A 72,089-nucleotide genomic window follows, 5' to 3' on the forward strand; every position below is an offset into this window, starting at 1 on the left:
TGGCCAGGTGCTCCCAATGCACCTGATCGGCAACTCAGAAGAACCTGTGGGAAGCCAAATGCATGGGTCTACAGGAATACACACAGGCCCTAGTAGGCCAACTACAGGGGCTGTGACAGTGTACCTGATATAATCTGCTGGATAACACATTTAATGTGTTCAAATTTATATGGAAGTGGTGAAACTGACCACTTATGTAACATCATACTTCATAATCTTTTTGTAATCAGTTTCCTCCCATACGTATAGTGACACAATCCATGCAATATGACATATTTTCATGAGCAGTTACAGTACAAACTGTTTATAAATATGATATAGTTTCATAAGCTGTGTAGATCAGCTATTTTCCCTACCTCTTTAACATTTGTTTTCTACTTTATGGTTTTTTGTTATCATTATTCATGAAATTCTTTTGAAACATCATTGAATTTGTTTTTAATTCATGAGTAAATACAGTTACTTTACACCACTGCCTTTAATACACATACTAATAAACTGATAAACTGATAAATATGTTTAATTACTGAAATTATGGGTGAATAAAAATTAAAAAAAATATTAATCTTCACCTTGACTGTGTCCACAGGAGATGATACCCAGCACTGAAAGATATTGATGAGACAATATCAACATAACATAAATATTTGCATTTTCAAGAACAACAATCATCAAAGAAAAAGTGTACTCCTTTGAGCGCAGCCGCAGATCCCTGGTGTTATACTACCGGAGCCAATACTAGAGAATGTTTCTATGTAACGCCCGGGACTCAAACCTGCAGGTCTTCTCTTCCATACGGAAAGCCAACATACTCACACTGGCTAGTCTCACACAGCCCCTTGGCTGTTCGTCGACTAAAACTATGACGAAAAATGTTCGTCAACTACCTTTTTTCCACTAAGGAAAACTAAATAAATAAAAACTAAATAAAAACGAAGCTACGATGACTCAAATTAAGACAATTTCAAAGACAAAGACAATTTCGTATAGTGGAGATTCTGGGGAAGAGATCCAGTAGAAGTAGAAGACATTTCACGCTTGATTGCATGCTTAAAATAGCCGAGACGCTTTACGGCGCTGAGACAAGTTGTGAGCTTGTAGATCGGCTATTTTCAGCATGCAGTCTAAAAGTAGCCATTACGAATTTACGACGCCATCAAGGACTGCCAAAATACATTTTAGTCGACTAAATCAACAGTAGATTTAGTTGACTAAAATCTTGTGATATTTAGTCGACTAAAACTAGACTAACACTACAACATTTCAGGTGACTAAAACTAAATGATTTTTTAGTCCAAAGACTATGACTAAAACTAAATCATTTTCTGTAAAAATCAACAATGGATAATACTGTAGGCGTTCATACTTTCAGCTCAGTGTAGGACAGTTGAGGGGCATGAAGGCACTCATTTGAGTCATTTTCAATGTAGCCGAGATACAGAACACAATATTAAACAGGAATAGACATTCACATACAGCAACATCAAAAAGGCCTACATGCTTTACATCATTATTGTTGAAATGATACATTTAACAGCAAGGTGAAAACACTGGTGAAGATCTCAAACCAACTACAACATTGATTCCATTAACATGGTTTTCACTGTATTCAAACTCAGCAGCATACTGTAACAAAATGTTGATGTATAAGATGGTCATTATGTTCCCTGAGTTCTACGTTCCCTATGTTCCCCACTTACCAAAGAGGTTAGTGTTAGGGTTGGTTTAGGGAACATAGTACCCGGGGAACATAGATACATTTCTATATTTGAATATTAAAATATTACAACTACTACTAATATTAGAGATAAAGAAATAATAATACAAAAATAAAATAAAATAAAATAAAATAATAATAGTAGTAGTAATAATAATAATAATGATATAACAGAGCTAGTATTGATAATATTTATTAGTATTAGTTTCATACTCACAGAGGAGAACGCAGGGCAGAGCGAGACTCATCCTGTCCTGAGATGACCTACTCTGAACAACCTTAGTTTCCTCTTTGCACAGAGAGAGAGAGAGAGAGAGAGAGAGAGAGAGAGAGAGAGAGAGAGGGGTTGAGAAAGATGTTACACTTCTTATCGTCATATAACTTCATTCAATTAAGCTGTTCCTTAATTCCCTTTTTTGTAAGAGAGATAAATACTAACTAACTAACTAACTAACTAACTAACTAACTAACTAACTAACTAACTAGCTAACTAACTGTAACCATAAGGAGTCACCAAGTACTCTTAATGTCACAGTAACTACGCCACTAGTCCCAATTGTGTATTGAAAGGGTAAGTGTAGTGGAGTATGGTGGGTGGTTTGGATAATTTCACCAGTATAGGGTCGTAGGAAGTAGGTCACTAGGTCCAAAATTGGTCTGCCAAAACCTGACTTTGAATCCAAGGCGTTCACTTCAGACTCGGGATACAACCTGAGGAAGTGTATAGGATCTGGCCGCCCCATGAGCAAATAGTCTGTAATACAAACGTATCATGAGGACTCACTTTTCATTAATACAATAAAGACTCCTAGAACAAGGAAAGAGAATAAAACGTAAATAAACTGGAGGTTGTCTACATTAATCAACTTAGAGACAGGTAACCCTATATTAATAAAACCAAGAGCTTATCTCGATGCTACGAGCACAAATAAAACGCCACCCAAAAGCCTGACTGGAACAGGAAACAACCTGGGTGAAACACCGCCTATCCCCTATGCCTGGCCAGCTACCTCATATGCTGAGCTGAGGGGGTGGTGCTATGAAACGCATTGGTTCTCAGTCCTACTGATTACATAACGTGCTAACCAACCAACCAACCAACCATGCAACCAGCCAACCAACCAACCAACCAACCAACAGCATTTGTTTACATGCATTCATCTACACATTTGTACTTGATATTGACCTTTATCTTGACACTTTCACCTTTGACACCCAGAAGTTGATAATCTCTTTGGTCACTGACTGACAGACAGACAGACAGACAGACAGACAGACAGACAGACATTATTTATACTTTACGACATCGTATATTTGATATGTTGATACGTTTTGGACAGTAAAGGATTTGTTTTTTTAAATATGTAAATTAAATCGCCAAATCATTACAAAAACAAAAAACCCCGCAACAATTGCATACCCCACTCAGTACTGATGAATGTCCCGCCCCTTTTAGCAAAATGGCATATCTAAAGAGTGTGACTTAGGCCAAAATAGGCAATTTTTTGGGCTTTGTGACTTTAAGGCCAACAAAATAATTGCCTAATTCAGGAGTAAGTTAGGTAAATTGGCCTAACTCAGGCCGTTTCATCAAATTTAATTCCATGTAATCCTCTTATGTTACATAGCTGATAGGTGACTATGTCTTACACTAGGCCTATGGATTACATTTCAATAATACAAGTTATAGAAAACAACATTTCTAAGCCCTAAGTCACATAATAACCCCCTATAAAAAATGTGCTCAATGCTGACAGTGACAGACGGTCAGCAGGTGGATTCATGAATGTATGTTATATAAACAATATTTTAGGCAAAAAATTAAATAATAATAAAAGCGATAGGCCTATAACAAATTTCCCACCACACCTCAGCGTCTGCCGGACTACAGGAGGAGGTATTTTATTTATATGGCTGTGTTTGCCAAACTGCACCTCTTACTTAGGCTATTTTAATGTGTTTGCAGCATCATCTTGGTGTGAGCTACAAAGCCATCTCAAACTGGGTTCTCTGGTCAGCATGGTCATATAAATAAAATAATTAAGGACCACTGTCTGCACATGAGCTGGCATTTGAACATCATTCATCTGTTCTGTTTTTTGGATGTTGATTTTGTGTTATTATATGTGAAACCTTGTGTGCTGCTGTTTTGGCCAGGATGTTTAATCTCAATGGGACTATTCCTGGTAAAAGAAAAGTGAAATAAAGGAGAAGGGGAAACATGAGCACTTCGGCTGAGCGGCTGAGCCAGAATGAGTTAGGGTTAGTCATATATGATGTTAGAGTTAGGGTTTGTCAGGTTAAAGGGATAGTTCAGATTTTTTTACTTGCCATTAATATAGTGGTTGCAACTGTATTCATTGATTGCCCGAGTCCCGTGGTGGGAGTTCTGCTCTGGTTTTGGTCAATATTAAGTACTTCTGGTAATTTTGTGGGGGGCACTGGGGCCACGCAGTAAAAGTAAATTAATTCACAAAACTAACGTCATTTGTATTGTTGACCTATTTCTAAAATATTAGCACAACTTTCGTTCAACATTGACCCCTCTATCGCATGGAACAATTTTTTGGGCGTGGTGATATAATAATACATGTTTATTTATATGGACACAAAAAGAATAGTTCCGTCTTCCGTGTGATAGAGGGGTAAAAAATGAACGAAAGTTGCACTAATATTTTAGAAATAGGGCAACAATACAAATGACGTTAGTTTTGTGAATTAATTTACTTTTACTGCGTGGCCCCTGTTCCTCCCACAAAATGACCAGAACTACTTAATATTGACAAAAACCAGAGCAGAACTCCGACCACGGGACTCGGGCAATCAATTAATACAGTTGCAACCACTATATTAATGTATTTCATACAGCTTAAGTTAAAAAAAATTCTGAACTATCCCTTTAAAGCCAAATATTTAAAACACTACTTTACTTCATATAAATGTTGGTTTCTAGTCTTCTGGTGTAAAACCTGAATAATGAATATTATTACTTGTTGTTATAGGTACCATACCATACCCAAGTCTTTTTTTTTTTCTTTTTTTTTTGTCATCAAAGTTTTTTAATGATTTTACAATAAGGCATACAAAATACACATGACTTACACAAAAGAAAGAGACAAGAAAAACAAACAAAAAAAAACAAAACTAGCAGTCAAAAAACAAAAACCCCAATGGACAACACCCCTCCACATTCTGTTGCTGACAATAGTGATTATATCCGTAATGTATTACCAATTACAAATTGTTAATGCAACCATCCTTTAATATACAAATAAAAGTAGTCCCATATTTCATGGAACTTCCCTTTGACATTGACACATTGTTCCTCCTGGCAATTGAGTATTCGAAGGATGCAGTTTCCGTCATAAGTTGGGTCCAGTCTGTGATCTCTGGCGTAACAGAGCTTTTCCAGTTTCTCAAAATCAACCTGGCTGCAGTAATAAGACCTGCAGTCACTAATGCATGTTGTGCCTTGGTGACCCCCTGTGGCAGCACTGTGTGATCACCCAAGAGACATAACCTTGGGCATTCTGGTAGTATTAGCCCCATCCAGTCTCCAAGTTTCCCCAGTACCTCTTTCCAGAATGGTATTACCACAGGACATTCCCAAAAAGCATGTAAAATTGTACCATTTTCCCCTTTACATTTCCAACACCGTTTCTGTTCTCTTCACTTATTTCACATCCTAAATCCCTTTGCCATATTAATCTAAGATTTTCAGTCTTTGCACTTTGTAATTCCATTATATTTTTGTAAATTATTGAGGCCCTATGCATTGTTGGTGGCCAGTCAAAAATAGTTTTCAACATATTAGATTCATACCCAAGTCTTGATACGTCAGAGGCTGTGGTTTACCACATTTGTGCTGGTTATAAGAACTCAGAACCTGAAGGCTGCAGACCTGAAATGTAAGTATAGCACTTCTATGAAGGAGACATAGACATTGTTTGTTTTACATTGTGGATTTGAAGCACATACGTACACATGCTGTATATGTAATAGTTTGCTAGCAACTACTTTTAATCCATTTTGGGCGGGAACCCCTTTTTGGTGTTTTAAAGCATTATGTTATACTTTAGCTATTGGAAAATAGCAGATCTACAAGCTTGTAGGTCTGCTATTTTAGAAAAATCGTGAAAATGTGCTTCAAATCTTTGAATATATATTTTCAAATTCAGAGCGAACGTTTTTTTAACTCAAATCTTTACGTCTGGGGTGTCCCTGGAAAAGGTTGAGCACCACTGACATAGAAACACAGTGTTTTTCAGAAAACTGTCATGATTTAGAAGACATTTGTAGAATCGTCGTCAGGTCTAAATGGGTTAATGTACAGTATAGCCCAGTAGTTCTCTCAACTCTTGCAGATGTGATCAAATCTTTATGTCTTGGTTGCCTGTGGTCCTTTTATTTCATGCATTACATGCATCAGTTACCGTAGGTGTTTTGCATCCTGATACATTACCGTTTTGACGTGACAAGCAATCATTTAATGAGAGAATGTTGCAGACTGCAGATGTTGCGAGACTGTTGGGTGGAGCCGTACACCTCCAGGCCGTCCTTCACAGACATTGTGCGAATCCTGGAGGATGTTATTGAAAACGATGCGGTAAGCACCAGCCTACACATACTGCTTTGTAGTTAGTTTGGAGTTTGGAGTTAGTCAGTTACACATACTGCTTTGGAGTTAGTTTGGAGTTTGGAGTTAGTCAGTTACACATACTGCTTTGGAGTTAGTTTGGAGTTTTGGAGTTAGTCAGTTACACATACTGCTTTGGAGTTAGTTTGGAGTTTTGGAGTTAGTCAGTTACACATACTGCTTTTTTTATGCAGTAAGACCATAGCCTGGCTAATAAGCCAGACTCAAATGTGGTATTTGAGTCTGGAGATGCTGTGTATGGATCTTGTTTCCGGGGGGGCGGGTTCAAACATTTTCTCTTTGACGCAATTGGTCAGAGCTACTGTCAGTCAAAGGTCTCAAGCATTGAACGTCACTGTACCAAAGCCCGCCCATATTGCATACCGTGTCCCGATTGGCCACACCAGTTCTCTGGTGTAGGAAATGGGCATACAATTGAGCCTCTCCAGACCGTAATCCGCCGGCAGGCAAATTTTTTTTGCCAACGGCTGATTCGGTCTGGCTTATTAGCCAGGCTAGTAAGACCATACCCGTGTTTTTGCATGTTTATCCCATTTACAAGTTCACCACATGGGTCCTTGAAGTACAGGTCAGATGTAAACAATTTCAAGTAATGCTAATGCTCTTTTTCTTTAAAAAAAAATCATATATAAATAAAGCACTTACCCACATGACCATATGCTTTCAAACATACTAACTGATTTCCAGCAGCTATTATCACTTTTGCTATTATTTGATGGAATAAATCCTTGCACTGTGTTCTTTTCTTCTATACAGGATTATGTGGATGACGGGATGTTCAATGAACAGCAGAGACAGAAAACCATGAAGCTAGATGTCTCAGTGCATTCTAAAACGGCATGAAGAATCACTCAGCAAATATAGCCATTCAGATTCAGTGGCCATTTTGCTGCATCAATATCACTTTGAAAGATAAACCATTATTTTTGTTGAAATAGAAATAGCATAATTAAAGAATTCTGTCCAAGAACAATGTTTTCTCAACAATTTCAACTTCAGAGAGTGCGTTATTGTGTTTGTTATTTAATATATTTAATCAGGATTATTTTGTATTATTTCTTTGCTTTTGTGCCTTTTATTGATAGTCTAGTCACAGTGAAGATGGACAGGAAAGAGAGAGGGGGAGAGACATGTATGCAGCAACGGTCGTGTGTGTGTGTGTGTGTGTGTGTGTGTGTGTGTGTGTGTGTGTGTGTGTGTGTGTGTGTGTGTGTGTGTGTGTGTGTGGTAAACCCACATACTGTAACAGGATTAACCACTTAAAACGCTTGTCTTCAATTCCTCGGGTTCTCCCGCCATCCTTTCTCCCACACTTTTTTTTCATTTATTTTTTACTTGAGAGCTACTTTCAAAATGACCAGCTCAACAAGATCCCTACCAAAAAATATATTATTATCCCAATAATCCCACTGCTGAAATACGTTTTGTATATAAACTAACTAATAGCATGTGACACGCAAGATCAGGTTCGATTTCCAGGCGTTACACATTGACCATAATCCTAAAAAAGAAGGATCAATGAGCTTAATTGACTGGCATTTTAAGGCTCACAGCCAATCAGGCCATTTAGAAATAGCTCCTGAGAGTGACACGTTCCATATGTAGTGATGATGCGCAAGAGCAGGGATTGAACCCAGTCTCCCACTCGCCAGACCGACACACAACCTGTTGTGCCAATTAGGCCCGATTGGCACAACCTGTTGTGCCCATTAGGCCCGATTGGCAGGGCTGTTGTGGGCCGGATCTTGGCTGGGGTATGCCCGTGACATCATCATCATACCCGGAAGTTATGCGGGAACGCCTACTGAGTGGCAAAAAACTACTTCATAGCCCATACATCCAAACAGAAAAGTCCTATCTGATTGCATTAAACAACATTAAACAATGTTAAACTCACTTTGCCTGTTGCTTTGCCCTCTATACATTCCACACAAACCTGCTACCCCCATGCCATGGCTCTCCCTAGCTATGCTGCCAAAACCAAACCGCACCCTTAGGCTACTACCAAAGTGCTCAACAGCATTCTTGTGACTTTAAGCCTGCCCATCACAGGCTGACTATAATACACGCCACACGGCATAGTATACAGATGTGTTTTGTTTGTCAGGCGCCATTACATCCTTCTTTCTGACTGGTATCATTATACTGAAGCATTAATACATTTTATCCATTTATTTATTGTAAAATGTATTATTTATTTATTATTCTGTATTATACATGACAATAACCTGCCACAAAGAAATGTGACTAATGTGATTGAAATATCATGCTCATCATGTAACAGTATAGTAATTCTTTGTATGAGTGGTATAGATATTTAGTTTTCCAAATGGAAGATCTGGCTTTGAATCCAAGTGCACTCAGATAAAATCTTTCTTTATTTTTTCAGTTTAGAACCCAAATTTGAGAAACTTACTACAGTATCACATACTATTCACTACCAAATACTAATTGTCTTAGATCAGGGGTGGGCGACTTTGACGATAGATAGATCAGCTATTTTTGCTATTTTTGAATTGGAATCCTGAAAAGTAACTTTTTTTTTTTTTACTTTGTTTTTATTTAAAAAAATGAAACATGAACAATGAAACAGAAATCAAACATAAATGTGAATGCAAGAAAACAAAAATACATAACAAAAACAGAGACAATAAAAGAAATCCAAAGAAAAACAGAAAAACAGCTTGACAAACTTCAAAAATACAGCACCTTTCAGACAGTAGGCCTACAAGGCAAGGCAGGGAACAGCAGGAGACATGACTCACAACATACAGCAGATATCCAACATTAATTGTCACAAGCCCGGCCTGCATCCAGCCCTTGCTGAAAAGTAACCTTTTTATTTAATTTCAAATGCATTTAGTTATAGTTATGTTAACTTTATGAACTGTTAACATAACTACATTGGACACAAATAGACAATCACATTAATTTAATTAATACTAGTCATTAACTACTAGTCATTTAATACTAGTCATGAAGTAATTAAAGCGGGTTTGGAATTGTAACAGCTGAAATCAATACTATATCAGTATTCTGATATTATCATGCGGGCCGCATTAAGTGAAGGTGGGGGCCGAATGTGGCCCCCGGGCCGCCAGTTGCCCACCCCTGTCTTAGATTGACTGCTCAATCCCTTTCTATGAATGTTACAAAATGCAAGACGTTGTAGATTTGATGTGAGCACATATACTAATACAACTTGAAATTTTCACGTGTAGAACATTTTCATATTTTTGAGGGGCGAGGTTCAATGTTTGTTTTAAAAACACCATTGACAATGAAGGGAAAATCTAAATTTACATCATCTTGTCCCTAACACAAACATTAAATGCCATTAACAATAAAGAGAATGTAATGTTTGTTTTGACACCGTTTATTTTACATCACCATTACATCACCTTATCAACATGAGTTAGACTTTAATATATTAGCGCCCCTCACTTCACATGGGTGTGATTTTTTTTTAATTAAATTTATTCTAATTACAAATGATTCAACTGTACAAATACAGATAACATTCATTCTTTATTAGTATTCAAGTTGAAAAGATGAGTTTTATTTACATAGAACACCATCACATATTCAAAATAAAAAAACTTTTGAAGATAACCCGAACCAAAGCAAATCGAAACCTTTCACCCTTAGGATTACTCAACAGGCAACAGGGTGCCCGCTAGCCAAGTGGTCCAGGCGCATGCCACATATAGGCTCTGGCCTGACAGCGCATCGCGTGTTCGAGTCCCTTCAAGGTGACCTTTGCTGCGTGTCTCTCCCCTTCTCTCTTTCCTGTCAGTCTTCACTTGAAACTACCAATAAAGGCAGAACCACAAAATTAATTTGAGGGCTGACGTCGAAATTTAAAAAATGTCTTCAAAATCCTAACAGAAAAGAATGTTTCTGTATCAGTGCCAGTGGTGCTCAATATTTCATGTCAAGGACCCCAAAAACTATATGTAATTGGCCTCCGCCCCCATCTGAAAATATGTTGTTCCAGGGCCCCCCCCAGAAGCAAAGATTTGAGTTAAAATGTTCACTCTGTAATAATATATATTCAAAGATTTGAGGCACATTTTCACGATTTTTCAAAAATAGCAGACCTTGTACAAGTTCATATCTATGAACTTGTAGATCTGCTATTTTTCAATAGCTAAAGTATAACATAATGCTTTAAAACACCAAAAGGGGTTCCCGTCCAAAATGGGTTAAAACAAAAAAAAAGGATTACTCAAACTCAAGGGAGTAATTATACAGAAGCAAACTGCATATATTTATACATGCTCGTATAAAGGTTCAAATAAATGCTAAACTCTCTGAACTAAAAGCTCTCTGGCCTAAAAGCAGTATAATTCAAAATGCTGCCTTTACTTTTATATAATGTAAATATAATGCATAAATACATGATTTTCCTGTTTTTCCATCATAATCATACTTCCCGAAATCCCCATACATTTGTTGGAATTCAATTTCTTAGAATATTTTGTACAGTTTTAAAAAATCTAAAACTAAATCTAAAACTATACTTTCTAAAACTAAAACTAAAACTAAATCTAAAACTATACTTTCTCCCCCTCACTATAAACTGGGAAAAAGTACAGTGTGGGTTATATAATGTATAGCTACTGTAGCCTCTTTAATCGTTGAACACGTATTTTACAAATCTATATCTAAATCAGTGTGATATTCCACTTCAAAGCTTTCTGTTTAAACAGTGGTGTCTCAGTAGCCTGGGAAGAGGTAGAAGTGTCTTGTCAAAGTGCATCTGTCTTTGGTGGGCATCTGTCTTATGCTTTGAAACGGCATGGATTCAAAGCTTCTCATGACCTGTGGTGGGGTTAAAATAGTATTATTAAAGGTACAGTAGGCCTAGTTAGGCAATAGAGCAGATCATACAGTACATGCATTTGCATGTGCATTTATTTCTCTGGTGAATTGAAAATGGAGGACCCTTATGTAAACAAGTCTTAGTGCTTTTTTTGGGTTTATCCTCTTAGCAGATTTTGTATTGACCTGTACTTTCATTGAACTGTACCCAATACCCATTCTACAAACTGTTAATACAATTTTCAATCAATCAATCAATCAATCAATCAATCAATCAATACACTCAAATTATTGTTCATCCTTGCTGTTAGGTAGATCACAATGCAACGCAGTGAAATTGTAGTCAATTGCAACACTTGCCTTCATGAACATTTCCTCAATGTGTTCCTCATGGGCTGACTTGTGGAATATCTCATAAATGTACTTGATTAGAAAGGATCCTGTCACTACATGTCTGTATGAAACCGTATCTACAGGATAGAAATAATAGAATGGATGTGACATACAGTACATGTTTTTAAAGTAGTTGAGTACCATCTAGGATTTAATTTACAGAGCTCTTTTAATTAAAACATATTTCCCCCCTCCCATATTAACTATTAAATGTTGAGGCACACTCACGTGGGGTGCTTGAAAGGAGGGAGATGAAGTCCTTTTCTTTGTGTGCCAGAAAGGCATCAGCCTCTATGCCTTCTGTGTCAAGGTATGCATCAGTGCCAATGTCACCATCATGCACAATTGCGGATCCACCCACCACTGAAACAAGAACGTCTTATTTTTAATTTCACTCACTGAAAGCGAACAAGCCTGAATTAAGTTACACAGAAAATAACACCAGGACAATAGGTAGGAAAACATTGAAGGCAGCGCAACTTCACGGACATTCCTATTGTAAGCGGCAGTGTTGATTTCGTCGACTAAAACTAAGACGCTGCGACGCGTCTTGTAAAAACAGTCATCACGACGGCATCAAGGCCCGACTAAATACATTTTAGTCGACTAAATCAACTGTAGATTTAGTCGACTAAAATCTTATGACATTTAGTCGACTAAAACTAGACTAACACTAAAGCATTCCAGGTGACTAAAATATGACAATATGAAACAAAATGAAAACTATTGAAGAGTCTATGACTAACACTGAAATCAAAATTTGCTGCCGGAAACAACACTGGTAAGCAGAACATCACCTCCTCTGCAGGCCTGGATGATGATAACTTTGGGTTTGTCCAGCAGAGCCGGGCAGTTCTGTGTGTTCAAGTGCGTGTAGAGATTATCAATTTTGAAAACGTCATTATTGTCCGGTGTCCAGTGGACGCCCTTGATGACTCCCAAATTCCCATGAGACATGATGACGACAAAAACGCTGTCTGTGTCAGGGAGACGCGGATCTTGCGAAAACCTCTTAACAGCCCCGTCCATCTCCTGTGACAAAACATCGAATCAATCAATTAATCACTAAATTGCAATACTAGTCAGGACTCCGCTCACTTCATCACTCAGTTAAAGGACAACTTTAGTTTTTTTCAACCAAGGTTCATGTTTTAGGTTGTTATTAGAGAAAGTAAAAGGTGATTTTAGCAGTTTTTGACAGGGGGGGCGGGGGCATTCGAGCATGGGGCTAAATATGTATTTTTTTTACAAAATGCTATGGCGATTTATTTTTTTATGATTTACTATAGTCCTACTAGACCCCAAGAAATTACATCTGGTCACAAAAGATCACAAGATCTACTGAATGTGACAAACTGAGATATTGAGCCTATGACACACAGTGTGGCTTCCCCCCAGTAGGCCTCCTTCACATTCAGTAGATCCTGTGATCTTCTGTGGCCAGATGTAATTTCCTGGGGTTTATTAGGACTATAGTAAATAATACAAAAATAAATCACCATAACATTTTGTAAAGCAATACATATTTAGCCCCATGCTCGAATGCCCCCGCCCCCCTGTCAAAAAGAGCTAAAATCCCTAAAACGAAAGAAAGCAGCAAATGAAAAAAAATTAACACTCACCTTTTACTTTCTCTAATAACAACTAAAGTTGTCCTTTAAGTATGAGAATCCTTCAAGTGGAGAAATGACTTGTTAAGCATACAGTACCATGCCACTGAGATTTAACATACAGTACCATGCCACTGAGATTTCTGTGTTTCTCCACATTGTATCCCAAATCATTGAGCAACATCAACATGTTCTCCTCATCTTTCTCAGCACCATTCCTCTTCATCTGAGCTAAATCAAAGTCCATATTAGTGATTAATAAGGCCAGGCGCTTCCTAGAGGACTTCTCACGCACAGGGTAAATCTGTGAAGAAAACATTATTATTATTATTGTACAACAGAGTAGAATATTTAGACTTAATACAGCTTATACATCTCTTAATTGTGTTATTTCAAAAACATGTGACCTTCAATTTTGTATTGTTAGAATGACATAATAATTACGTTTGGATTGTTTAGTTTCTCCTTCTTGAACACATCAGTGCTAGGGAGGAGTTTGAGGGGCATCTCACAAGCAGCCACCACATCCGTGGACGGCTCAGAGATCGCCGGGGCCGTTTCACTACCCAATCCATCCTGGGACACTTGTGGCACAGCTGGAAATCACACACGTTTAGCATCAGTGGCTATACCAGTGGTGGAGAAAAGTACTCCATTGTTTTACTTAAGTAAAAGTACCAATACGGCAATTTACAACTACTTCGTTACAAGTAAAAGTACGGAATTGAAAATGTACTTGAGTAAAAGTACAAAAGTATCGGCATCAAAATGTACTTAAAGTACTAAAAGTAAAAGTACTCTTATTGCAGAATGTCCCATTTAACAAGTTCAAAATGTGTACATAATCTATTGAAAATAGCAGATCTACAAGCTCACAATGCGTCGCAACGTGCATTGTGCATCTGCTATTTTCAAATGGCCGAAATGTATATGGTTGAAGTGGTTAATGTATGTTTTCTAATCAAAATTAAAATCGCCAAAGTAACTATAGTAAAGTTTTCAAATGATTGTAGTGAAGTAAAAGTACACATTTTGGCTCTGAGACGTAGTGGAGTAGAAGTAAAAGTACTGGAAATTGGAAATACTCAAGTAAAGTACAAATACCTCAAAATTGTACTTAAGTACAGTACTTATATAGTAAGTAAAAGTACTTAGTTAATTTCCACCACTGGTGGCTATACTTGAAAGATATACAATGCTATAGTATAACACACATAACCTGAAAAGCATACATCTTTTATTGGTTAAAAAACAGAGACCTGAACTGACCTTTCTGAGCTGGTTGCTCTGCTGCTGAGGACAGACCCAGTTCTGAGAACAGTTCAGGGTCTCTCTCCTCAAGATGAGTGATGAGTGAGTTAGAAGCCCTGTTTCCTTTCTTCTTAAGAACGTCAACGAGACAACGTGCCCTGTCCGTTCTGGAAGAGTTTTCCTCAAGTATTGAGTCTTTCTCGCTATCGGTCAAGCACTTATCTTCCAAGAGGTCATCCAGGAGCTGCTTGAGGTTTGCAAGTGATATTTTATCTACAAATTTACTCCGGATCTTCATTAGCTTATCTAGGAGAGAGAGAGAGAGAGAGAGAGAGAGAGAGAGAGAGAGAGTGAGAGAGAGTGAGAGAGAGAGAGAGAGAGAGAGAGAGAGAGAGAGAGAGAGAGAGAGAGAGAGAGAGAGAGAGAGAGAGAGAGAGAAATACAACAGGTAAATAAGACATAGATCAATCCATAAAACATTTACACCCTGTTGAGTCTAATTGATAAACTTCAGCTTAAAATGTGAAAAATAGCTAAGCATTTTGTGTCTTTTTTCTGTCAAGCTTGTAATAATGTAAGCATTTACATCATGGAGAATTAAATGCTCTGAGCTACCTGTAGCCTGTAGGCTGTGACCAGTCATGTGAAACTTTGCACACACACTATATATATATATATATATATATATATATATATATATATATATACCTTAAAAGGTAGTGTAAGTGATTTTTCTTAATAAAATAAGTGTTAAAAAGCTACATATTGTGATAGTACTCATTGCTATAGTGTTTGTTGCAGAAACATGCGTCTGTGTCTCTCCAGCTTTTTATTAAACAAAATGCATTTTCAGAAACAGAAACTGAAACCAATTTTTATCTAATCAGGACCAGGATACAGATCAAAGTTTGTCTGCTCATTTCTTTATGGCATCTCTTACAATTCCACTTGTTTAATGATTAAACAAGTGGAATTGTAAGAGATCATAGAGCCATAAAGAAATGACAAACTATAAAAAAAATAAGCTCATAAATATAGCTAATCTCTCCTGATTGGCTGACATTTTGTCACCTATACCTGAAACTGTTAGTGTGGTTGCCCTAACAGGGCAACCAGACTATTGTAATTGTAACACTTTATTCTTCTTATTATTGTGGGCTCGCAACAGCGAGCACACACTAGTTATTGCCAGTTTATATTTATTATTCCTATTCGTTATTCCGCCACTTTCTTCGTACTCCTACTACTTTCACACACTTTATGCTAGAAATTTAGTTCAAACTTCAAACTGTTCAGCTCTTTGCAGTTATGTGTGCTTATATTTTTTACAATTGTTTATACTTTTTTAACTTTTAAACTTTTAAACTTTTTTTTACATTCTTTATAATGAGAGTCGATGGGAGAAACGTCCCATTTTTCACAGTTGACTTTTTTGTGCTCTTATTACTCTGTCATACTTTCACTTTGAAACTCCATTCAAACTTTAAAATGTTCATCAATCTTTGAATTTTCATTGGTGAAAAAGTTGTTTTGAAAAAGTTTATACTTTTTAAAATATTTAACTTTATTTATAAAATCTTTCTGTCATGTATGGGATTGTATCTCTAAATCAACCTCAATTTTGCAGCCTCATTACTCTGGCATACTTTGTCGTAGAAACGTGATTTAAACTTTAGCTAGCTCACACGGCTGTGGACTTTTTCATGGTTCAAACCGTATTCGAATATGTTACACGGTTTTTCCGATATCGCAGTTCAATCGCAGGCCGTATCGCCTAATTAGTGCGCCCTTAGAGTGCGGGGCCTCCTTGAGTAGAGTGTGGAAACTGAAATGTTTCCCTCGGAAATCTACCAAACAAATTGTCGTCCTGGCCAAAATATTCACTTTACACGGATGTTCTTTGGTAATGTTGTAGCCACACATGTCCTCTTTCACACAATGTAACCACCAAAGCACAAATACATACAGAATGTGAACTACGGCCTTTTAAGTGACACAAATACAGTCAAGCTGCCCATTGACCTCCATTGTATAATTCTTACGAGGAAAGTATCGTGAAGACAATTCTTAACTCGCTCTTATAACCACATTTTCGATCGTACCAACACCACCATCGCACATGTTGTACCTCAATGTCTCAGGCCACTCAAAGTGAAAAAAATATTTGCATTCGACTTTTACTTTTTGCGATAGAGCAATTTGTTCGGGCATAGGTTTTTCCCTATTCAGGCCCATTGAAATCTCCCAGTCATAGTGAAGCACTGTTTTACGCTCCCACAGCTGAGACATATAAGGGCTTAATTACCGGGCTGACATTAGAGTTACAAGATCTCAATGAGTTGCTCTGTGAAACCTTGTGAGCTTGTAGGTCTGCTATTTGTGCAGTCACAGACACACGCATGCATACGCACGCACGCACGCACGCACGCACACACACGCACGCACGCACGCAGCTTGTAGGTCTTTTTTTTTTTTTAAACTTTTTTTTTTTTAAACTTAAAAAAAAACTTAAAAATAAAAAAACTTAAAAAAGAAAACTTAAAAATGAAAAACCAGTGTTCAGACTTGGTGGGTGGTCCCACAGACACAGCTATAACTTTATACATTGCGTTTTTAGCGAGCCCACGCAGTTTCTACAGGAACTGCTTTCTAGTATGGTTGCCTATGGCGACCATACTATTGTTCCCCTACTTTGGAATACTTTGTATCGCTACTCCTCCCACAGTTTTTTCCACACGCACTCGAGCCATATGTCAAATCGACCGGCTTCGTCGGGAATCGTGTGCTTGCTCATTGCTAAGAGATCCGTTGTATAGTTTAATTGATATTAATTAATTAGTTCTCCATTGACTTATAATGGGAAGATCGAAGACTAATTACGGCTCAAATTTAAGTATTTTTTCCCTTGGAGACCATAAGCACCATATTTACAAGACTTAGGCTGGAGGTTCATAATAATTATGAAAATAAATTGAAAAGGAATTACATCGCTCAGCCTCATGGTGGCGCTATAACAGCCCACTTCACGTTTTTCCCTATAACTCTTGAACCGTAAGTCGTAAAATCAAAATTTCCTTTTCCATGGATTCCTTGGACCATGACGGATCTCCCCGCATAGGCCACGCCCATTTCCGTCTAGAACGAAATCGCACCAAATTTGCATTTTCTTCAAAACACACTTTTTGCTCCACCTCCAACAGATTTTGTCCAAATCTCACACAAATTGGTACACAACATCTCTGGTGCTATCCGATTACTTAAACACTGGCAGAATTTTGATAGTCCATACCGTTCGGCCATAATCGGCTTCCGAAGTTAGTAGGAGGGGCCTATTTTACAAAGAATGCCACAAATAATGAACGGAACGTTCAATCCACACGGAATTTTAATCACATATCGAGAGTGGTTCAATCAATGTAGCGCTAAAAGCAATTCCATTTTCACCCATAGGGGGCGCTGCAAATGCCAAAAATGTCACCGTTTGTTGAAAAAACAATTTGTTGGGGGGCTCAATCCCCACCAAAATACTTACACATGATCTCAAAGGTGATGTGACCATTTAATTGACTCGTAAAATTAGTGGGAGGGGCCAATTTTTTTTTGAAAAAACTAAAACATTATATGTCACCAAATCAGGATCCGATCAGCGCCCAATTTGAATGGCATGTTGTTTGGCCTTGGCCTCTAACACAACACCTCCTGGCAGACTCCTTGGGTCCCCAACGACGTCGGTGCGACGGGTGCGATGGAGGCAACCATACTTTGCAATTTCCCAGAATTGCTTCTTTCTAGTTAGTGTGGTTGCCTATGGGCAACCATACTATTGTTTCCCTTACCTTTTATTTCTTTCTTTGTTTATTATTATTCTGTATAAACTTTATTTTGCAGTGCTACTCCTCCCACAGTTTTTGCCGAACATACTCGAGCCATATGTCAAATCGACCGGCTTCATCGGGAATCGTGTGCTTGTTGATTGATAAGAGAAATGTTGTATAGTTTAATTGATATGAATTAATTAGTGAATTAATTTCCCCCATTCACTTGAATGGGAAAATGGGAAAACTCACATTCAACTATTTGTTTCTCTGAGACCGTAAGGGATGTAGTTACAACACTTGGGGAGGAGATTCATAATAATTACAAGAATTAATTAACATAAAATTATATCGGTCGGCCTCATGGTGGCGCTATAACAGCCCACTTTACGTTTTGCCTTCTAACTCTTGACCCGTAGGTCATAAAAACAAATTGATCTTTTCCCTGGATTCCTTGGGTCATGACGCATCTCCCCATATAGGCCACGCCCATTTGCGTCTAGATAGATTTTCCGCCATTTTGAATTTTGTTCAAAACCCACTTTTGGATCCTCCACCTACAGATTTTGTCCAAATCTCACAAAAGTCGGTACACATGATCTCCGGACCTATCCGATTAAAACAGCACAGTCAGAATTTTGATCTTCTGTATCGTTCGTCCGTAATCGTCTTCCGAAGTTAGTGGGAGGGGCCTATTTTACAAAAAATGCCACAATTCACGCACGGAATGTCCGATCCATCCCAAATCCAAATCACATGTCGAGGGTGGCTTAATCAACGCAGAGCCAAAAGCAATTCCATTTTCATCCATAGGGGGCGCTACAATTACAAAAACAATTACCCGTTTATTGCAAAAACATGATTTCAGGGGGGAAAAAACACTCTGAATTACTTACACATGATCACAAGGGTTACTTGACGTTGTCATTGGCTAGCAAAATTACTGGGAGGGGCCTATATCAGCGAGTGAGGCAACCACACTTTGCAATTTCCCAGAATTGCTTCTTTCTAGTTTATTTCTTTCTTTTCTTTCTGTATAAACTTTATTTTGTCGTGCTACTCCTCCCACAGTTTTTGCCGCACACACTCGAGCCATATGTTAAAACGACCGGCTTCATCGGGAATCGTGTGCTATCTCCTTGCTAAGACATCCGTTGTATAGTTTAATTGATATTAATTAATTAGTGAATTAATTTTCCCCATTCACTTGAATGGGAAAATGCCAAAACTCACATTCAACCATTTGTTTCTCTGAGACCTTAAGGGCTGTAGTTACAACACTTGGGGAGGAGATTCATAATAATTACAAGAATTAATTAACTTAGAATTACATCGGTCGGCCTCATGGTGGCGCTATAACAGCCCACTTTACGTTTTGGCTTATAACTCTTGAACCGTATGTCGTAAATTCAAAATTCCTTTCTCCCTGTATTCCTTGGGCCATGACGCATCTCCCCATATAGGCCACGCCCATTTGCGTCATGATAGATTTTCCGCCATTTTGAATTTTCTCCAAAACACACTTTTTGCTCCTCCTCCTACAAAAATTGGTACACATGATCTCTGGATCTTTCCGATGAAGATACCACAGGCGGAATTTTGATAGTGCGTATCGTTCGGCCGTAATCGGCTTCCGAAGTTAGTGGGATGGGCCTATTTTACAAAAAATGCCTAAAATCCCGAACGAAATGTCCGATCCATCCCAAATTTGAATCACATGTCACGGGTGGTTAAATCAACCAAGTACCAAAAGCAATTCCATTTTCATCCATAGGGGGCGCCGCAAATGCGAGAAATGTAACCGTTTGTCGCAAAAACATGATTTTTGGGGGATAAATCCCATCCGAATTACTTACGCATGATCGCAGGGGTGACGCGACATTGTAATTGGCTGGCAATATCAGTGGGAGGGGCATATGTGAGCCACTGCGGCAACCACACTTTGCAATTTTTTAAAATTGCGACCTTTCTAGTTGATATCTGTTACACTGTTACTGAAGATTAAATTAGTAAGCACTGCTGAACATATAGGATAAGGATAGGGAAGAGAGAAATATAGTAAGTTTTAGTCTGACAAGTATAGTTTGATATATTCCTAGCTCCGTTTGGAACCTCTAGCTATATCTACGCTGCTAAGCTTTAGCTCCGAGATGAGGTTCCGAGGAAAGCTATCCTTGCACTGGTAGAAATGGGAGTCTAGCTGGGTCGAGCCCGTCAACAAGTAGTGGATTCAACCCCTTTCGCAGTATTTATTTCAAAAAGTAAAGGTATCAGAACCAAGATACAGTTGATAAACGTAACATAGGCACGTAACATTGTAACGTATAGGCATCAAACAATCAGGCTTAAATAAAAAAAATGTCCAGTCATCCCCCGTTCGCATGCGCAGTAATGTTTCATTTAAAAAGTATACTGTACCATCATCATCAGGGGGGTTGATTACTTCATAGACACCTGTGTTGCCTAAAGGTAAATATTAAACTTATTAATGTGGTGCTTATTGTTATTTCAATAATGCTTTCTATTTAGTTAATCACAATAATTTATATTAAAATTAGAACCAGTTGTCAGAAGTGTACTTCACCAACGTGATTGATTGGTTTAAGACTGACCTTGCTGCAGTGGGCAGTACACATGATCAGTACCCTCACTTTGATTGGTCATCTGCTCTGCAGCTGAGCCCTGATTGGTGCCATCATACTCAATGGGCCTGTAATTGAAATACAATAAATATTTATCGTAAAGGACATGAACAAGATGTAATATACTGCTGTCATGTTGATGAATAGACAGAGATCTATGTATACTTACGTGATGTAATATGGTTCTGTAAATTAATAACAATTAAATATAAATATTTGAATCAAATAAAAACATACAGGCCAGTACAAGTTTATTTTTCTTCGTGTTAAAACAACAGGACACTAATAGTAGAGGTTTGTTTGGTTTAGTGGTTTAGCTAACTTGTCATGATGATGAAACAATAGTCCAATATTAGTGAGTTAGGAATTAACTAGCATACTTGGGAACGATTTAAATTAGACAAATAAGCACTGCGGTCCCTCGGGTCGCCTGCAACAAATTTGTAGTCACTGGTCAGTTGGTCGAACGGTTCTGGAGATACGTGGATTACAGACGCATGTACGTACAAAAATCGCACATAACTGAACACAAACAAAGCGCATTCTGACAATATGTACCAAACCGTTTGTTTTGAATAACAAGGAATTTTCTGTGGAAGAAGGATGTAAGAAAACCCGGACTGGATCTGTGGATCCGGATCTTCAAGTAAACTCAACAGGACTACATATTTCTTTAAAACAAATTTAACAAACAAACCTTACTGGGTTGTGATATTCTATATCATTGTCAGAATCAGCTTTGTTTGTGTTAATTTATGTGCCACAAGAGTGGTTTTTGAGGACATACATTGGAAGTCTATGTAATTCTATTTTTGGATTATTCATTAAAAATGTTGCAACTGAGCAATACATTGTATCTGACTATTTGCACTATAGTTACATCAGGAGAAGGTATAATAGTAAACAACGTACCCCCGACCTCTACCAAAGTGTCCTTGTGCTTTAAAGCAAGTAAACGAGGTGATGTCACTGTCACACAATAAACAAAAAACCGAGTGGTGCAACTGTGTGTGTGTGTGTGTGTGTGTGTGTGTGTGTGTGTGTGTGTGTGTGTGTGTGTGTGTGTGTGTGTGTGTGGGGGGGGGGGGGTCTGAGCACACTTTAGATTCCATGCGCGGACAGAAGTAGCTGTGTTTTGCGTCATTTCCGAGTTTTTAGACAGCTGGTGGATGGAAATGAAGCTCCACCCACGCGGCAGGTTGCCGCGTCGGCCAGATTCCCGGAAAAGCTTGTCCCAGTGGCATTCTGCCGCGTAGGTGGAGCTTCATTTCCATCCACCAGCTGTCTAAAAACTCGGAAATGGCGTAAAACACAGCTTCTTCTGTCCGCGCATGGAAGTTCAAGTGTGCCCCTGCTGTGTGTGTGTGTGTCTCAATCTGGAGTCAAGCACAGCTGTTCCTGAGGGTTGTAATGACTCTTCCTGACTCTTCCTTTGACCCCTGCATGCAGGGGTCAAAGGTCCTACTCCAAACTCACATACGGACAAAGGGACACACAAAGCTATTCATTGGAGACGGTGTGCACCGCTCAAAAACTGTCCTATGAACAGAGATTCAACTCAACCCACTGAAATGTTACTGTGCTCAGCAGGGGTTGCTAAAACATTTCTACAAATCCATTTAATTAGAACCTGCAAATAAATGACTCTCCTAACATGAATTATTCAACCATGACATCAAATGAAACTAGATTAAAATCATTTGTTTGGATGTTTGAAAAAAAGGATATACGGTACCATTTTCATCATTTTCATTAGGGCGTTTGATTGCTTCATTGACACCTGTGTTGCCTAAATGTAAATATTAAACGTATTAATGTGGTGCTTATTGTTATTTCAATAATGCTTTCTATTTATTTAATCACAATAATTTATATTAAAATTAGAACCAGTTGTCAGAAGCGTCCTTAACCAACATGATTGGTTTAAAGACTGACCTTGCTGCAGTGGGCAGTACACATGATCAGTACCCCCACTTTGATTGGTCCTCTGCTCTGCAGCTGAGCCCTGATTGGTGCCATCATACTCAATGGGCCTGTAATTTAAATACAATAAATATTTATCGTAAAGGACATGAACAAGATATAATATACTGCTGTCATGTTGATGAATAGACAGAGATCGATGTATACTTACGTGACATACAATGGTTCTGTAAATTAAAAACAATTAGATATAAATATTTGAATCAAATAAAAACATACAGGCACGGTAGAAGTTATTTGTCAGTTTATTTTTCTTCATGTTAAAACAACAGTTAACACTAGTAGAGGTTTGTTTGGTTTAGTGGTTTAGCTAACTTGTCATGATGATGAAACAATAGTCCAATATTAATGAGTTAGGAATTAACTAGCATAACGATTTAAATTAGACAAATAAGCTCCCTCGGGTTGCCTGCGACAAATTTGTAGTCAGTTGGTCGAACGGCAGGTTGCCGCGTCGCCGACGCGGCAACCTGCCGTTCGACCAACTGGATGCTGGAAGTCAGACTTCCAACAGGATGCTGGAAGTCAAAGCATCCTGGTTTAAGTTCTAACCGGACACCACTGCGGGGGTCCTAAGCTAAGTAATCAGCAATACAGCCTTGAGCTATTTTATATGGTCCTTCTTGAGTACGGATTAGGGCTTACCGCAGTAACGGGATGCTGAAGTCTTCCAGACACATACGAACCAAGGTATCTGGCTTTACAACCCATATACCTTGAATAGCTTATATGACTCAGTGGCAAGATTCTAACCAGATGGTAACCCAGTTGCTGCCAGAGTCTGAACACTCTGGCAGTCCTGGCTGCTCCGCAGGTGAGCAGCAGTATCTCGAAGTTGTGAGATCCACTCTGTTGCCGCCAGAGCATGAACGCTCTGGCGGTCCTGGCTGCTCCTTAGGTGAGCAGCAGCGTCTCGAAGCTGTGAGATCCACTCTGTTGCCGCCAGAGCATGAACGCTCTGGCGGTCCTGGCTGCTCCTTAGGTGAGCAGCAGCGTCTCGAAGCTGTGAGATCCACTCTGTTGCCGCCAGAGCATGAACGCTCTGTCGGTCCTGGCTGCTCCTTAGGTGAGCAGCAGCGTCTCGAAGCTGTGAGACCCACCCTGTTACCAGAATCTGGATGCCAGAATCTCGGAGCCGTGAGACCTCCCCGGCCCTTAGAGTCAGAGATGTGCAGGAAAGAGAGAGCCTGGTGATGTGCAGAGCACTGGTGATGTCCAGGAGAGAGAGCACTGGTGATGTGCAGGAGAGAGAGCACTGTGATGTGCAGAGCACTGGTGATGTGCAGGAGAGAGAGCACTGGTGATGTGCAGGAGAGAGAGCACTGGTGATGTGCAGAGTACTGGTGATGTGCAGGAGAGAGAGAGCACTGGTGATGTGCAGGAGAGAGAGCACTGGTGATGTGCAGAGCACTGGTGATGTGCAGGAGAGAGAGAGAGAGAGCACTGGATATGATCACCTCCCTGAAAGTAGCCAGGGTTGAAGTGATGGCGTCGTGTTGTAGACGCCAGGGTCGAAGTGGTGGCGTGGTGTTGTAGACGCCAGGGTTGAAGTGGTGGCGTGGTCTTGTAGACGCCAGGGTCGAAGTGGTGGCGTGGTCTTGTAGACGCCAGGGTTGAAGTGATGGCGTCGTGTTGTAGACGCCAGGGTCGAAGTGATGGCGTCGTGTTGTAGACGCCAGGGTTGAAGTGATGGCGTCGTGTTGTAGACGCCAGGGTTGAAGTGATGGCGTCGTGTTGTAGAAGCCTGGGTCCGAAGTTGTGGACCACCTTTGATACGGTCAAGAGGGCGTTACTTCAAACTGGAACTGCATGGATTGGCTGACTCTGACCCATTGACAGGGAACGCCCTTAATGGGTGGCATGTGATTTGATCTTGAGGTTTGTATGACCCACCGTAACATCAAAGGAAGAAAGCGGGACGCCTGGACGCCCTCAATGGGGTGGTCTGAATGGCTGACGCTTGATGTTCAAGCCTCCGTATGCTTGTATTGGGGTGGCCTGAGGGGTCTACTGTTCAAGCCTTCTAGATATGGTACAGATTTCCATGGGAAATCTGGGGGTGGCAGAGTGTAACGAAGGCTTTCACCTAGAGCTTTATATGTCATTAGGGCCAGAAGGCTCTGGTGGATATCATTGTCTGGACAGCATGATGATGCAAGGGCATCGGAGCTATATCAACCCTCCCATAGATGTTGGAGCAGTCGGAGGACGGCAGAGGCTTCGTTCTCCGATAGGATATCGAGATGAAAGTGCAAGCTGACAGACCAGAAGTCCAGGTTCATAGGGACCGAAGTAGTCCAGCAAGGAGGCTGGACGGTCACTCTCGCAGAAATGACCATCAGCATAACCGGAGACGAACAGTCATCATGCATGGTACGGTAGTAGCACCCAATTCTGCCGATCGTACACCAAGTAACCAGCAAGATGGCAGTACTGTAATAGCGGCACACACCATCTTGGGGTATGCGGCAGGTTCAAACGACTGAGTTTAATGGCGAAACGAGATTTGATATGACAGATGAAGCTGTGTTATCAGCAATGGACGTCGTCATCAGGCAAGAAACTGTAAACTACAGACTAGGAGTGAACTGTGGTGGAAGGCACCCTCTGGCTTTTCACAGTATTAATAGGAGCTGGTTGAACCGGAGAGCAGATGAACATTTGCGGAACCCTAGGACATCTAAGATCGAGACGGGACAGGATTTACAAGAGGAATTACCGCAGCCAGCTTTTACAATCTTGACTATAGCAGGAGAGTCCTTGCATGTGGGCTATCCACCGCCTAAAGGGAGAAATGTCATGTTAAAGGTGTGCAAAGTTCTAATTTGCAATTGTGGCAAAGTAATGGAAGTATATGCAGTTCTGGATGATGGTTCGGGGCGAACCATTTTGTTACACAAAGTTGCCAAGCAGGTCGGATTGAAGGGTCAACCTGAAGAGTTGCGTATCAGAATCATGAGAGATCTTCAATTTTGCACGGGGTGGCTGTATCTTCCGAGGTATCTGCTGCCGTACAGCCAAACCAAGTCAATAATATTGAGGGAGCATTGATCGCCAAATAGCTTGGATTGTGAGCATACACAGATCGTCAGCAGACTAATGGAGAGAGATTAACATCTTCGAGAGCTTCCCTTGCTGGATAACTACCAGGCCTGGCCTGTTAGAACCTAGCCGAAAGAAAGGAAAATTGTCTGAGTCTTCTGGATGCGGTATAGATTTCAACGTGAAATCTGGGGTGGCTGTAACGAAGACTCTGACTAGGACGTTAGGCTATATGATATATGACATGTTTAGTATGACAATCCCTATATTTGGGCCCGAGCCGACCTAGTGCTGATATCGATAGATATGGTAGAACTATATATGGATAGAACCATATATGGATAGATCTAACTGGCTTAGTCATCGTGACAAGCCCGGTCGGAGAATATATAGAGGGTCGGCTTCAGGGAGAAGGCAGAAGTCAAAGCATCCTGGTTTAAGTTCTAACCGGACACCACTGCGGGGGTCCTAAGCTAAGTAATCAGCAATACAGCCTTGAGCTAAATAGCTCAAGGCTGTATTGCTGATGACTTCTGCCTTCTCCCTGAAGCCGACCCTCTATATATTCTCCGACCAGGCTTGTCACGATGACTAGGCCAGTTAGATCTATCCATATATGGTTCTATCCATATATGGTTCTACCATATCTATCGATATCAGCACTAGGTCGGCTCGGGCCCAAATATAGGGATTGTCATACTAAACATGTCATATATCATATAGCCCAACGTCCTAGTCAGAGTCTTCGTTACAGCCACCCCAGATTTCACGTTGAAATCTATACCGCATCCAGAAGACTCAGACAATAATTGTCCTTTCTTTCGGCTAGGTTCTAACAGGCCAGGCCTGGTAGTTAGTTATCCAGCAAGGGAAGCTCTCGAAGATGTTAATCTCTCTCCATTAGTCTGCTGACGATCTGTGTATGCTCACAATCCAAGCTATTTGGCGATCAATGCTCCCTCAATATTATTGACTTGGTTTGGCTGTACGGCAGGAGATACCTCGGAAAATACAGCCACCCCGTGCAAAACTTGAAGATCTCTCATGATTCTGATACGCAACTCTTCAGGTTGACCCCTCAATCAGACTTGGCAACGGTGTGTAACAAAATGGTTCGCCCTGAACCATCATCCAGAACTGCATATACTTCCATTACTTTGCCATAATTGCAAATTAGAACTTTGCACACCTTTAACATGACATTTCTCCCTTTGGGCGGTGGATAGCCCACATGCAAGGACTCTCCTGCTATAGTCAAGATTGTAAAAGCTGGCTGCGGTAATTCCTCTTGTAAATCCTGTCCCGTCTCAATCTTGGGTATCCTAGCGTTCCGCAAATGTTCATCTGCTCTCCGGTTCAGCCGGGTCCGGCTCCTATTAATACTGTGAAAAGCCAGAGGGTGCCTTCCACCACAGTTCACTCCTAGTCTGTAGTTTACAGTTTCTTGCCTGCATGACGACGTCCATTGCTGATAACACAGCTTCATCTGTCATATCAAATCTCGTTTCGCCATTAAACTCAGTCGTTTGAACCTGCCGCATACCCCAAGATGGTGTGTGCCGCTATTACAGTACTGACATACGGCTTCTTGCCGTCTTGCTGGTTACTTGGTGTACGATCGGCAGAATTGGGTGCTACTACCGTACCATGCATGATGACTGTTCGTCTCCGGTTATGCTCATGGTAATTTCTGCAAGAGTGACCGTCCAGCCTCCTTGCTGGACTACTTCGGTCCCTATGAACCTGGACTTCTGGTCTGTCAGCTTGCACTTTCATCTCGATATCCTATCGGTGAACGAAGCCTCTGCCGTCCTCCGACTGCTCCAACATCTATGGGAGGGTTGATATAGCTCCGATGCCCTTGCATCGAAGCCTCTGCCGTCCTCCGACTGCTCCAACATCTATGGGAGGGTTGATATAGCTCCGATGCCCTTGCATCATCATGCTGTCCAGACAATGCTCTCATGATATCCCCCAGAAGCTCTAGGTGAAAGCCTTCGTTACACTCATTGCCACCCCCAGATTTCCCATGGAAATCTGTACCATATCAAGAAGGCTTGAACAGTAGACCCCTCAGGCCACCCCAATACAAGCATACTGAGGCTTGAACAGCAAACGTCAGCCATTCAAGCCACCCCATTGAGGGCGTCCAAGCTTTGCGCTTTCTTCCTTTGATGTTACGGTGGGTCATAAAAACCTCAAGATCAAATCACATGCCACCCATTAAGGGCGTTCCCTGTCAATGGTTGCTCTCTCTCCTGTACATCACCAGTGCTCTGCACATCACCAGTGCTCTCTCTTTCCTGCACATCACCAGTGCTCTGCACATCACCAGTGCTCTCTGACTCTAAGGGCCGGGGAGGTCTCACGGCGCCAAGATTCTGGCATCCAGATTCTGGTAACCGGGTGGGTCTCACAGCTTCGAGACGCTGCTGCTCACCTACGGAGCAGCCAGGACCGACAGAGCGTTCATGCTCTGACGGCGACAACTGGGTGGGTCTCACAGCTTCGAGACGCTGCTGCTCACCTAAGGAGCAGCCAGGACCGCCAGAGCGTTCATGCTCTGGCGGCAACAGAGTGGATCTCACAGCTTCGAGACGCTGCTGCTCACCTAAGGAGCAGCCAGGACCACCAGAGCGTTCATGCTCTGGCGGCAACAGAGTGGATCTCACAACTTCGAGATACTGCTGCTCACCTGCGGAACAACCAGGACTGCCAGAGTGTTCAGACTCTGGCAGCGACTGGGGTAATTACCATCTGGTTAGAATCTTGCCACTGAGTCATAGAAGCTACTCAAGGTATATGGGTTGTAAAGCCAGATACCTTGGTTCGTATGTGTCTGGAAGACTTCAGCATCCCGTTACTGCGGTAAGCCCTAATCCGTACTCAAGAAGGACCATATAAAATACTGTGAAAAGCCAGAGGTAACCCAGTCGCTGCCAGAGTCTGAACACTCTGGCAGTCCTGGCTGTTCCGCCGTCGGCCGACGCCGTCGGCCAGATTCCCGGAAAAGCTTGCCCCAGTGGCATTCTGCCGCGTAGGTGGAGCTTCATTTCCATCCACCAGCTGTCTAAAAACTCGGAAATGGCGTAAAACACAGCTTCTTCTGTCCGCGCATGGAAGTTAAAGTGTGCCCCTGCTGTGTGTGTGTGTGTGTGTGTCCCAATCTGGAGTCAAGCACAGCTGTTCCTGAGGGTTGTAATGACTCTTCCTGACTCTTCCTTTGACCCCTGCATGCAGGAGTCAAAGGTCCTACTCCAAACTCACATACGGACAAAGGGACACACAAAGCTATTCATTGGAGACGGTCTGTGATAGCTTTATAATTAAGATAACAGATAAGGGAAGGCCAATTAGTTGCATATAAAATGCAGAAGGGACAATTAATGATTCAAGATATAAAGGACTGTAAAATACTGAATTACTGAGCTTCACAGAGCTAAAACTATAAAACTACTCTTAAGGAAGTACTCAAAAGTACTGATAAATACTCAGCACCACAACTAGGCAGAGAGCCTATGACCAAGTTAACAATTAGCTTTAACAGGATTACTTTAAGCAGGAAATACTCTTTTAGAAAAATACCTTTAAGTAACCAATAAAAAAGATGAGTCCACCAGAAGAATGATTGTCGAGTCAGAACATTGTGGTTTTAGTTAATTCATTTTCCAGATCTGAGAGACAGAATGATACTCACATACAGCCAAATAACTCTCCCCTGTACCACAAGAAGGCACAGGGTAGTCTCTCCCGAACAATTCATTTCACAGGCATTAATACTGTAGAATACGTCAATTGTTGATACACCTTCATTGGCTGAATACACAGTTAGTTTCCGCTATTCCACGCTGGCACTGGTTGTCAAGCGCTCATTGGACCAGCACCTGGATGATGAGACTGATATCGGGACAGCTTCCTTAGTTCCGTCATTGAGAGCCATAAACCGGGAAAGCACTGAGGCTGGCGTTGCTATGGCAACCTGAAGATAACATTTCTTTCCCTGTTAGCTGTAAACTCGTAACAGAGAAATGCCCGGCTATCAACTTTCTCACTAGGCATCAAGGTCAAATACATGCAGTGTTTATCCAAATAGACCTCTCAGTATGCCAGCTAACTTTTGACTGGGGACAGACAGTGAATCTTAACTTGGCGTCAGGCAATCCATAATATAAATGATAAAATAGGGCTGAGATGATTAGGCACGTGGATGGTGACATGACATAAATAGGATAAGGAGAACAACCCAGAGTAAACAGGCAGTAGGCTGATGATAAAACCGATGGTCAAAGGGCAAGATGACAAAATATGAACACGGTCTGGGCCAAAGGAAACATTTAGACAATTCCATCCACAAAAATACCAAAGTAACAGATCTACCATAACTCAAAATTATCTATCAGTCTGCACCGCTCAAAAACTGTCCTATGAACAGAGATTCAACTCAACCCACTGAAATGTTACTGTGCTCAGCAGGGGTTGCTAAAACATTTCTACAAATCCATTTAATTAGAACCTGCAAATAAATGACTCTCCTAACATGAATTATTCCACCATGACATCAAATGAAACTAGATTAAAATCATTTGTTTGGATGTTTGAAAAAAAGGATATACGGTACCATTTTCATCATTTTCATTCGGGCGTTTGATTGCTTCATTGACACCTGTGTTGCCTAAATGTAAATATTAAACGTATTAATGTGGTGCTTATTGTTATTTCAATAATGCTTTCTATTTATTTAATCACAATAATTTATATTAAAATTAGAACCAGTTGTCAGAAGCGTCCTTAACCAACATGATTGGTTTAAAGACTGACCTTGCTGCAGTGGGCAGTACACATGATCAGTACCCCCACTTTGATTGGTCCTCTGCTCTGCAGCTGAGCCCTGATTGGTGCCATCATACTCAATGGGCCTGTAATTGAAATACAATAAATATTTATCGTAAAGGACATGAACAAGATATAATATACTGCTGTCATGTTAATGAATAGACAGAGATCGATGTATACTTACGTGATATACAATGGTTCTGTAAATTAAAAACAATTAGATATAAATATTTGAATCAAATAAAAACATACAGGCACGGTAGTAGTTATTTGTCAGTTTATTTTTCTTCATGTTAAAACAACATTTAACACTAGTAGAGGTTTGTTTGGTTTAGTGGTTTAGCTAACTTGTCATGATGATGAAACAATAGTCCAATATTAATGAGTTAGGAATTAACTAGCATAACGATTTAAATTAGACAAATAAGCTCCCTCGGGTTGCCTGCGACAAATTTGTAGTCAGTTGGTCGAACGGCAGGTTGCCGCGTCGGCAGGGCCGGTTCTAGGGGGGGGCAGGGGTGGGCATAGCCCACCCAAACGTGCGTCCTGCCCACCCAATGTGGGTTTGACACCCCACCCGCGCCGGCGGAGTCGCCCCCCTTACAATTCTGTCTGCCCACCTGAGTGGGGCTGGCTAAATCCGGCCCTGGCGTCGGCCAGATTCCCGGAAAAGCTTGCCCCAGTGGCATTCTGCCGCGTAGGTGGAGCTTCATTTCCATCCACCAGCTGTCTAAAAACTCGGAAATGGCGTAAAACACAGCTTCTTCTGTCCGCGCATGGAAGTTCAAGTGTGCCCCTGCTGTGTGTGTGTGTGTGTGTGTGTCCCAATCTGGAGTCAAGCACAGCTGTTCCTGAGGGTTGTAATGACTCTTCCTGACTCTTCCTTTGACCCCTGCATGCAGGAGTCAAAGGTCCTACTCCAAACTCACATACGGACAAAGGGACACACAAAGCTATTCATTGGAGACGGTCTGCACCGCTCAAAAACTGTCCTATGAACAGAGATTCAACTCAACCCACTGAAATGTTACTGTGCTCAGCAGGGGTTGCTAAAACATTTCTTACAAATCCATTTAATTAGAACCTGCAAATAAATGACTCTCCTAAAAATTATTCCACCATGACACCAAATGAAACTAGATTAAAATCATTTGTTTGGATGTTTGAAAAAAATGTATATACGGTACCATTTTCATAATTTTCATAAGGGTGTTTGATTGCTTCATAGACACTTCTGTCACCTAAAGGTAAACAAAATGAGCATTAATTATGGTGCTTGTTTTTTGCTAATTCAAAAATATTTGGATTTAGTAGATTATTCTGCTAATGAGGAAAAGCGAACACAACTGAACTTCGAAAAAGGACATTAAATGTCTAAAGTCTCAATAGTTATTTTTTATTTGAACTTAGACATTAATTTATGTTAAAATTAAAACCAGTTGTCAGAAACGAAGGAGATTTCTTTTACATTTACATTTATTAACCCCTTAAACCCCAGCTTCCTTATTGCGGAGAAGGCTTTAGCAGAAAATAGCACATTGACTATTTTCGATCGGTTATTTTCTGTGAATGCCCTCCCCACAATAACAGAAAACAGAAAAGTCACTAGTACAGTATAGAACCCAGAGGGACTCTGGTAAACCATATGGGGTTTAAGTGGTTACATTATATTTATTAGATGATTTATTAAACTCAAGTTTCAGTTTTCATTTTTTGTAAGAACTTTGTGTTTGGTTCAAAGACTAACCGTGCTGCAGTGGACAGTACACATCACCAGGGGCCCCACTCGGATTGGTCTTCTGGTCTGAAACTGAGCCTGGATTGGATCTTTGGTCTGCAGCTGAGCCCTCATTGGTTCCCTTAGACTGAATCGGTCTGAAGTGAAAAGACAAAAATATTGATCAGACATGTCACGTCATGTATAAACAATTAAGATGTAAACTGCTGTCATGGTGATGACTAATATTTAGTAGCACTTACCTGTCTAAACTTTGATCTGTAAATAAAAGAAAAAAAAGTTGTACCATAAAGCTTTGCACCTTTACATTACTATAATAATTAGTATATTATTGTAATATTGTTGCTGTTCGGTTTTAAATGGGGTGTAAATGAATAAACAAAAAGTTTATTGTTAGAAAGTTAACGAAATCGTTACACAAATCAACACTATTTTAACCAAATATCACTAATGTATTAGTACTTAGCTACTCACCTTGAGATTTGTGTCTACACAGCAGGAGCAGCACGATTGACAGCAGAATCACAACCAGAAATCCTGAAATCAGAAACACTGCAAGTGGAGAACCATTTTCCACAGTAGGAGGAGATACAGGATCTATAGATTTTTAAATAGATTAGTATTAGAACAACTTGTTTTAAGTTTTAACATTCATGACAGGCTGTTGTGTATGCCTGAGGTGATTCAACTACATGAGCTTGGGAGACCACTGGCCGACTGTGTAATAGTTTACAAACAAAGTTTAAAAGTACATTATTGAAGTAATTCAGTGAAAAACATTTATGGTTATATGCATTAGTTTTAACCCTTCCTCCTTTAGAGTAATAATTGTGTCAACAAGTGTATGACAACATTCCTACACTATGTGTAAGATATAATTACGACAAAGAAAATAATAAGTAAATGTGTTGCGTACAATTTGCATATTGTGTAAATATATGAAAAAAGTTGTCAGTAGTATACTAACATGTTACTGCCATCCAGCTCTGTGCTGATTCTTCTCCATAATATACACACTTGTAGAATCCCTCGTCACATGTAGATACAGCAGGAATGATCATCTGTCCGTTGGTTTTAGTTTGGACCAGTTCTTCATTTCTATAAAAGTCCACGTTGGACAGTGACGAGACTGTTCTGTGTTTGCACTGAAGAGTGACAGAACGTCCCTCAGTCACAGGTTGAACAGGACTCACCAGGATGACAGAACTAGCTGTAAAGCAGTCCACATGTTAGCATTCACAGCATGAACTCATTTAAAAGGTAGAGTAAATTATATATTTTTGTTAAACAAAAACCTTTTTAGAAGCACAATTTTTCTGATAGTAATCATTGATCTAGAATGTTTCTTCAGTCTCTCCATCTCTTCAATATACAGAAAACATATTTTCAGGTGGGTTGCAAATTGTCAGCAAATCAGGTGAGAGTACCCATTTACAGTTTCATTTTTATATAGTGTTCCAGTTCCAAATTTGTTGTTTATTTGTGTCATCACTTTCAATTTTCCCTTACGTTTATTTGTCTGAGTTCTCTATCTTGATTGGACACATTTTCTGTTTACTAAAGAGCTGGAGCGACACGGCAACTCCTGAACAAACACTTTACAGCTCAGTGGCCTAGTGGTTAAGAGCGTTCGCCCTGAAACTGAGAGGTCGGGGATCAATCTCCGGTTGGGTCATACCAAAGACTGTAAAAATGGGACCCAATGCCTCCCTGCTTGGCACTCAGCATCAAGGGTTGGATTGGGGGGTTAGATCAACTACAAATGATTCCAGAGCACGGCTACGGCTCTCCGCTCCAAGATATGGGTCAAATGCGGAGAATAAACAGAAATGTATGTGACAAATATAGGACTTTGCTATAGCAATGAGTACTATCAGAATATAGAGCTATTTAACACTTATTTTAACCAAAGAAAATCACTTGCAATACCTTTAAACAGTGTGGTTTTTAATGAGTTGATAGAATGCTGCAGTATTTTTATGTAGTGAATGAACTGGACTCACTGTCTACTGTGATGTTGACAGCATTGCTGTACTCTCCCAGTCCAAATCCAGACAGACACGAGAACACACTGCTGATCTTATTGGTGCTGTTGACCTTGCATGTGGTCATTGCCGTCAATGCCGTGGTATATGAACAAGTTATGTTCCAGGGTCCTCCAGTGAACCACTCTACTGTCCAAACAGTAGAGTTTCCCTTACAGATCAGTGAGAAAGACTCATTGATGAAGTGTTGACTTCTGTCTGGACTCACTGTGAGAGAAGCTGAAGAATGACGATCTAAAACACAACATGGGGTCAGAGGTCAAACAAAGAGCACTGTTAAAATGACAGTGGCAGCGGCGGACTAAGTACTTGAGTCAGAGCATAGATTCTCCTGGACAAATGTTATTCAACTGCATGTTTTCCGAATTTGTACTCAGTACAGATATGAGTACTGACATAGTTGTAAGTCATTAAATTGTAACTTTAGAAATGTGAAGATACCCATATACACTGATACCCTACTCTTTTCTGAAGAAAACATATTATAACTAGAAAAAGTGCCCTTCTGGGCACAGGTCTCCACCAGGAGGATAGGACTGTGTGAGATGTTTGGCAAAATGTTTAGGAGTAATATAAACATATTTTTTTGCAACAATTTTATTCATTTTGTTGAGGAAATGCAGAGCCAGATCACTCATAGCATGAGGATAGAATTCTGGATGAGCAGGACATGTGCAGCATTTCGTACAAAACGGGCCACTCCTGAAAACTTTGGAAGGCAATGTTAGCCAATCAGTGTAGAATCTGAGAAATCCAACAGACTCGTCTTGATCACATGACTATAGAGATCATGTGTACCGATTTGCGTGACATTTGGACACATAAGCAATGTGTTTTGCAGAAATCGGCCTCATGGTGGCGCTATAACCGGCAGATGTGGAGGGATGCAGGGACAATGTTTTTCCATGGCCTCTAGGGAGTGCGCATACATAAGTTGTATACAGAACGATGCAGTTATAGCTAAAAACAGGAATTGGCCTGTTATAGCGCCACCTTGAGGCTGATTTGGGGAAGAAATGAGTGGCATGTCGTCCTCGGTCTAGTGGAAATGTGCGTGTATAATTTCACGGAAATTAAACACTGTGTTTGTGATTTGTGGCATTTTGTTCGAAACGGACCAATCATGTGAGCTTTGGAAGGCAATCTTAGCCAATCAGGATGGAAGATGGGAAATGGTGCAGATCCGTGTTGATCACATGATACACTAGATAGTGTATACCGAATTGTGTGATGTATGGATAAAATGTGTACGAGTAATCTACAGAAATGTGTTTTGCCTAAATCGGCCTCATGGTGGCGCTATAACAGGCCGTTGAGGAATATTTGGGGCAGAGGTTCGTCGTTGGCATCCAGGGAGTGTGTGTGCAAAGTTTGGCATGGATCAGGCCAACGGTGGCAGAGATTAGCTGGTAACAGACGGACGGAAGGAAGGACGGACACACACGCACACACGCACACACACACACACGGACGGAGTGCAAAACATACTCTCTCCCCATGCCTTCGGCCTGGTGGAGACAAAAATGTTGTAATGTTGCTGTATACTGCAGAGCAACAAGAACCCCCAAATGGGTTCCCGTCTTGAAGGGTAAAACCCCCCAAAGTGGTTCCCGTCCTAAATTACTAAAATACTTATCAATTAAAAAGTACATATTAAAAAGTACATTTTCATTTTAACGTCAATGCATTGAGGTTTAAATACCAGTATTAAAATATATAAATAAAACATCTAAGTGGCAATATTGATATATTTGAAATGTAGTGGAGTCTAAAAAGTACAACATTTGCCTTTGAGATATAATGGGGTTAAGGTCATGATGAGTATACAAAAATGATAATACTCTTTTTTTATTTACAAATAGAAAACAATCCAGAAGAATGATGAATTATGAGTCATACTCACCACCAGAAAACACAAACTTATTGTCACTGAAGTCAGTGTAATTAACTGGGTCTCCTCTCCCAGCTCTACACACATAGCCAGCTGTGCCTGTAGGACCATAGATGACGTAGGAACCTTCTACGGTCCCATTGAGGCTACCAGGTAAAAGCTCTGTGACGTTGATGGAGCCTTCTGGCCCAAGAACAGCTCTGTACCAGTAGAACCTCCAGTCTGCAGGCGATTCTTTAACTTCACAGCTCAGAGTCACTGGATCTCCAGGACTCAACCATGTAGTAGACACATTCAGAACAGCCTTGGGTCGACCTGTTTGGAAAGCACATTTGTCATTGTCTTGTTTATCATTTAACTAGATGTAGCCAGGCAGAGTTGAGCCTCAGTGGCCACCATACAATGCCTGCAAACATGGCTGCTGATTGATGCTGGCCTGGCTGTGGGTCTTCTGACCTGTGTCTTATTGTCTCCACCAGGCCGAAGGCATGGGGAGAGAGTATGTTTTGCACTCCGTCCGTGTGTCCGTGTGTGTGTGTGTGTGTGTGTGTGTCCGTCCTTCCGTCCGTCTGTTACCAGCTAATCTCCGGCACCGTTAACCCGGTCGATGCCAAACTTTGCACACACACTCCCTGGATGCCAACGATGAACCTCTGCCCCACATTTTCCAGAACGGCCTGTTATAGCGCCACCATGAGGCAGCTTTTCACATGTTTTACGTAAAACTGCACCGATCTGCGTGAAACGTTGCATGCACCCTCCCTAGAGGCCAAGGACAAACCTTTGACCTGCATTTTCCGCATCTGCCTTTTATAGCGCCACCAGGAGGCCGACTTTTGTAAAACACATTTTTGGATATTACTCCTCCAGATTCTGTCCAAAAATCTCACAAATCGTTACACAGTATCTCTATGGTCATGTGCGCAAGTCGGATCTGTCCGATATTTCATATTCCATCCTAATTGGCTATAATTGGCTTTCACAGTTTGCAAGATTGCCCCGTTTTGAACAAAAGCCTCAAATCATGAACGCAGCGTGCAATTTATGTGAAATCTTTCACACATTTTCTTACTAGGCTGAGGAATATATCCCACCCTTTTCACATTGGCCTGTTATAGCGCCACCAACAGGTTGATTTTTGCAAAACACATTTTTGGAACAAAATGCCTCAAATCATCCAAATGCCATCAAAGGCGTATGAAGAAATGGCACCCTTTTCACATTGACCTATTATAGCGCCACCAGGAGGCCACAACCTGACCTGCCCTGGTGGAGACCTGTGCCCCGAGGGGCACTTTTTCTAGTTGGTTTCGTGTTTTTAGCTTTTCCCTGACTGAGTGAGTAACATGGTGCACAGATATTGTTATCATTTTATTTGAGTAGTATTTTAATCATTTTGTTCCTATCCAGGCTAAGGGCATGTGTCTTGAGTCCAGAAGCGACGAGCTGTACCGAGAGGGAGATGGTGTGAGAGAACACAGCTACTCCAAGGTATAGCCTAAATCAATCTATTTATTGTCAATTAATGGTGTATCTTTGTGTAAAGTGACTAAACAATGTTGTCCTCCATTCCTTAGTTATTTCACCACTGCTGTTTTGTTTAGCCTGAGTTTTATTGTTTGATTTTTATTGTTTGAGCCAATAACTGTTGTGTTTTTTTATTGTATAGTTTCCTCCCCAACACTGAATATATTGTGACATAGTTGAAAGTTGGCTTTTGCAATATTTGTTATATTGCACTGCATATACTTTTAATTAGGAAATAAATATAAAGTGTTTTATATCATAAGTTTAATAAAACATCTCCCTGTGTTTGGGGGAACTTGTCTCAAGCCCTTGTATCGAACTTGTGTCTGTGTGGGGAACCCGATTTACTTAATATGCATTCATTTTCTTGATAAATCAAGGTGGCATAGTCATTTACTATTTAAACAAATTCCTTGCCAGCACCCGGATACATACTGTATATCAGGTTCCGCTCATAATTCCGACATCCCATTATTCCGACCGGGTTAGTTATAAATGGGCCGTCGATGGCACAGATGTTTCATGCTATGCTATGCCTTTATAGAAGTTAGGTTCTCTCTCCAATTCACAATAGGCTACATCTAGTAGTACATCTTTGATATATATTTTTTTTTAAGGTATTTTTTTGCCTGTAGTGATAGATGTGTAACGTTTGATCTGTGGTGTGGAATAATGCAGTTCCAGACGGCTTCTCTCTTTGACAGTTTAATCTGTTAAAATACACAGACTTATCTATCTAGTCAGCTTCTGTCTGTGTTACAGCACCCAATCCTCAGCACGCCATGTCTCATGTTACTGACCACAATCAATAAGCATACAATACAATAGATTTCAAGTATGGGATGTACGATTAATCGGTGGCATCTGAATTGGCCATATCGGCCATAAAATGCCATATCGGAATGGTCTCAAAATAATACTGATTATTTAATCGGTATATAAATCTACATTTAATTTGAGTAGGCCTACTCGTCTCATTCAGTAGTCATTCAGTTGTGAAAACAGACACTTGGAAAAGAGTGTATTGATTGAATACTTTATTAAAAACTCTTTCAGCGCCACCTGGTGGACACCAGTTTTGTGTTTTTTTTTTTTTTAACTCGTCTTAACCCCTGGCAATCAGTGCATAATTAGATTCAGCTCGTCTTAACCTCCCTGGCACTTAAACAGTTTAACAGGCTTTGGGCCAAATTAACCACTAGGGCCTAGGCTTGTTTCCATTGTGGTCTCTGTATAATATCGGAATCTGTCAGTGTCGGTATCGGCAGATATGAGTATGACCCTGCAAATAATGGGAGATCGGATGTCAATCACAGTCTGTCTGTCTGAAACAGCAAAAACAGAGATTAGCCTATCTAGGGAAATCTTTTACGTCGTATAAGAACTGCGTTCCAAAAATAAACTGACCACTTTGGTGATTTTGTCAGGTTTGTGACTGTCGTGTATGATATTGAGTTACATTTGATAGCTGTGTTTGGAGTTTTTTTTTGTGTGGATAAATTACATTTTTACCGTTAGTTGATGCTTCATATCCTGATGAGTAGCCGACAATCTCCCAGCTGATTTAAGAATCTAAGTTTCCCCTAAATCCAACACAAAACATAACGCTGTGACCCAGGGCGATGCTGCCCTCTAGCGGGACTTCTGCGCTCTATTTGATTGGATATATTTTGAATAGCCTCTCTCTCTCCCTCTCCCTCTCTCTCTCTCTCTCTCTCTCTCTCTCTCTCTCTCTCTCTCCCAACCCCACCTCAGGTATGGGCACTGATGACACGGACGAGGAAACACACCACCAGCACCCACAGCTTCCCAAGCGGGAATTGAACCCAGGACCTTCTAGCTGTGAGGCGACAGCACTACCAACTGTGCCACCGTGCCCCCATGGAGCGTGTCTTGAGTGTACGGGTTTGATGAGGTCAGATCAACATATGGAATGTCAGAACACGTAAGCTCCATATGGAGATCTAAAGGTGACAGCGGGGGCAGTGTCTTGAGTGTACACTGTACAGGGTTTGATGAGGGCCCAGGTAGGACTGGAACTAGGCCTGTTGGGAACTCCAGTCTCGCCTGCTGCTGGCCGTGGCTGCACTAATAACTTTGGGGCAGGCCCGTCTAGAGTTTAAATGGACAGGTATCAGTCAAAAGGGAGACATTGAAGAGAAAGGATGGATGGGGAAGTATCAACATATGGATTGTCAGAACAGGTCAGCTCCATATATGGAGATCTAAGGGTTTGAGGTCAGATGTAGAGTTGCTGCCCAAAATTGATGACATCAGGGATCTCCATATGGGCATTCCCATATATGGGATCTCCATCCCTGATGATTTCACGTGATGTCACGAGGCATGACCATATAATGGACTAACTATAACTAACTAACTAACTAACTGATGGGAAATGCACGCTTTCATAGTAAATGCGACCTGTGGTCGCAAAAACAGGTGCTATATAGCACTGTTTCCGGGTTGTGAGTAAATATCTCCATTTTTGTTTCCTACATTAAAAAAAATAATACACACACATTTATATAAATAAAAGAATAAAACATTTAAGAAGTACTGACAATAGCAAATCTACAAGCTCACTTATGGCGTTACTTTGTGAGCTTGTAGATCTGCCATTTTCCCGTTTGGGTCCCGGGCAAACGTCTATTTTCTCTTTTGGGTCTTGAGCAAAAAAGTTTGGGAACCACTGCTACTGCATAGCACCAACAGAGTCTATATGCTTAACCAAAAAACACTTTTAGCCCCATTTGTTTTGTGTACCTGATATAATCTGCTGGATAACACATTTAATGTGTTCAAATTTATACGGAAGTGGTGAAATTGACCACTTATGTAACATCATACTTCATAATCTTTTTGTAATCAGTTTCCTCCCGTATAGTGACACAATCCATGCAATATGACATATTTTCATGAGCAGTTACAGTACAAACTGTTTATAAATATTATATAGTTTCATAAGCTGTGTAGATCAGCTATTTTCCCTACCTCTTTAACATTTGTTTTCTACTTTATGGTTTTTTGTTATCATTATTCATGAAATTCTTTTGAAACATCATTGAATTTGTTTTTAATTCATGAGAAAAGTTGTTTTGAAATGATAACAATTCAAAACAAAATGTAGGAAACAAAACAATTAAAGAGATATTCACTTGTGACTCATACAGCCACCCCTGTTGAGAAACACTACATTTTACAAAGATGAGGTTGAAAATGGGTGGAAGTAGTGCTCCTTTAATCAGTGATGGAAGAAGTACTCACATGTTTTAGTTAAATAAAGTAGAATACTACTTTGTTACACGTAAAAATCCTGTATTCAAAATCTACTTGAGCAAAAGTACACAAGTAGGCCTATATCGGCATATCAAAATGTATGAAAATTGTTTTGTTATTTTCAAATGGCCAATATATATATATATATACTGTACACACACACACACACACACACACACACACACACACACACACACACACACACACACACACACACACACACACACACACACACACACACACACACACACACACACACACACACACACACACACACAGTATAAGTATACCTATAGGCTGACTAACATTTTCACATAATTGAGTACAATATTTGCTTTTGAGATGTAGATATATTATATATATATATTATATATATTTGAAATACAGTTACTTTACACCACTGCCTTTAATACACATACTAATAAACTGATAAACTGATAAATATGTTTAATGTTTAATGACTGAAATTATGGGTGAAAAAAAATAATATATATATTAATCTTCACCTTGACTGTGTCCACAGGAGATGATACCCAGCACTGAAAGATATTGATGAGACAATATCAACATAACATAAATATTTGCATTTTCAAGAACAACAATCATCAAAGAAAAAGTGTACTCCTTTGAGCGCAGCCGCAGATCCCTGGTGTTATACTACCGGAGCCAATACTAGAGAATGTTTCTATGTAACGCCCGGGACTCAAACCTGCAGGTCTTCTCTTCCATACGGAAATCCAACATACTCACACTGGCTAGTCTCACACAGCCCCTTGGCTGTTCGTCGACTAAAACTATGACGAAAAATGTTCGTCAACTACCTTTTTTCCACTAAGGAAAACTAAATAAATAAAAACTAAATAAAAACGAAGCTACGATGACTCAAATTAAGACATTAAGACAAAGACAATTTCGTATAGTGGAGATTCTGGGGAAGAGATCCAGTAGAAGTAGAAGACATTTCACGCTTGATTGCATGCTTAAAATAGCCGAGACGCTTTACGGCGCTGAGACAAGTTGTGAGCTTGTAGATCGGCTATTTTCAGCATGCAGTCTAAAAGTAGCCATTACGAATTTACGACGCCATCAAGGACTGCCAAAATACATTTTAGTCGACTAAATCAACAGTAGATTTAGTTGACTAAAATCTTGTGATATTTAGTCGACTAAAACTAGACTAACACTACAATATTTCAGGTGACTAAAACTAAATGATTTTTTAGTCCAAAGACTATGACTAAAACTAAATCATTTTCTGTAAAAATCAACAATGGATAATACTGTAGGCGTTCATACTTTCAGCTCAGTGTAGGACAGTTGAGGGGCATGAAGGCACTCATTTGAGTCATTTTCAATGTAGCCGAGATACAGAACACAATATTAAACAGGAATAGACATTCACATACAGCAACATCAAAAAGGCCTACATGCTTTACATCATTATTGTTGAAATGATACATTTAACAGCAAGGTGAAAACACTGGTGAAGATCTCAAACCAACTACAACATTGATTCCATTAACATGGTTTTCACTGTATTCAAACTCAGCAGCATACTGTAACAAAATGTTGATGTATAAGATGGTCATTATGTTCCCTGAGTTCTACGTTCCCTATGTTCCCCACTTACCAAAGAGGTTAGTGTTAGGGTTGGTTTAGGGAACATAGTACCCGGGGAACATAGATACATTTCTATATTTGAATATTAAAATATTACAACTACTACTAATATTAGAGATAAAGAAATAATAATACAAAAATAAAATAAAATAAAATAAAATAATAATAGTAGTAGTAATAATAATAATAATGATATAACAGAGCTAGTATTGATAATATTTATTAGTATTAGTTTCATACTCACAGAGGAGAACGCAGGGCAGAGCGAGACTCATCCTGTCCTGAGATGACCTACTCTGAACAAGTTTCCTCTTTGCACAGAGAGAGAGAGAGAGAGAGAGAGAGAGAGAGAGAGTGACTTTGAATCCAAGGCGTTCACTTCAGACTCGGGATACAACCTGAGGAAGTGTATAGGATCTGGCCGCCCCATGAGCAAATAGTTGGGCGTGACAGGGTCTATGTCCGCAAGGTCAGTAGACACATAGCCTAGGGGCTTGGAATTCAATATCCCCTCAACTTCAACTAAAACCGTCCTCAAGACCTCTTCCGTCACGGTTTGGGAACCAATCGTAACATAGAGGGCAGCATGGGGTGTTGATCAGAACACGGACACAGGACTTGAAATCATGGTAACACAGATACATGGGCATAACATTGGATGTGTGTGGTCTAAAACAGAAGATAATACTAATATCAACATCAATCACAGTACACAAATAGAGACAGAAATAACATTCCATATCAATATACAATCAGCATAAACATAGATCACAGCTTGGACCAATCAACTACCAACTGACACAGGATTGCCTAATAATGCACACAGCAATGGCTAATGGAGGCTAGGAATAAACATGGCTCACAAACATTCCTGCTCCACTGCAAATAAGTACAATATAACTCTGAGCCAAGTATAGTTGGCATTAACACTGCAATAGATCTGAAACAGGGACAGTAATCCTTGAGTGCAGATCTGCAATATAACCATTATGTATCTGTCTTTGGCGGTTACTTAGTTAACCCTTTGGTTAAAGCAGCAAAAGTGAGGACCCTTTTAAAATGCCAATTGGGCTATAGTACAACAACAAAAAAAGGAATAAAAACTATAGCAGCATAGACTTAGAAATCCAAAACAAAAAGATAAATAGAACAGCGGTTCACAGTATGAGGCCCAATCTGTAATGGAACACAAACCTTAAATTAGCTTCACAATTTACCATAATAGCTAAAGTGCTTGTCATGGTTGTACTCAGAATCAGATTTTGAATACAACGCTGACGTAGCCAAACCATTATACTCTGTGTGTGCAGGCCTACACACACCCACTAGCCATGCAGGCTCTTGTCAGTGTGTTTGCTTAGTCGACACACTGTCTGTAATACAAACGTATCATGAGGACTCACTTTTCATTAATACAATAAAGACTCCTAGAACAAGGAAAGAGAATAAAACGTAAATAAACTGGAGGTTGTCTACATTAATCAACTTAGAGACAGGTAACCCTATATTAATAAAACCAAGAGCTTATCTCGATGCTACGAGCACAAATAAAACGCCACCCAAAAGCCTGACTGGAACAGGAAACAACCTGGGTGAAACACCGCCTATCCCCTATGCCTGGCCAGCTACCTCATATGCTGAGCTGAGGGGGTGGTGCTATGAAACGCATTGGTTCTCAGTCCTACTGATTACATAACGTGCTAACCAACCAACCAACCAACCATGCAACCAGCCAACCAACCAACCAACAGCATTTGTTTACATGCATTCATCTACACATTTGTACTTGATATTGAACTTTATCTTGACACTTTCACCTTTGACACCCAGAAGTTGATAATCTCTTTGGTCACTGACTGACAGACAGACAGACAGACAGACAGACAGACAGACAGACATTATTTATACTTTACGACATCGTATATTTGATATGTTGATACGTTTTGGACAGTAAAGGATTTTCTTTTTTAAATATGTAAATTAAATCGCCAAATCATTACAAAAACAAAATACCCCGCAACAATTGCATACCCCACTCAGTCCTGATGAATGTCCCGCCCCTTTTAGCAAAATGGCATATCTAAAGAGTGTGACTTAGGCCAAAATAGGCAATCTTTTGGGCTTTGTGACTTTAAGGCCAACAAAATAATTGCCTAATTCAGGAGTAAGTTAGGTAAATTGGCCTAACTCAGGCCGTTTCATCAAATTTAATTCCATGTAATCCTCTTATGTTACATAGCTGATAGGTGACTATGTCTTACACTAGGCCTATGGATTACATTTCAATAATACAAGTTATAGAAAACAACATTTCTAAGCCCTAAGTCACATAATAACCCCCTATAAAAAATGTGCTCAATGCTGACAGTGACAGACGGTCAGCAGGTGGATTCATGAATGTATGTTATATAAACAATATTTTAGGCAAAAAATAAAATAATAATAAAAGCGATAGGCCTATAACAAATTCAGATTCTGAATACAACGCTGACGTGGTCAAACCATTATACTCTGTGTGTGCAGGCCTACACACACACACACACTAGCCATGCAGGCTCTTGTCAGTGTGTTTGCTTAGTCGACACACTGTCTGTAATACAAACGTATCATGAGGACTCACTTTTCATTAATACAATAAAGACTCTAACAAGGAAAGAGAATAAAACGTAAATAAACTGGAGGTTGTCTACATTAATCAACTTAGAGACAGGTAACCCTATATTAATAAAACCAAGAGCTTACTGTATCTCGATGCTATGAGCACAAATAAAACGCCACCCAAAAGCCTGACTGGAACAGGAAACAACCTGGGTGAAACACCGCCTATCCCCTATGCCTGGCCAGCTACCTCATATGCTGAGCTGAGGGGGTGGTGCTATGAAACGCATTGGTTCTCAGTCCTACTGATTACATAACGTGCTAACCAACCAACCAACCAACCATGCAACCAGCCAACCAACCAACCAACCAACCAACAGCATTTGTTTACATGCATTCATCTACACATTTGTACTTGATATTGACCTTTATCTTGACACTTTCACCTTTGACACCCAGAAGTTGATAATCTCTTTGGTCACTGACTGACAGACAGACAGACAGACAGGCAGACAGACAGACAGACAGACAGACAGACAGACATTATTTATACTTTACGACATCGTATATTTGATATGTTGATACGTTTTGGACAGTAAAGGATTTTCTTTTTTAAATATGTAAATTAAATCGCCAAATCATTACAAAAACAAAATACCCCGCAACAATTGCATACCCCACTCAGTCCTGATGAATGTCCCGCCCCTTTTAGCAAAATGGCATATCTAAAGAGTGTGACTTAGGCCAAAATAGGCAATTTTTTGGGCTTTGTGACTTTAAGGCCAACAAAATAATTGCCTAATTCAGAAGTAAGTTAGGTAAATTGGCCTAACTCAGGCCGTTTCATCAAATTTAATTCCATGTAATCCTCTTATGTTACATAGCTGATAGGTGACTATGTCTTACACTAGGCCTATGGATTACATTTCAATAATACAAGTTATAGAAAACAACATTTCTAAGCCCTAAATCACATAATAACCCCTTGTAAAAAATGTGCTCAATGCTGACAGTGACAGACGGTCAGCAGGTGGATTCATGAATGTATGTTATATAAACAATATTTTAGGCAAAAAATAAAATAATAATAAAAGCGATAGGCCTATAACAAATTTCCCACCACACCTCAGCGTCTGCCGGACTACAGGAGGAGGTATTTTATTTATATGGCTGTGTTTGCCAAACTGCACCTCTTACTTAGGCTATTTTAATGTGTTTGCAGCATCATCTTGGTGTGAGCTACAAAGCCATCTCAAACTGGGTTCTCTGGTCAGCATGGTCATATAAATAAAATAATTAAGGACCACTGTCTGCACATGAGCTGGCATTTGAACATCATTCATCTGTTCTGTTTTTTGGATGTTGATTTTGTGTTATTATATGTGAAACCTTGTGTGCTGCTGTTTTGGCCAGGATGTTTAATCTCAATGGGACTATTCCTGGTAAAAGAAAAGTGAAATAAAGGAGAAGGGGAAACATGAGCACTTCGGCTGAGCGGCTGAGCCAGAATGAGTTAGGGTTAGTCATATATGATGTTAGAGTTAGGGTTTGTCAGGTTAAAGGGATAGTTCAGATTTTTTTACTTGCCATTAATATAGTGGTTGCAACTGTATTCATTGATTGCCCGAGTCCCGTGGTGGGAGTTCTGCTCTGGTTTTGGTCAATATTAAGTAGTTCTGGTAATTTTGTGGGGGGCACTGGGGCCACGCAGTAAAAGTAAATTAATTCACAAAACTAACGTCATTTGTATTGTTGACCTATTTCTAAAATATTAGCACAACTTTCGTTCAACATTGACCCCTCTATCGCATGGAACAATTTTTTGGGCGTGGTGATATAATAATACATGTTTATTTATATGGACACAAAAAGAATAGTTCCGTCTTCCGTGTGATAGAGGGGTAAAAAATGAACGAAAGTTGCACTAATATTTTAGAAATAGGGCAACAATACAAATTAAGTTAGTTTTGTGGATTAATTTACTTTTAATGCGTGGCCCCCTGTGCCCCCCACAAAATGACCGGAACTACTTAATATTTCACCAAAACCAGAGCAGAACTCCCACCACGGGACTCGGGCAATCAATTAATACAGTTGCAACCACTATATTAATGGCAAGTATTTCATACAGCTTAAATTAAACAAATCTGAACTATCCCTTTAAGGTTAGGGTTAGAGCTAGTATTTGTGGGGTTCGGGTTTGGGTTGTGGTTAGGTTGTGATTCCTCAACATTGTAGCAGCAATATCAACAATAACAAATTGATTATCAACAATAGTAAGTATAGAACGTGCCCAGGCGGTGGCGTAACCGTCTGGGCACCCGACTGGTAATCCAGTCGCAGTGTGCCGCGGGTTCGACTCCCGAGCCCGACACGGCCTTTACTGCATGTCTTCCCCCATCTCTCTCCCGTTTCCTGTCAGCCTACTGTCTGTCCCTTCAAAAATCAATAAAAGGCGTAAGCCGCAAAAAAATATCTTAAAAAAAAAAAAAAAAACGTAAAGATAAATATTAAGACTTGACATCTGACCTCTTCACACTTCTCTACTCTTTCCCTGTATAGTTCCTTTTTGCTGTTGAAATGCCAGGGTGTGAGGCAAGATGTTACGGTGAAAGAGATTACTGAATCAAACAGCCATTTGACCAAATAAGTAAAAAAATCACACCCGTGTGAACTGAGTGGTGTAAGGTTTTATATAGCATGATCAGCTGTGGTCTGACGTAATGTCTGACGTAATGAAATCACACAAAATATGTTAAGTAAAAAAAGCTATCATTTTTGATAAATGTATGTATCACACCTGGATGTGATTTCACAACTGGCTTTTTTTGCGCAGAGAAAATGACCACGGTTGCTACGGTCATCCAGTTCACCCGGGTGTGATTTAATTACGTCAGAAATTATTTTGAACATAGCAACCATGGTCATTTTTTTATGCACACAAAAGCCAGTTGTAGGAGTGGTTTACACCACTCAATTTTTTATGCACACAAAAGCCAGTTGTAGGAGTGGTTTACACCACTCAAAAAAGCCAGTTGTAGGAGTGGTTTACACCACTCAAAAAAGCCAGTTGTAGGAGTGGTTTACACCACTCAACAAAAGCCAGTTGTAGGAGTGGTTTACACCACTCAAAAAAAAGCAGAAGTGGTTAAGTAATGTTGTAAGTGATTAGGAAAGTACAGTGCTTGGGCGTGTATTCTGTACGTTAGCTTGTATGTGTTTTCACAGTGTCACAGGAAATGTCAAAAGACCAGACAATTACAGGATGGACTGTATGAGTCAGTAGACCCGGTTCAATCAAGGTTCAAGGTTACTTTACCCTTATAGGATAAATTTGTCTTGGAGACACGGACCAGCAGTACAGTACAGTACAGTACAGTACAGTACAGTACAGTACAGTACAGTACAGTACAGTACAGTACAGTACAGTACAGTACAGAATAATGATAATAATGAGGCACACAGTGACACGTACAGTACCACCCTAACAGTCATCTTCTATACATCATCACCCTCCAGCATAATAAATCACCCCAACCATCATACCTAGTGCAGCAAGAGCAACACCTTAGCACCACCTCAGAACCTTCTGCCAGACAGCAAGGTACATGCTATCTGCTGCCCTCCATAAGGAGTCCATTGAGGAGTGCGATCGGGGACAAATGATTACTTGAACTATGGTAGCTCCACACAGGGACCATATCTCCTACTTGACGGCAATAACTCATAGTATAGTTAGGGCATCTGGTTAGGATGCCTCTCGGGCGTCTCCCTAGGGAGGTCCTCGACGCACGTCCCACTGGGAGGAGACCCCGGGGCAGACCGAGGCGCAGTTGGAAGAAACACATCGACTCACTGGCCTTGGAACGTCTCGGAATCCCCCAGGAGGAGGTCACTAATGTTGCTCTGGAGAGGGAAGTCTGGAGCACTCTGGTGGAGCTGTTGCCCCCGCGACCCGACTACGGATAAGCGGTTGAAGATGGATGGATGGATGGATCAGGGTATAGTACAGATGGATCAGGGTATAGTGACAGACAGATGGATGGCGACTCTGCCCAGAGGCAGCACAGCAGTTAAAGAGATAATTAATTAGAGACATTGTAATTAATTAATACAAACTGAAATGACGCTTTTAGGGCTCACCAGGGCGGGGTCCAAATGAACACCTACAGGTGTGTAACTCTAAGCCCAAACCACACCAAAGGGTCGGTTTGACCGACCAAACGGTCGGTTTTTAAGGAAAAAAACATCAATGCAACTCATTGAGTTGCAACTTGCAAGGAGTTGAATTGGTGTGGTTGACCTTAAAAACGGTTTTGCCCCGACCCGACACTTTGGTGTGGTTTGGGCTTAAGAGTGAAATGACCCTTACAGGTCTGTAACTCTAATAGGGTACAAATGGAACCAAATTGACCATTACAGGACTGTGAGGGTACACACACACAGAGAGCATACACAAGGACACAAATATTATAGACAAATCCAGTCCACAGGGGGTGCCCTGGGCGCAGCCGTCTCGTTTGTGTCCCAAAGACCTCCTATCTGCTGATACCGGTTCACTCAACATCCTCATCCTCCTTGACCTCAGTGCTGCCCTTGACACCATTCATCACTCCATACTCATCTCACACCTCAAATCCACCCTTGGAATCACTGACACTGCCCTCTCCTGGTTCCAATCATACCTCACTGACATACACCATTTTATTTATATTAACAACTGCCAATCACTCACATCACCTGTCATCCACGGTGTCCCCCAAGGCTCAGTACTTGGTCCCCTCCTCTTCATTCTCTACATGCTCCCCCTTGGTCAGATACTCCGCAGTCACGGCCTCCGCTTTCACTGTTATGCCGATGACACACAACTGTATCTCCCCTCCAAAACCATCATCACCATCACCCACTCAACCCTCACCTCCTGCCTGACTGACATTAAAACATGGATGCAAACAAACTTTTTAAAACTCAACTGCAATAAGTCTGAAATTCTCATCATTGGCCCCGACTCACTCACCCGCTCCTCTCATGATTTCTCCCTCACTATTGATGGCTCCACTGTCACCCCCTCCACCCGAGTCCGTAACCTCGGTGTCATTCTTGACCCTCTCCTTCCAGCCCCATGTCAACCACATCACCAAAACTGCCTTTTTTCACCTCCGCAACATCGCCCGTGCTATCCCACACTGCCGCTGAGACACTCACTGCCGCTGAGACACTCATTCATTCCTTCATCACATCCAGACTCGACGAGAATAGCCTCCTGTACGGCGTCACCACCAAGGTTCTCAAAAAACTACAATATGTGCAAAACTCTGCCGCCCGCCTGCTCACCAGAACCCGATCTAGGGACCACATCACACCTGTCCTCCGTGAACTGCACTGGCTCACAGTCAAATTCAGAATTGACTTCAAACTACTCACCACCACCTACTGTACAAGGCCCTCAACAACCAGGCCCCCCTCTACCTCTCTGAACTCATACAACGCCATGCCCCCACCCGCTCCCTCAGGTCAAGCACTGCCAACCTACTGGAACCCCACAAGTCCAACAAGAGAACCTGGGATGACAGGGCCTTCGCAGTGGCCGCCCCCTCATTGTGGAACTCACTCCCAGCCCACATCAGAGCTGCCCCCACCTTTGATATGTTCAAAAGCACACTCAAAGTCAAAACCCACCTTTTCAGACTGGCTTTCCCTACTTAACCCCCCGCCCCCCCCCCCCCCCCCCCCCCCGCCCACATACACACACACACACACACACACACACACACACACACACACACACACACACACACACACACACACACACACACACACACACACACCCTTCTTGTTTGTCCATTTTGATTTTGTTTTCTAGTTTTTAACCTTTTAACCTTTTTAACTAGTTTTCTAATAAAATTGTTTTTACTTCTGTTCTGTAAAGCGACTTTGGGTACCTTGAAAAGCGCTATATAAATCGTATATTATTATTATTATTATTATTATTATTGGGGTGTACCATTAAGCTGATAGCTACACCTGGCCTACAGGGCACTGCTCCATGGATTCTCATGGTCGCTATTGCGATATAGCAGTTACAATGAAGATAACAGCGAGCTAAACTGTCATCTTATGATAGTCATACTGTGTAGGCTACTCATGGAGGGAGATAACTACAGTTAACTGAAGGCAAGTTAATCATTGTGAAGAGTTTGAGTTCATACCTGGAATCCAGCAAGAGTCCAGCCATTTAATCTGTAGCCTATATGTATCCGCTGTAGGCTACTCAGGGATTCCATTAGTATTCCATTAGAAAAGGTGAAACTGCATGCACTTGCTTTCCATATGGACATTCAAAGGACGATACTAGGCTGGCAAGCACGTATGTTCACAGATTTTTAAGCCAGTATACTATTTGGAAAACATTTGTTTCTCAACTCAAGTCTTGTTACACAGAATCAGGTCTGCGACTATCTGATAGTCACAGACTGACAGCATTCTTTCTGTCTGTTTATACTGCGCTGCGTCACTTTTGAGAAGTCCAAACAAACCACTTCAATATGATGGGCATTCCGGCATTGGGTAACATTTTGTCAACAATCTCTTCCTATTTGGAGGATAATGAGTTCACGTTGACACTTTTTTCATGTCCATGAATCTGTTCAACTGACTGGTCCCCAATCTCCACTGGCAGTTCAATATATAAGCGTCTTACATTGCATGCCTGATTCATGATTATTCATATGACCACACGTACGTACGTGTACAATAGAGATCACATTTATACCGATTTGTGTGAGATTTGGATAAAATCTGAAGGTGTGTTTTACATAAGTCTGCTTCCTGGTGGTGCTATTAGAGTCAGATGTGAAAAATACAGGGCAAAGGTTTTTCCTTGGCCTCTAGGGAGTGTGCATACAGCGTTTTACACAGATCGGTGCAGTTATAGGTAAAAACATGAATGTGCTAGTTATAGTTCCACCATGGGGCTGATTCAAGTGACATTTCTTCCTCGGCCTAGTGGGAATGTGCATGCAAAATGTCCTTCAAATTGCACTCTGCGTTCATGAGTTGAGGCATTTTGTTCAAAACTGACCAATCCTGCAAACCTTCAAAGGCAATCTTAACCAATGTGGGGATGGCATGGAATATGGTGAAGCAGACAGGTCTGTGTTGATCACAGGTCAGATAGTGTATACCGAATTGCGTGATGTATGGTCAAAATGTATACGAGTAATATAAAGAAATGTTTTTTTCAAGAATCGGCCTCATTGTGGCTCTAATAACAGGCTGTTGTGGAAAATTTGGGGCAGAGGTTTGTCGTTGGCATCCAGGGAGTGTGTTCACAGTACCGAGATTAGCTGTACGCAAACAGACGGACGACACACAGACGCACACGGACGGAGTGCAAATCTCCCCATGCCTTCAGCCTGGTGGAGACACAAATAGTTGGGGTGGCACTGAGCAACTCGGGAGGGTTCAGATTGGATCTTTGAACACTCACACTAGATGATAATTTATGCCCTAGATTCGCTTCCGATCTAGACACGCCTCCCCAACTCACCCCCCCCCCCCCAAGTCTCAAATAACCCTGATGTATTGCCACCCTTAGCCTGCCTGTATTTGGATTTACCTAATCCATGAACTTTGTACCTGCCTTGTGCCTGCTTTTGAGTCCAATATGTTATTGTGCACTTGGAACAGGGCTGAGTATTGTATTTTGGGTTAAATATTTGATGTAGGCCTTCAAAGTTTTTGAAATTGTTAACCTATAATGGCATGCCCCAAATAATCATGACAGGTTGAATAAACAAACAATGCAATAAATATCAGGCGAGCATACAGAACAGTAAGATAGGAATGTTCAGAATACTACAGACAAATGGCATCTTTGTGTCAACATTGTTGTTGGTTTACCTGAACAGTTCACGTTTAGTGGGGGAGTCATAATACATTACTGGTCCACACTCCATCAGTGAAGACTCAGAGCCAACACATGATAAGATGGAATCACCTACTGTATCCAGGTTGACATGTAGGCCTAGAACTAGAAGTCAATTATGTTGAAACAGCAGAGCCACAGTCCAGTTGTCTACAGATGATGACATCCTGTTATAAACCAAGCCAGCACTGGTCTCCACTCTGCCTGGTGTTTTATCTCCAGCATACAGGTACAGTTACTGGTTTATCCCACCAACCTGACATCATCAGACTCTGTACAAAAATCAATAAAAGGCGTAAGCCGCAAAAAAATATCTTAAAAAAAAACAAAAAACGTAAAGATAAATATTAAGACTTGACATCTGACCTCTTCACACTTCTCCACTCTTTCCCTGTAAAGTTCCTTTTTGCTGTTGAAATGCCAGGGTGTGAGGCAAGATGTTACGGTGAAAGAGATTACTGAATCAAACAGCCATTTGACCAAATAAGTTAAAAAAAAGCGGTGGTTAAGTAATGTTGTAAGTGATTAGGAAAGTACAGTGCTTGGGCGTGTATTCTGTACGTTAGCTTGTATGTGTTTTCACAGTGTCACAGGAAATGTCAAAAGACCAGACAATTACAGGATGGACTGTATGAGTCAGTAGACCCGGTTCAATCAAGGTTCAAGGTTACTTTACCCTTATAGGATAAATTTGTCTTGGAGACACGGACCAGCAGTACAGTACAGTACAGTACAGTACAGTACAGTACAGTACAGTACAGTACAGTACAGTACAGTACAGTACAGTACAGTACAGTACAGTACAGTACAGTACAGTACAGAATAATGATAATAATGAGGCACACAGTGACACGTACAGTACCACCCTAACAGTCATCTTCTATACATCATCACCCTCCAGCATAATAAATCACCCCAACCATCATACCTAGTGCAGCAAGAGCAACACCTTAGCACCACCTCAGAACCTTCTGCCAGACAGCAAGGTACATGCTATCTGCTGCCCTCCATAAGGAGTCCATTGAGGAGTGCGATCGGGGACAAATGATTACTTGAACTATGGTGAAGTGAACAGTTCACGTTTAGTGGGGGAGTCATAATACATTACTGGTCCACACTCCATCAGTGAAGACTCAGAGCCAACACAGGATAAGATGGAATCACCTACTGTATCCAGGTTGACATGTAGGCCTAGAACTAGAAGTCAATTATGTTGAAACATTATGTTCTGAATGTATTAGGGTTGGAAATATCAATTGCGAGAGCTAATGGAGCAAAAAGGCAGTCTATTGAAGCACTTACAGATGCGGTAGAAAAGGTCAAAGCACAACTATAATGTCATATTTTGTATGTATGTATGTATGTATGTATGTACCTTCAACCTTATTGTGAAGTCTACCAGCCAATATGCCTATATATTGTAATATGTTGAACTAACTGATAAATTGTATTTTCTTGTTGCAACGATAAGTGGAACCTTGGGGAGGGTGGGGCGATGGGGGATTTGTAATGAAAATGAAAAATACCTAATAAAAATTTGGTCACAAAAAAAAAATATATATGTTGAAACAGCAGAGCCACAGTCCAGTTGTCTACAGATGATGACATCCTGTTATAAACCAAGCCAGCACTGGTCTCCACTCTGCCTGGTGTTTTATCTCCAGCATACAGGTACAGTTACTGGTTTATCCCACCAACCTGACATCATCAGACTCTGTACAGACAGTAAACACAAAAAGTATTTGTTCTGCTTTCATCTTTACCTATGGCTGTATGACACTGAGTTGGCCATCTGATGATACACAAAAGAAGAAGAAGAGACATTGGGCTCACTGCTAAAATCTAAAATATCTAAAACCACATATTACACACATAAAGACCTCCAGGAAAGTGTTCTAAATCTTCTAAACGTCATTAACATGTTTTTTTTGTAAAAAGGGTGAAGTGCCCCTTTAAAGCTAAACAAACACATGTAATGAGTTATTTTCTCCAGAGGTGGAGCCCTTCCTCATCGTATCCACCCGCTTCAACCTGATGAAGATCAACTTAAACGGCTCCAGCTCCACAGTGCTCAAACAGGTGACAACCATTGGACATAGCAACACATCCTACCATGTACTCCTATACTATATTCTACACACACTGCTTTTTATATTCCTGTCTGAGACTAAAACAACTGCTGTGGCCTTGTGGTTAGAGTGTCCGCCCTGAAACTGGGAAACCGGGGTTCGATCCGGGTCATACCAAAGACTGTAAAAATGGAACCCAATGCCTCCCTGCTTGGCACTCAGCTTCAAAGGGTTGGATTGGGGGGTCATTCTCTTACTTTAGCCAAGATGTCATTAAAATCGTAATAACTGATGATGATTTGTAGCCTGGTTAACTACTGTATCCCTGTTGAATACATGGGCCTCATGCGCCAACCGTTCTTAAGAAGTTCTTAAGAGGAAATTTGTTCTTAGACCCACTTAGGAAGTTTTTAAGAAGGTTTTGGAAGAATCTTTTCTTAGCTGTGATTTGTTCGTAGGTAAGAACAGAATCTACGCACACTGTGGAGCACTCTTGGGTGCCTTTTTCGTTCTTAAGTGCAATCTGAAAACATAAAGGGAAAACAGCGCCATCTGCATGATGCTCAAAGTTTGGTCTGAGGACCTCAAGGGGTCCTTGAGGAACGTTCCAGGCAGTCCACAGCAAAATATGGAAAATTTTACCACTTTAATCCCATTTTATACTTTGAAAATAGCCAATGTGTGAGGTCCTGTGAGCTGCAATCACACACAGGTGTGACTGCAGGCAAGGCCATGGAGTCATGCAAAAGTACACCCACCTGGGTGAACACAGGTAGGAAAGTGAATTCCCAATGCCTTATATGGGATTGGTGGGGCGGTTCCCTATGGTAATTAGGATGCTAATTAGGATATGTGGGGCGTCTACCTATGATAATTTGAATGAACTGGCACACCCCTTCAAGTTACGAGGATTTGGATTCATCATCATAAGAACATGCTTACGAACAATTCTGCCTATAACGTTTCATGAATCTGACTGGACTTCTCTTAGGAATTCACTTAGGAAGAAATGTAAGAGGAAAAGTTAGGAACTTATTGGCGCATGAGGCCCTGTACAATTGTGATTTCAAGGGGGAGTGCATAACCATCCAGGATAGTACCTTACAGTATGTATGAGTATTGAGTGAGCAGTCACATGCGATTACATTACACATTTTTTAACAATGATGATCCAAGGTCTGGTACACTTCCCCTTCTTGAGATTCGAACTCCCTTTTCTGAAATCTGATCTTTTGGCCTGACCATTCACAGTTTCACACTGCATTTGCATTTGACCAGATCGAATCTGTCGCATTTACACTGGTAGCCAACTGAGCCTGAATCAGATCTGATTTGTTTAAATAATGTCTAAAAAGGTTGAGAACGAAGTTGTATGTGCCTTCTTCTATTCATGATTACATTGATGTTTTCCACTTAATTTATGTTTGTATGATTTTATTTATTTATTTATGTTTGACAATTTATGTTTTTATATTTCAATAAGTGAACTGCATTTGCATGAAGCAAGCATTTGTGTGACATATTGATAAGAGTATTAAAAACTTGAAAACGATCTGTTTAAGGCAGTGGTCTGGGGACCACCAGTGGTCCTTGAGGGGCTTCCAGGTGGTCCCCAGCTAAATGATGTATAGAGTTGGTAACCAAATGGACCCTTATAGATCTTTAACTCTTGAGAGTGTAAAATGAAACCAAATGGACACTTTACACTATCAAGAGTTACAATTATTGTTAAACATCTGCATTACTTAATTATTATTACGTAATTTAATAGTTTTTAAAGAAGTCTGCACAATTAGAGCATGTAGAAGAATTGTTATTTTGAACTTTGTAAAATTAAGGGGTGAGTTATCCAATTAAGTTACTGTACCTACATTTAGAACTGATCCCTGCAGGCCGTTTAACATCATAGCAATGTGAATGATGTAAAATTGATTTACCTTTTTTTAAATAAACTATAATATGGTTATTTAACAGCCATTTTAGCGATTTTCATATTCATAAATCCAAAGCTTCCGTCTAAGCATTTCTAACACTCAATAATTAATACATGTATTAGTTCATTTAATAGTTATTTTAGCGATTTTTCATATCCATAAATCCAAAGTTAAACATTCTAAGGCTCTCTTCAAAGATCTCCCCAGCGTTTGTGTGTGTGTTTTGTTTATTCTCGTTGCTTTATTGTCCATAAAAATATGTAAAAACCAAAAAGAAAAGTGTGTCCGCTCATTTCAGAAGCAGGCCGGGTGTGATTATAGCACGCACCGGTGTGCGCGGGCGAGCATCACAGAAGCGGGCACGCGGTCATAGCAAAACCGGCTTTGGAATGACGCGTGGTGATCCACCTGAACTGAAGCCGCACCCACAGCTGTAGTTGTATGATAAAGGGGGAGGGGTTAGGGGAGGGGCTGATAGTGTGATGTCACTATATTACTGCTTATTTAATTGGCCCGTTTGACTGTCAAGGGTTCAGCCTCCAGGAAGAAACCCTAAATACAAAGTTAATACACCATTGCACATAAAAACGACTCCAGGGTGTCTAATGAAGTACTGAAAAACTGGAAAAATACAAAAATTGTGGCACTCCATTTTTAAGTCTTAGTCAACAAATTGAACACTGATCCATGTACCAATGACAGGACTAATATATAATGCACAGAGTAGGCTACAGTGTACACAACGGCTGTACAGCCGTATAGCCTGTATAAATAAGCTAAGAGACCCTACGGTTGTGTCGTTTGTGGCAATAGCTTGTAAATATATGAAACCATTTGCCTGTAGTTTTTGTGGTAAATGCGCTCAAACTTTCTTTATTTTCCTTACCCCCTCTCTTCTTCCCTTTCTTTGTTTTCTTGGAAAAACTATGGCAACTATGCACACAAACTAATTTCACCACGTTTTTAACTGTAATAGCCTACTGTGATGTGACAATAAAGTTGATTCTGATTCTATCTGTAAAAACAAAACTGAATTGCAACTAAATGCATTTGAAATTATATATATATATATATATATATATATATATATATATATGAAACACAACAAAACCACACGGGACACACCAATGTCCATTTTCATTTTATTTTATTTATACTTCATCTTTTTTCTTCTTATTTTAATGACCTCCAGTGGCATGTAACTGTAAAATAGTAGAGGTCACATGTCCACATGGTAGGTGTTTAAATGTGATGAATGAAGCATTGGCCCACCCTGTTTGACCCCCCTCAGTATGAAGGGTGCTGGGTGCTGCTGGGACGTACGTAGGGGACTGTATGAAGGGTGCTGGGTGCTGCTGGGACGTACGTAGGGGACTGTACACTGCAAGGAAGGAATGAAGGAAGGAAAGGATGAAAGGAAGGAAGGAAAGGAGGAAAGGAAGGACACTATGGCAGTGGTTCTCAAACTTTATTTATTTATTTTTTCAAATGTCAAGGACCCCCATGAAGGCCAATTTAGGCTTTGAGCGACAAGTGTCGACTTACCCGTCGCAGTACTAAAGCGACGACAAAACGACAAAGCACGTGCCACGGAGAAACTCCGCCGACGGTGTCGCATACCTCTGGAAAAATGAAAGGTTGCAATCACTTCATAAAATGTCGTGTACTCTGTTAATGATTGGGAAGATGCCTAAGACGACATATCCACTTCTTTGTTTTCGTTTTGTGACGGCGAGTCGATTGAATGCTCGAAACAGAATGCCGAGACGTTGCTCGACACTCGTCACTCCAATCATAAATTGCCATTAAATCTGGGAGCATGCAAATGAGGTCCATACGGTTCCATTTGCACGCTCGTAAGAGTCCATTTGGAACCTCCTCAAGGAATCCAGAGGGGTCCCTGGACCCCATTTTGAGAACCACTGCTCTATGGACATGACCAGCATATCATTGTCATAGCTCATGCTTTACAATCCAAACATTGGCTTTTTATCTGTGCTACAGGAGGCCTTGGTACCAAGCAGAAGCATAAATACAAGTCTACCCCATTTTTAAACTAAGCGCATCTAAATGTTTATTTATTTATTTATTTTTTAACCATAGATATATGCGCGTAGATACCACATTGGCCGCTGCTGTTCATTGGAGTGATGCGTCAGCGCGGCCGCCATTTTGGCAGGGGCAAGCCGTGCCTCATAATGCATGTGTGTCTATTGAAGCAGGAGATCTCTCCACAATTAAAACCATCATAACTCATAATGCATGTATGTCTTTAAGCAGGAGGGTTTACCCCAATTCAAATCCTCATAACTCACTGAATTCTCAACTGATGTTCAACTGGCAGACATGTATGATATAGAATATTCATAAGAAAGTCCCTTAAATTTTGTTAGCGGTTCTCGACATTTTGAACAATTCTCTAGTACCACCCCCACCCCTACATCTATATACAGTATATATTTAGTATAACAAGGCATGACACATTCTTTTCTATTCTCTTCTAATTCATTCACATTTAACATTAATGATCTTAAACAATGATACTTAGCTGCACGGCAATTTCGTGCACACAAAGAAATGCCAATTTTCAAGCTCACAACTGCTGTACGATGCATTGTGAGCTTGTAGATCTGCTATTTTGGATGCACACCGCACGCACCAAGGTTTATTGAGCTAAGATCATAAATTCTTAAATTTGATGGACTTATGAAATATTATTTAAACATACAGTGTTTTTTTTTTTATACATTTAACAAATGTACAATATATATATATACATGATTTCCTTTTATACAATATATGTTTTTTAAACATTTTAAAACATTTTCCCATGGACCACCTGCAATATGCCATGGACCTCTAGTGGTCCATGAACCACTGATTGAGAACCACTGTCTTATGTAGATAGTAACAGTAATGGTTAAAAAAAAAGAAAAAAAGAAAAGAAAACATATTCTCACGCATATTTCGCACAGTTTTGGCAAGTTGCCCCCACCAGTATGGCTGCGATGCTGACCTATGAAGTGGCCAATGCGGCGTCTACGTGCATCTACATCTTACGGCTCTGACCACCACGTTCCGGCGGAATGCGAAAGATCGTCAGAATCTTTGTTAGAAAACAAGAGGGAAACCCTGTCGTAGATGTTTGCAGTCGCTCTGCAAAGCGCTCACACTCACTTAAGTTTCAGTTGTTTCAGTAATTTTCAAAAAGCAGTATTTATTATCATTATTATTATTTATTTATTTGTATTATTTATTTTTCTTGTCTGCCCCCCCTAAGGCGTAGTTTCTCAGCCTGTGGGTCTGGGACCCAAAAGTGGCGCGCGAGACATTTTCGTAAGGGTCGCAAACAAAGAACAACAGTGATAGAGGAATATTGCGTTTAAACCACTTAAGCCCTATATACTTAGTTGACCGGAGTCCCCCAGGGGTCTATACTAGGTCCCCCTTCTACTCTAAATATCTTTTGCCGGAAATAGGAAACCTAGAAGCTCAAAACGCGTCGCACTGCGACGCGTCCCAAGCTTGTAGATTGGCAGTGTCCGGCGAATGTCGGGGGTTTGGTGTGGTTGCGGTTTGTACGTCTGATCGGATTTGTTTCCTGAATTCATGGTCAACATAAAATTCGGGTCACAGTGCGGCGTCGGTTGGAGAAGTGGTGCTGTTTGTTTGTTCAGGGGGTGGAGATGCAGGTGGTGTCCGCTCTGTCAGTCAACGTTCCCCTCTGGGTGGCGGGCGTTTCCGCCTCGCCTACACGTGGCGCTTGCTTGCGTCCGGCCTCACCGATTCTGAGATGGTCGGTAACGCTGCGGGTGGAATAGTATTCGCGTTACTCACACATGCATACAATCCAAGATCAACATTATACATTTATAAATCTGAAATCCATAACTATTTGTTTTTGTCAAAAATAAGTGTATGGTAGAGTATGTTAAAGGAGCAATTCACCCCCAAAAAGCTTTTATTCAATCAATTACTCAACCCATGAAGCCTTGAATATTCCTGATCTACAGTAATATTGCAACATTTAATGTGTTGTTGTAAATAGTAGGCCTAGTGCAGGAACCAAAAGCCCAAAAGTTGACTATACCCCTACCCGGGGTATAACAAAACGAGACAAGGTTTTTTCATATCTTTAGGATGTCCCCTTCATGAAATGGATTGTAAAAGTTTTACTTTTACTGCAAAAGTCTTGAAATTGATCCATGAAGTGACTCACCACATAGGCAATAAAAAACGCCTATCTAAAAGAGGGAGTTCCAAGAAAATCCTCTGTCATTTTCTACCTGCTGATTGTTTTTACATCATACTTGCACAGATGGTCTACAGGTAGTGTGCCTACATCCCAGAACAATCAGAATGCCAATAGTTGGTTCTATTGTGATTGTGAATCAGCAGCCTTTTAATTAAGGCCTTGAAGGTGACTTTTCTGAGCAATATTCTCTTGTAATGTTGGTCCTACTCTTTATCAACAAAAATGTGACATTGTTCATATATTTAAGATGTCCTCTTCATGAAATGGATGGTCAGACGTACTTTTACTGCAAAAGTCATAAAATGCATCCATGAAGTGATCACCACTGCAAAAAACGCCTACCCTGAAAGAGGGTCAATCCTTTACTTGCTGGTTGTTTTTACATCATACCTACAGTATACATATGCAGGCATGTGCCTCTGCACATGCCTGGGGGGCTTTTGGTGCTTGGGCACCTGTTCTTTGGCCTCAAAGCCACCCCCCCCCACACCCCCCCCACACCCCCCCAAAAAATATGATATATTTTTATGTTTACATGGTAATGAGAATGTATTGCTTATTTTACTGTCCAATGACACAGGCCAAGTTATTGTGGAACATACTAGTTGGTCATTTCTGATGTGAAATGGCACAAGGGACACCCACCAAAAAAAACACCCCCCAAAATTGGTGCACGCTACACACATGCCCCTAAAGCAACCAGGATGCCAATATTTGGTTCTACTGTGAATTAGCAACCTTTTACAGTATATAAGGCCTTATTATAGGCAGAAATAGTTAAATGTGGACTTTTCTGAGAAATATTCTCATATAATACTGGTGTAGAACAAAACTTGACCTTGTTGACCTTGACCTGTGTGTGTGTGTGTGTACCTGGCTCATCAGTGCTGAGGTGACGGGAGCTCTCGACCAGTTCTCTGGCGACCACGGCCAGCTGGAAGGCGGGGTCAGGCAGCGGAGACGGAGCGTCTGGACTGTCTGTGATCGGAGATGACCTGTTACTCCTGAAAACACGCACGCACGCACGCACACACACAGCTTCATTTGTATAGTGTTACAGTTCCAATTTTGTCTGCCCATTTCATTTTTATTGATAGTTTCAAGTAGACCGTGAGCCAGGGGGGTTGGTCGGTACCATCGGGCCGACTAAGGCTCATAGTGATTTTTGTGAAGGTATACATGTCTAGAGTTAGAAAATATGTGATAGCATTGCACCAGTGGTAGCTTTATCAGTGCTATCATGCATTTTATTTTATAACACTAGGCGAAAATTACATGGTCAATATGAAAAACATATAGTTATACACCACCCAAAAAAATGATAGAAAAGGTTTTTCCAATTGGTTCTGGTACCTCTAGGCATGCTTAAGAATATACTGAAAATCTAGGAATATATACATATGTTCCGGAAAGGCGCCATTTTCGAGATAAGCTTAAAATGGCTATATAAAACTAGTACTAATTAATCATTATTTGGGGTTTTAGGGCTAAAGGAATGTGGCTGAATCAGTGAAAGTGAAATTATCATCAGGTAATTATGTATTGCCAAATCCAAGATGTTGTCCATACCAAACCCAAAGTGATGTTCTATTGTTGAATAGAGGAAAGAAGCACTGCCGTGGTCCTTGTAATGATGATGATGATGGATACTGCATTTGGTCATGATGAGGCAGGCATCATTATGTCCCTGATGCAGGGTGATACGCATGCTCAGTGAATAAACTGTGCTTGTCTTGTTGGTGTATTGGGGTGTATCGGGTGGACCTATAGTATAAAGTACAGAGCATTAGAATGGGACAGTCCTGTGCAACCTCATATCCAAGTGGAATGTGGCAGACCACCAAGCTCAACTTGAAAGTTCATTTGGCTGATGTCACACAATTTGGATGGGACATCCACATTTTGCTAAGGGTGATCTGACACCTGATGAAATGTTCAAGCTACAAATGAGAAATGTTGATAAAGAGGATTTTAACGATGAGGTAGACCAGGATTTGGGAAAGATAATACTGCCAGTCAGGAGGGCTAGGGCCATGTGGTGGGTTGATTTTATGATCCTGATTATGAGTTGAAGCTTACAGATATTGAATGTAGTTGCAAAAGATAAATATTATCATAGTGGGTTAAGGCTCATTCATAGTCTGGATTTCCAGTGGTGGGGTGACCACCGCTCCGGTGGTGAGGTGACCATCGGAGCTGAAATAATGTTGAGCGGTGGTGAGTAAAAACAGAGAGAAGGGCTGGGGCGGTGGCGGTGGTTTGCTCTTCACCGCGGCTTGTGACATTATGTTGTAGTTCGGTGGTCACCTCACCACCGAAAATCCAGACTATGAATGAGCCTTTATACTATTATTACAAATACCAGTTCTTGTGATGTTTTTGACAGTTTTTTTTACTGTCAAAAAGTTGTTTCAAGTTGTTTCTATTTGTTGTTCTCCCATAGGTCAAATTTAGCCTTGACCTGACCTCAACATGTGAAATTGACCTGATATTTAAAAAATAGCTTCAGGAATGCATCTTATTTATACAACAGAAAAGTGGCATTAACCCTTTCGCGAGCGTTCCTCCGTTAACATCCTCGGTGTTATACACACCGACACTCTACACTCTTTGCGCAGTGAAATCCTTACAAAAAAAACACTGCAACTTGCTTACAGTACAGTACAGTACAGTACAGTACAGTACAGTACAGTACAGTACAGTACAGTACAGTACAGTACAGTACAGTACAGTACAGTAGAGTGCAGTACAGTACAGTACAGAGGAGCACAGTACAGTACAGTAGAGTAGTACAGTACAGTAGAGCAGATCAGTAGAGTACAGTACAGTAGAGTACAGTAGAGCAGTACAGTACAGTAGAGTACAGTACAGTAGAGTAGAGTAGAGCAGTACAGTACAGTAGAGTACAGTACAGAAGAGTACAGCATGAGTATGCCCCCCTTGGCGACGCGTGCAAGCTAGGATGAGCTGGCCAAAGGCCCGTGAAATTCTAGTTCTATACATACAGTATGAAAATGCAATGAGCTGCTCGCTGCTCAGTGGCCTTTTTGGATTATGCAAATTGCCAGTTTGGGCAACCAAGCTAAAATTGTTCTATGTCCCCAAATACAAATCAAAACAAACAAAAAACAACATTATTAGGTTTAGTATTGAACAGATAGAAGACTAAAAGGTAATATTAAGGTACTGTATGTATTGGTGAACGGAAAGTTATCTTATGCATTACTTACACTGTACACTTGCACTATATTTAGGTTATTCATAAAACATTTCCTTAGAATTTAGTTTATTGAATTTCATAAAACATTTCCTTAGAATTTATGTTAGGAACCTTTGTGCTACATCTTTCATGAAAACAGAAGTACGTCTCATGTTGTCTCTCCTGTAATAGAGAATTACAATATTTCTAGATATGCTAATTTTAACAACTTTTCAGAGAAATATATTGTCTGAGCTGTATCCCAACCATTCTTCAAAGATAAATGATCAATAATGAGAGAGAACCATCAGTTTGAAGTAGAATACTTCATTCGGATTTTGAAAATTGTGTTTTGGCATGTGGTTATAAACAGAGTAATAACACACAGAAAGCTACCACCACTACAATGCTATCACATATTTTCTAATTCTAGACATGTATACCTTCCCAAAAATCACTATGAGGCTTAGTCGGCCCAATGGTACCGATGACCCCAGATTTGGGGTCCTGGCTCACGGCCTAAAGTGACTATTGACAGGAAAGAGAGAGGGGGAGAGACATGCAGAGACATGCAGCATGAACGGGACTCGAACACGCAACGCGCTGGCAGGCCAGAGCCTATATGTGGCATGCGCCTGGACCACTAGGCCACCGGGCACCCCAGTCTGCTCATTTCTTTATGTCATAACCTTTTTTTTACTATTTTGCTTTTCCTGTATCATGCATGGCTGAGTTCCTGATTGGATAAAATTGGTATCCCGAGTCCGATCTGAAAATGCATTTTCCGTTTAACAAAGAGCTGGAGAGACGTATACTCTAAACACTCTATAGCAACGATTACTATCAGAATAATAGAGCTATTTAACACTTATTTTAACCATAGAAAATCACTTTGATCAAGCTCAAAGCGTGTCCCTTCACATTTCGAGCTTGTAGATCTGCTACTTTTGATACTTTTGTGTGACATTGTAGTATGATCAAGTAGAGCATTGATTTACAAGAAGAAGAAAAAAACAGTAAAAGTTATGGAGAATAAGAATATGGAGATGAGAGGTAGAATATGGAGATGAAAGGCTATAATGTGTTGTCATCATCTTACCCGGTGTCCCCTCCAAACAAGCTCTGAGTGGTGAGCACTTTGTGGACATTCTGAGGAAGACAAAGAAGACACTTTGTGTTAAGGTGGCCTTACACTAGCCGATTTCTTTCAATCTGAAATCTGATAGCACCACACACTACAGGATAATCGGAGCGGGGCAGAGCAAATATCAAACATTCTTGATGTTGATCGGGCCGATCCCGATCGCGCTTTGAGCGGTCGGGCACCCCCCGAGCGTCAAAAATGCCCGATTATCGGCTAGTGTAAGGCCACCTTTAGTCATCATCATCAGTCATCTCACATCTCACATCAGTGGTTCTCAAAATACATATTTTTTCATGTGTAGAATCGGCCTCGGGTCTTAAAGGAGAATTCCGGACTAGCTGTTTTCTTACCGTAAAATAGTGATAATGTATCCATATATCAGTTGAAGGAGCAAAAAAGTATTCTAGTCTGAAGCACTACTAGTCTGTAGCACTACTAGTCTGTAGCACTACTAGTCTGTAGCACTACTAGTCTGTAGCACTACTAGTCTGAAGCACAACTAGTCTGTAGCACTACTAGTCTGTAGCACAACTAGTCTGAAGCACAACTAGTCTGTAGCACTACTAGTCTGTAGCACTACTAGTCTGTAGCACTACTAGTCTGTAGCACTGCTAGTCTGTAGCACTACTAGTCTGAAGCACAACTAGTCTGTAGCACTACTAGTCTGTAGCACTACTAGTCTGTAGCACTATTAGTCTGAAGCACAACTAGTCTGTAGCACTACTAGTCTGAATCACAACTAGTCTGTAGCAATACTAGTCTGTAGCACAACTAGTCTGAAGCACTACTAGTCTGTAGCACTACTAGTCTGTAGCACTACTAGTCTGTAGCACAACTAGTCTGTAGCACAACTAGTCTGTAGCACAACTAGTCTGTAGCACTACTAGTCTGTAGCACAACTAGTCACCCGCTATCTATTTTACGGACACCGGTATTTGCGTCTAGAGGTGTGGTCATGGGCGTGCTGGCACACTTTCCCTTGCAACTTTCCCTTGCAAAATTGCAATTTTGGTCACACACATTTGGGAAGATGATACTGGAGTTTAAAAGCACCCGTAAGCCATATGCCAAATGGTACAAGTGAGACTTCAAGGCAGCAACGCAACACTCTTCCATGTGCTATAGACCGTAAGGCTATGAAGCAATATAGAACTGGGCATAACGGGCAACAGATAAGGGATCTCTTAAAGGCAATGTCATGTGGCATGGTGATTGGTTTAATTATTGTAACGCCCAAACCACACCTATGCATAATATAACGGGTAACGGAGGTGTTTTAGGGAAAATACCAACTTTAGTGGGGGAACACCCCTTCCGCACTGCTAAATCCCCAAATTGTGTATTTAGAAAGCTCGAACGAAAATGGAGCCCCTAGTCTGTAGCACTACTAGTCTGTAGCACTACTAGTCTGAAGCACTACTAGTCACTGCAGTTGTGTTGTCGAGCCACCGGGGGGCAGTGCAGCTCCATTCCAGCAGAGCATTTAGAGGCAGTTGGACATGAATGTGAAGCGAGGTCATTTGTGCCAAATGTTCTCAAGGTTCACTAGTTTTATTGTCACTTACAAGCTGCAGCCAGTGACATTATGGCGACTATAGCAGCCCCCTCAACGGTGAACAAAAAATACAAGGACAATATCAAAGCTGTCATGAAGGCAAAATGGTAGCAGCGAACAAAGCTGTAGCCTACAAAAATAATTGAAGGATACACAGTAAATTAAAAGTACAAACATTACAACAAATATATTCTAATAATTGTAGGCTACAGTCCATATATACACGTATATGGCCATACAGTATTTGATATGCCACTAAATTCACACACGCACCACGCACCACGCGCGCACACACACACACACACACACACACACACACACACACACACACACACTGCACATACACACACACATTCATTGAGTGGTGTTGATGTTCTCTAGCCCCATGCGGCCACGGTTGTCGTGGTTACTGTGTCAACATTCCACAGCGAGGGTGTGCATTCTGACAGGGCAGACCTGCGTATCATGACTGGAATGTGTGCAACAATGAATAGTAGCATGGACTGGTGCTGCCACATTCTAATGGCCACTCTGTGATTCAGCTAAATGAATAGTAGCATGGACTGGTGCTGCCACATTCTAATGGCCACTCTGTGATTCAGCTAAATGAATAGTAGCATGGACTGGTGCTGCCACATTCTAATGGCCACTCTGTGATTCAGCTAAATGAATAGTAGCATGGACTGGTGCTGCCACATTCTAATGGCCACTCTGTGATTCAGCTAAATGAATAGTAGCATGGACTGGTGCTGCCACATTCTAATGGCCACTCTGTGATTCAGCTAAATGAATAGTAGCATGGACTGGTGCTGCCACATTCTAATGGCCACTCTGTGATTCAGCTAAAATTGATACCACCACCACAGTGTGATTCAACTCGGAGAGTGTACAAAATGGAACCAAATGGACCCTTCCATGGTTCTGTATACAGTAGGGACCTCATGTTTTTGTATTGTCTTGGTGTTATGTGCTATGTGTTGTTTTTTTATGTGGGCGTTTGAACAGACTGTGAAGACAAATATCCTTCGGGATAATAAAGATTATTATTAAATTACTGTATATTATTATTGGCAGTTGGCTCTGCTCTGGGAAAGCAGCGAGAATCAGCACAGCTGATTTTTGCTATACAGCTTTTGTCCACACATGTAGGCCTATGTCTCAATATTTGCCACTGACAATGAAAGGAGAAATTAGCTCAAAGCGCCCCTCACTTCACACGGGTGATTTTTGAGTGGTGTAAACCACTCCTACAACTGGCTTTGTTAACCACTCCTACAACTGGCTTTGTTGTGCAGAAAAAATGAGCATGGTTGCTATGTTCAAAATAATTTCTGACGTAATGAAATCACACCCGGGTGAACTGGATGACCGTAGCAACCATGCTCATTTTTTTTGCACTAACAAGGCCAGTTGTAGGAGTGTAATGAAATCACACCCGGGTGTGATTTCATTACGTCAGATCGGAGCTGATCAGGCTATATAATACCTTACCTTATATAATACCTCACACCGGACAAAAACTCCAGCTGAATCAACTTCATGGTCACAAATCATCACATCAGAAGACGACCCTACCAGAATCAGACCTGAAGGCCATTCAGTCTTTGAGACCCTTGAAGCCAAAGATCTTTAAAGACGGTGGGAAGCCCAATAGACGAGACGCAAGACAAAGTCTTGTCCAACACCAAGAGAATATTAGATCACGGCTGCTCTTTGCCAAGACAGACCCTCCTGACCAGACCCCAGCCAGACCCTCCTGACCAGACCACAGCTCATAGCTGATTAGGCTATATAATAATACCTTACGTTATATAATACCGCACACCAGACAAACACCCCAGCTGAATCAACTGCATGGTCACAGATCATTTTCAAGGAAAAGAACATCAGAAGACGATACTTTCCATTCACATAAAATGAAACAACATAAAATTGATATTAAAAAAAAGCCACTCTGCTCCAAATTAAAACTACAGACAGAAGTGAAGAAGAAAAACGTCAAATTAAGCGATTACAAAATTCAATAAGAAGAGTAGAAAAAGAAAGACCAAAGAAGAAAAAGATCACACAGAAAGAAGTTAGAAAGACAAACAGAGAAAGGATGACACTCGGAAGGGTTACAAGGAAGATACTCGGAAGAGCTAAAAGAACACCTCAACAAAAAGAACTTGAAAACAAAAACATTGCAACACACATGAAAACCACTCTGCTCCAAATTAAAACTACAGACAGAAGTGAAGAAGAACAACGTCAAATTAAGCGATTACAAAATTCAATAAGAGCAGAAAAAGAAAGACCAAAGAAGAAAAAGATCACACAGAAAGAAGTTAGAAAGAAAAACAGAGAAAGGATTACATTACGTCAGACCACAGCTGATCATGCTATATAACACCACTCAGTTCACACGGGTGTGATTTTTTTGTTTTGATTAGGTGTTCCATCATGCTCAAGCACGGCTGGATGGCTATACCTCAACCAATCAGATTCCTTCCTCGAAACGACCTGTTGTATATTAATGAACAATTCATATATGATGTAATGTAAAATACATTGGATTTAGCAATAATGCTGTTTTCCATCCATAGTCCCCAACTCCCCATACATAAAAGCAAGCAACGTTGCATGAAATACAGTACAAAAGGTACAAATAACAGTTAAACTGGCCAAAATATAAACCTAGTAAAGATATAAAGCACAATGAAGGAAAGCAGTGAATATTAGAGAAACCTAATTTTAGCTTTATTAAAAATGTACACATTTTTGTTGGAAGTTGGAAGTTGAAAGTTGGACACTCTCTTATGTTAGAGGATAGATTGTTCCATAGTGTTCCAGATTGTTCCAGTTCCCTGAACTGAAATTGTGTGTACTATTAGCGTAATAAATAACAGTGTAATAACACTATTATAACATTAAAACACTGTCACAATGATGTACAGGGGCAGCAGTGGCTCTGGCCCATGGGTTGAGCAGACGCTTGGGAAAACGGAAGGTTCCTGGTTGGAACCCCGGCTCGATCCCCCTGGTGTTTCTGTCAAAGTGTCCTTGAGCAAGACACTTCAACCCCAATTGCTCTTGACAAGCAGGTTGGTGCCTTTCATGGTTACTCTGGCCTCAGTTTGTGAAGGGTGAATATAATGCACATAAAGCACTTTGAGAATATCTATCTATCTTTAAATGCACTGTCTCTGTATGTCTGTACGTGTGTACGTCTTTAATGCATGTAACTCGGTAGCCTTGGGTTGCGATACTAATATACCACTGCACTGCCTCGGGACATATGCATATGCAATAGGGGCGGGTGAAGTGTGGCTGCGCCAGGCTAGTAACTCGGGAACCGTTCCCCCCACCGACTTCAAATTCGACGCTCTTGTTCCACTGCAGTGCCCGGTGTTGAGTCGGCCGGACCCACGGTTGTCAGGATCACCCCTATATCTCCATATATGGAGCTGGCCTGTTCTGACATCATTCTGACATCTGCATAGACTCCATATTTGGGCATGCCTGACAAAGAACCACTCGCGTAATGTATACTAGCATGAGTAAGGACAGTACAACTGATTAAGGGTAGAGCAACACATTGAGGGAGTAGCCAGGCAGGCATCATTACAGGAATGTGTGCATGAATAGTTGCATGGAACTGGTACTGTAACATTCTACTGAACGCACTGTGTTTCAGTCCAATCCACCTGAGGAGGAAAGATACTATTAGTAGTGGTCCTTGTCCCTTTTATGCCCTATTTGGGGTCCCCAGTTGATGAATATTTTGGGGGTCATGGACTGAAAAGTTTGAGAACCACTGCATTAGGCCCTGCAGGCACTTGGGGACGGTTAGGTTAATTGGTTTCTTATACTGGCTTGCATGGATGTAAATCAGCTCCCACTTATATAAACACACAGTGAGTAGCAGTAGCACGCCATTTATGTTGGCTCTGCTGTGGCGACAAACCAAAAGATACATTTCACCTGGAGACGCAAGCTGGTGAAAACTAGCTGGCCTACAAGCGTGTTGTAATGCATGAAAATGTTCTTGGGGAACATTTTTGTAAAATATTTTGAAATATAAATAATTAAAAACAAATTGTAGGAAAATGTAAAACATAAAGGGATATTTAAACCCCACAAAATGTGTCCCCGGCCCTCTTTTTGGGAAACACTGTATACAGTAGATCAAAGGTTCCCAAACATTTCAGGTCGATTTCATATTAAAAAGGTCCTAAAGTCGTTAAATTGATACTTAAAAAATGAGCAGGTATACCCTGTATACACTACTGTATGTGTGTATACCCTGTATACACTTATACTGTATGTTGGCTCAATCATATATGTAATGCAGGATATACTTTGGTGCTCATTTCCACTAAAGAACTTAGAGAACCGTGTGCCGTGGAAACGTACCTAACGGCTATTTGATTTGTTTCCATACAAATCAAATCTGGTTCAGATGAGGGTAATTTGGGCACTGCTCAGCAGCTTGTTGATCAGATACTTTTGGAAAATTACATTTATTTATGTACCGGTATTCATTGATTCATTGATTAAGG

The 72,089-nt window shown here is 40.7% G+C and overlaps 2 protein-coding genes across 2 annotated transcripts; both read right to left on the reverse strand.

The window, feature by feature from the left end:
* Positions 1–10,934: 10,934 nt before the first annotated feature.
* LOC306936128 (caspase a-like) lies at positions 10,935–16,677 on the reverse strand. Its single transcript, XM_079519589.1, has 8 exons — positions 16,581–16,677; positions 14,471–14,758; positions 13,646–13,797; positions 13,329–13,505; positions 12,389–12,623; positions 11,820–11,954; positions 11,559–11,668; positions 10,935–11,198 (listed from the first exon to the last, which is right to left on the reverse strand). The coding sequence occupies exons 2-8, from the start codon at positions 14,748–14,750 to the stop codon at positions 11,094–11,096; spliced, it is 1,194 nt and encodes a 397-aa protein (XP_079375715.1). The 5' UTR covers positions 14,751–14,758; positions 16,581–16,677; the 3' UTR covers positions 10,935–11,093.
* Positions 16,678–29,816: 13,139 nt separating this feature from the next.
* LOC306937106 (uncharacterized protein) lies at positions 29,817–43,145 on the reverse strand. Its single transcript, XM_079520773.1, has 13 exons — positions 43,112–43,145; positions 41,754–41,786; positions 36,454–36,756; positions 34,509–34,784; positions 33,473–33,715; positions 32,980–33,057; positions 32,748–32,763; positions 32,515–32,642; positions 31,955–32,008; positions 30,952–30,967; positions 30,753–30,850; positions 30,553–30,606; positions 29,817–29,913 (listed from the first exon to the last, which is right to left on the reverse strand). The coding sequence occupies exons 1-13, from the start codon at positions 43,140–43,142 to the stop codon at positions 29,861–29,863; spliced, it is 1,383 nt and encodes a 460-aa protein (XP_079376899.1). The 5' UTR covers positions 43,143–43,145; the 3' UTR covers positions 29,817–29,860.
* Between the last annotated feature and the right edge of the window lie 28,944 nt (positions 43,146–72,089).

This window comes from Electrona antarctica (genome assembly GCF_951216825.1).
Source record: "Electrona antarctica genome assembly, chromosome: 14".
Lineage (NCBI taxonomy): Eukaryota > Metazoa > Chordata > Actinopteri > Myctophiformes > Myctophidae > Electrona > Electrona antarctica.

Bases quoted from the DNA above. Each gene is read 5' to 3' on its own strand.
- LOC306936128 (XM_079519589.1), bottom strand. From the start codon at position 14,750: ATGAAGATCCGGAGTAAATTTGTAGATAAAATATCACTTGCAAACCTC. The intron at 12,624-13,328 runs GTACTGTATGTT...GTTTTGTCACAG, and splicing joins ACAGAAATCTCAGTGGCATG to GAGATGGACGGGGCTGTTAA. The intron at 11,955-12,388 runs GTGATGTTCTGC...TTCTTGTTTCAG, and splicing joins CATCCAGGCCTGCAGAGGAG to TGGTGGGTGGATCCGCAATT.
- LOC306937106 (XM_079520773.1), bottom strand. From the start codon at position 43,142: ATGAGTCTCGCTCTGCCCTGCGTTCTCCTCT. The intron at 41,787-43,111 runs GTGAGTATGAAA...AATATCTTTCAG, and splicing joins TCTGCCCTGCGTTCTCCTCT to TGCTGGGTATCATCTCCTGT. The intron at 33,716-34,508 runs GTGAGTCCAGTT...ACTGCTTTACAG, and splicing joins TGTCAACATCACAGTAGACA to CTAGTTCTGTCATCCTGGTG.